General features: G+C 38.8%; 2 protein-coding genes across 5 annotated transcripts; both read right to left on the bottom strand.

The window, feature by feature from the left end:
* Positions 1-16999: 16999 nt before the first annotated feature.
* On the bottom strand, positions 17000-58282 carry cyld (cylindromatosis (turban tumor syndrome)). Of its 2 annotated transcripts, XM_079804790.1 has the most exons (17): positions 57939-58282; positions 43723-44359; positions 43125-43430; positions 41278-41383; positions 34399-34491; positions 28220-28336; positions 25504-25895; positions 24932-25097; positions 23232-23373; positions 22452-22574; positions 22204-22295; positions 20795-20861; positions 20559-20691; positions 19534-19642; positions 19251-19369; positions 18784-19000; positions 17000-18628 (listed from the first exon to the last, which is right to left on the bottom strand). In XM_079804790.1, exons 2-17 carry the CDS (start codon positions 44212-44214, stop codon positions 18444-18446), a joined length of 2859 nt encoding a protein of 952 aa, XP_079660916.1. In that variant the 5' UTR covers positions 44215-44359; positions 57939-58282; the 3' UTR covers positions 17000-18443. The 2 variants fall into 2 exon arrangements, with proteins under 2 accessions (XP_079660916.1, XP_079660917.1); XM_079804791.1 differs by lacking the exon at positions 28220-28336.
* A 149-nt stretch (positions 58283-58431) lies between these two features.
* Positions 58432-65431, bottom strand: nod2 (nucleotide-binding oligomerization domain containing 2). Of its 3 annotated transcripts, XM_079804767.1 has the most exons (11): positions 65078-65431; positions 64131-64659; positions 63656-63782; positions 61603-63364; positions 61165-61248; positions 60996-61079; positions 60817-60900; positions 60644-60727; positions 60353-60436; positions 60182-60265; positions 58432-59275 (listed from the first exon to the last, which is right to left on the bottom strand). In XM_079804767.1, the coding sequence occupies exons 2-11, from the start codon at positions 64608-64610 to the stop codon at positions 59203-59205; spliced, it is 2946 nt and encodes a 981-aa protein (XP_079660893.1). In that variant the 5' UTR covers positions 64611-64659; positions 65078-65431; the 3' UTR covers positions 58432-59202. The 3 variants fall into 3 exon arrangements, 2 of the variants coding, with proteins under 2 accessions (XP_079660893.1, XP_079660894.1); XM_079804768.1 differs by lacking the exon at positions 65078-65431 and having other exon boundaries at positions 64131-64694; XR_013815584.1 differs by lacking the exon at positions 61165-61248 and having other exon boundaries at positions 58436-59275; positions 65078-65391.
* Positions 65432-72089: the final 6658 nt, after the last annotated feature.

Raw genomic sequence — 72089 nt, 5'->3', positions numbered from 1 at the left:
GAAGAACAGATTAAGTAAAAATATAATGCTTATGTAAAAAAAAAAAAAAGGTTCTATATGGCACCAAAAATGGTTCTTCGTCGTAATCATAGAGGAACCAATTTTGGTGCTATATAGCACCATCTTAACATGTTCTGTATATGGTAGCGGTGCTATATAGCACCTTAGTCAAAGAACCGGTAAAGAACCTCTGAAGAACCGCTGAAGAACCACTGAAGCACCAAAATTGATGCTATATAGCACTTAAAAAGTTTCCCCTATGATTACGAGCCAAGAACCATTTTTGGTGCCATATAGAACCTTTTTTTTTTAGAGTGTATCAAAACACTCCTCTCCAGAGATTTTTTTTAGGTAAATAACGGGTTAAGGTCATTTAATTGCTTTTCTGAGGTGTGACATAGGCCTATTGTTTACAAGCTGTTTTATTGACGTCTTGTTGCGGTTGAAACACTGATTATGCGATTACATGAAACAAGATACATATCTGTCATCTTTCAACATACCTTCAACATACTGTTCATTCATGTTTATTTTGTGCTGTAACTAGTAAAGCTAAAGAGATGATCAGTTCACGTGCGCCCTGCGCTACCACATCACTTGAGCAGAGGCGCTACAGTGATCTGTTACGCCACATAATGCACCAAAACGCTATTTATAGTTTGAATGTCGTCATGTTTATTTTATATCAAAAAGTCATAAACAACAAAGCTTAATATGATTTATTAGATTGCAGACGTGCTACAAATTAACGTTTTGTTCATGCATCAACCGAGAACAGCATAGACTAAAGGGCTGGTGTGCTGCTGGCGACTAACAACGAACACTTGCTTTTATACTCTTGTGTACTGTATGTTTATTTTTTTTTCTTTGTCGTTAGTTTGTCATCTTGTCTTTATTTTTTGTGAAAAAAAATCTTATATTGTCTTATATTATTTTTCTTCGCTTCAGCTATGATAAAGAGAGTGAGCTCAATTGACAATGGAAGGTGTGGAGACGTACACACTGTAAGTTGATGTGTTGATTTATTGATTTATGATGAGTTGATATCGTGTTTTAATATGCTCCCGTTCATAGAGATTTTTAGATGGATGCAGAGGCTTTTTAGGTCGGGTAGAATCTGCGGTCTCTGACCCAGTTTGTTTCCTGGCTTCCATGGCTGCAATTAGCTGCACGTGTTTTCCGCCAACTGGCAACCCGGGGGTGTCGAAATACTATTTGGTAAATTATCAACGTGCAGTAGCGCACAAACCAAAACAAAAACAGACATTCCGACACTGAACGCATGTTTCCTAAATATCTGCAAACATATGGTATTTTTATGATTTAGTACAGTCAAAAACTAACATACAGCACCTTTATTTACCACGGAAGAGGGATGTAGGGGCTGGGAATGACGTCACATCTGAGGTGGCCACATTTCAGTGCACAGGTCAAGAAACGAACATGGAAGCATCCAGGCAGGCAAACCTGCTTGTGCTTGCTTTTTCAGAATACAAACTATAAAGCGGTATTTTGCACAGATAATGCCGAAGTATCATGTCCACAAATAGAGGTTGGATAGTACTGTGTACACTACTGAGTTTATTGAGAATCAAACAAACAGAATTGCCCAAAAAATATATTTTACTACTGTTTCACTACAATTTATGTGCTGAGTAGCCATATTATATTCTGAAGTCAGGGTTGTTGTGCTTCCCCCAAGTTTCCCAGTCGCAAATCGTACTTGAGGGGCCATTCCAGTAAAATGTCCTACTATAAATGAATCGCACCATAAAAGATTGATTCTTGTGATTAAAATAAACCTGGTGTCCATCATGATTCCTTTTCTTTCCAACAACAAAGCACTTGAAAGCGACGAGCTCGTAATCACGACTTCAGGGACGTAGGACATTTCCAGCTTTATGAATCGATATCAGTTTTTGATGATAAAATGATAATTGATTAAAAATGGGATACAATATTTTCAACTCAGCCCTAGTTTACATGCTATTTTAAAAAGCAGAATTACTGCTTACGTCCCAGTAAAATCAAGGTTTTAAAGTGTATCTAAATGCCTGTGTGTATTTGTGATCTATCTATTTCCCACAGATCTGTGAAAAGTTTACACATTCAAAATTTGTAAACAATTATGAAAAAAAAACCCAGATGTTTAAAATCTTATTTAATAAATCCCACCTCTCTCTCTTGTTTTTTCTTTTCCTTTTCACCCTGTGATATAGCACATAATCATCTCTACTTTGCCAATGTTGTGACAGCACACTGTGCTATGGTGAATATTTCAGTATGTGTAAAAGTTGAAGCAATCAGCACCGGTCTATACTGCTTGCTTAGCAGGAGGTGTTAAAAAGTATTGGCAGCTGACATAGCCTGACTTAATATCCAGCTAAGTGATTTAATAGCTTCTGTTGGATGCTTAACTGCTGTTTTTTCTTGTATTGATTTATGAGCTCATAAAGTGTACAGTGAATTTTCCCCCACCAAGGGAGCTATTGAACTCAACATTTGATATTTCATATCAGCTCAATACAGTAATTACGCACAATTTGGCATCCTTTCCACCTGAGAATATAAGCTAAAGGTGTATTTGTCTGGTTGATTTTATATCTATTTTAACTAAAAGTTATTTTGCTGTATGAAAGTCCATCATAGTTACTCATGCATGCTTCTCACTGGCTGCTTTTAGCCAAATAGCACCTACATGTTGAGCATTAGGTGAATAACATCAGTGTGTCCAGGAATCCCAAGAACTACCATATCTGTCCCTGTCAATAACCAACATACTGCTACCCATCAATCCATCTCTCCATCTTTTTATCTGTTGGAGTTTTGTCCTCCTTAATTCAGTTATCGTGGGAAACCATAATGAAATTTCTGCATTGTTTGTTACTCTCTCAGTCTGTAATTCATTCATCATACAACTAAGTTGAAGTGTCCTTCTGCCTGTTAAATGCAGAGAAAGAGTCCCTTTATATGACCCAGTTATATTTCAGACCTCTCTGGGCAGCCTGTCTCTCTGAGGGGAATTAAGTTAAGCATGTGGTTGAAATGGTTGGTTATGAGTGGAAGCATTACAGCAACAGGCTTTTAAAATCCATTTTGCTCTCTCTGATTAGATTTGGTGTTATCATCACTGCAGTGCTGAAACGATTGTAGCTTGTTCATATTTCTGAAGAAAAGCATAAATCCAACTAATTGTGGCCTGTCTGCTCCAGTTAAGGCTGATGAAGAAATATTGCCCGCAAAAACCACAAGTCACTTACGTTTCCTTTTAAGGCTGCGCCTGGGGTCTCTCGGTTTCTCGCTTACACTCATCCATCCATCCATCCATCCATAGTACTATATCTCCACTGCTGTTTGAGGTTGGTAAGGTTATTTCTTCGTTTGTTTTTCATTTCAAGAAAATAATACTTTTATTCGGCAACAACAACAAATTCAATTTAAAATAAAAGCTGTTCTTTTGCATTTGCACCTATTCATCAAAGAATCCCGAAAAAACATGCATTGCAGTTTCCACAAATTTAATAAGCAGCACATCTGTTTTCACCAATGATAACAAGAAATTATTCTTGAGCACCAAATCAGCATATTAGAAGGGTCATATTTCTGAAGGATCATGTGACACTGAAGACTCGAGTAATGGCTGCTGAAGCTTTGCCATCACATGATTAAATTACGTTTTAAAATTAACAGTTATTTTCAATTGTAATAATATTTCACAACTACTGCTTTACTGTACTTTCGATCAAATAAAAGCAGCCTTGGTGAGCATAAAAAAAATGATGGACCGGTAACGGTAGTGTACAGCATATCTAAAAGCATCATAACATTTTGGTAGTATTTTTTAGGGCTGCCAAATTTCATACACATTCAGAGCCGAAATCCTGCAAGTGAAGTCAAACTAACAAGCAAGACTCACACAACATATGCAGAGTTAAATCCTTTTCCTCAGGGTTGCATTACCCTCATGGCAAAGTGTAAAGCAACCAGCAGTGTAAAACTATCCTAATCTGGCAACGCTACTGCAGTGTACCAACACTACAAAACTGGCAATCACAAAGTATGGGATGCCATTCACTTTGAGTGTGAGCAAAGCTAAAACTCCCCTTTTTGCCAGGGTTCCTAGCACCTGCAGAGCGGTGGAGTGTGTTGTAATTGCAGTTGTATAATGGCCTGTTTAACACTATGAATAGGAACAGTGCACCTGATGAAAACAATGAGCAAACCCAAGAGATTGAGTGTCTGCCAGCACTAAACCCAACCATTCAAACAGCACACAGATAAAGTTACAGTTCACTACTCTGGACTGCATTAAACTAATGGTGTTCATTGATATGGCTCAAAATGGAGTTGTTTTTCAAAATATTCTTTAGAATAAGGAATGGCTTGAGTGCTTAACATATGGCTCAGCAGATTACTAATTGAATATTCCGTCTCTTATTTTGTGTATCACCTTTCGTCAAGGCAGCATACAACCTCTCACATATTGCATATGTTATTCCGTCCATAAATTACATGTGGCGTCACATGATATTATCAGCTGTAATCATGAATAGGGAGGCAGTTGGCCATTAGTGTGGGAGGATGAAGATGAGTAGATTAACTCATTGCTTATCACATTTTGCTAGAGAGCATGTGAAATCTATACAATACACACCATATTTAGATTGAAGACTATACTCTGTAATATATATGGACATTTTGGTTAAAGCCTTTCTGATGATACTGGACATTATATGCACAATTCTGTTAAAATGTTTGGGGTCAGTAAGATGTTTTTAAATTAGAAATTAATATTTATACTCAGCAAAAATGCATTAAATTGATCTGAAGAGACAATAAAGACATTTATCATTTTTATTTCAAATAAATGCTGTTATTATGAACTTTCTATTTATCAATGAATCTTGAAAAAATAATTAGTTTCTACAGAAAATATTAAGCAGCACAACATTTATAGTAATAAGAAATGTTTCTTGACCACCAAATAAGCATATTAGAATGATTTCTAAAGGATCATGTGACACTGAAGACAGGCGTAATGGCTCGTGTGTGTGTTTAAAATCGATCATTAAAAAAAAATGTTTTGTTTGTTAATTCTTTATAAGAGAAGCTGTACCTTTAAGAAGTTGTTTAAAGGTACAGCAGAGAGATCTCTATTCACCCCTCTTTTTCTGAGATTCAGTTTGAATGGTTTGTTCAGATTAATATGTGTTAAAAAGGGAGCAATAAATGATTTTAGTTTGCTTTTAATGCAGGGAGTGTAGCCTTAACCATAACTCTGACACAAGCCCACTGTCTAGGGCTGTTTTATGATTACATCACAATGGTAAAGTTATGGTATGGCTGTATTGTTTTGTATCAGTGGTATATTGCTTTTGATATCTGTGCTTTTATAATAAGTACAGGCTCCATTTGGGTCATTATGTTCTCTCTAATGCCTGTTCCTTTTGTCAAAATGTCCTACAATACATCTAGCAAGGCATGCTTTGTGTGAATAATTGAAGATATCAGAATTTTAGAAGTTAATAAGCTCAGCGTTCGGCCATGTTAGAGGCATACTTTGACAAATGCATTATATTTCCTCCTCCCTGATGCACTTACTATCTGTTACAGCTAATATAAATATGCAAATCTGCCTGTTGAACTTTACTGGGGCTGCTGTGATTCGTCTCTTTAAGATATTCATTTGCATGACTGAAGCACCCATGCATCATGCCAGTGTCATTCTGAAAGCAAATATTAATCAATTTTGCATGATGTACCCCATCCCCCAGCAATCCCTGTTTCTTTGTTTGACTGCTTTTTAGCGTTTACTTGCTTTACAATTTAAGAATGGTCTTTGTGCACGACCCAGCTATTGTTGTATCTGCCCCCTAGTACAATAGTGAACAAAGAGGGTGGCATAATGAAATTGATTCATTTGTGTGAATTACATATGAATTTAATTAGATTGAGTTATGTCCAATATCATCACAAAGGCTCTCTTTGAACTTTAAACCAATATTTCCAGTCTAGGGTGATTTTCTTCGGTTCTGATTGACAGTGGTGTGGATTACGTGTGGTAGGGTGTGCATTTCTACAACACTAAAAAGGAGGATTCAATGAGGCCAGGATAAAACCTGAAGAAAAAAATCCTATAAGCTAGAAATGAACTTTTTTATTAAGGTTTTATTTTATTATTTACTTTATGAGACATTATAGAGGTATTACTAATAAAAAAAACATCAGCATCAACAAGATACACTTTATGGGGTTATACTTTAAATTTGAAACTAAAACTGAGTGAGTCATTGATTCATTCTTCCAACCAATGGGTCATTGAATCATTGACTCAACCTATTCATTGAAAAATGCTGAATTATTCAGAAACAAAACACCACTCGGAGGAGCAATGGTTCTGATGTGATTCTGTTTGGAACTATCCTGATGTATTCTGCTGTGATTGGCAGAATAGAGCAAAAACAGAGGATACAGACAATAATGTCTAAAATGTACACCACTTAGGCCTGTCACAACAACTACTTTTTGTTTTGCGATATATCGTCCCAGAAATAATTGCGATAAACAATATTATTGTCATTTTAAGACTATTTTATGCCACTGAATATATAATCCTAATGTAACAGCATAATAATGCAAGTAGACCTACACACTTTCAAATGACAACCGTTTAATTCTTTAGATCATGGAAATTAAAGGAAAAAAATATATTATCCTAAATAAAATGTAAATTTTTTTAATAAATAGTAAATAAACATTTGCCCTTGTGAAACGGCTTTAACACTCGTCATTCTGCAATGAAATGTATATGTGCACCGGAACAGGGGATTGCGGCTTTGAAATCGAGTCCATTTGGGCTTATTCTTCCAAACTGTCAGTAGTTGTCAGGAAAACACTATAACGCCTCAAATGGTGCATTTTTTTCACCTGTCGATAACCGCTCTGTTTCTGAAGGAACTGCCCGAGAACCACTTTTGCCTCCGTCACGGAAAACATACAAGATGACAGCACAATCGAGTAAAATATTGGTGACATTACTTATGTAAACATAATGGGCGATATATTGCTTCACAAAATATTATTGAGGTCATGTACATATATTGTGCGATATATCGATTATTGCGACAGGCCTAACACCACTTAATCTTAACAGAAACATTGCCATTTATAAAGTATAAAGTAGAGATGATCTCAAGGCGGTGCAGGTAAGCAGAGATGGTATTTCAAAACTGGACTGTCTGAGCTAAAACCGGAAAGATAAGGGGTTACAGTATATGATTTGCATGAACTCATCTGGATAAGTGCATAAAAACTCTACATTTACACTTACAGTAAATATTATATTCTAAACTCTCTGTCAATCTTAGAAAGACATGGGTCTGACTAACTCCCTGAATTACGTTTCCATCATGATTCATTCATTTCAAAACATCAGAACTCCAACACCCTGGTACAGTCAAACAGAGAATGGGATAGGAGCACAAGGTGCTTTCTTTCTTTCTATTCTTCTCTCTGTGTATTTGCTCTCTCACCCTCTTATGAGCATTGAACTGCACGCATTCATAACACAAATAAACTAGATGTCAGATGAATATCCAGTTGTTATTTGTAGCATAGCTCGATATCAAAAGCCCAAGACTTCGAATAAAATACAAACCCATCTGGAGGGCCTGCTCTCTCTCTCTCTCTCTCTCTCTCTCTCTCTCTCTCGCTCGCTCACTCACACACACACACACACACACACACACACACACACACACACACACACACACACACACACACACACACACACACACACACACACACACACACACACTCAGCCCCGGAGGGATCCCCAGTCAGACAAACAATGATAAAGTAGTGCTCTTATGCCTTTGACACTCTGAGGAGATGCAGACCTCAAAACGTCTAACTAATAAACCCTGTCTGACTGCCACGAACCTTGTGTACACAGATATCAAATGTAACGTTAGTGATGCCTCTGTGTGTTCCTTGAAGAATATTATTTATTAAGGTATTGCACATGTTCCCCAATCCCATTGGAAAGGTCAACGTAAGGTGAAATAGAGTACGTCAGGCCACTTTTTGTCACTGAAGTGATTCCCCCCCCCCCACCCTAATAATCGCCCTCAAACATGGGCCATTTTAGTCTGAGCTGACACCGTGGTCCAGATGAGCGGTCCTTCCTAAGTGAACAAAACAAAACGACTGGGTGTCATCTGGGTCCTGCTGAAATAAAAGGGCAGCAAAAAGTTGGACCTGCGAAGTAATGAAGGGAGGAAGGATGAGCGGACGGGTGGGGGTGCGTTGCAGAAAGGTCAAGCATGTAATATGAGAGCAGGATCTCGGCCGTCTCCGTCAGACAAAAGACACTCCTCTGTTCTCTCTCTTCTCTTAATTACAGTCATATCACCCTGCCACCGCCGCCTGTCCTTAACATATTCCTCTTTATTTGGAGTCCTTTTTTCTCAGCTAATGGAATGTCAGCTCTCTGCTATTCCCTCTCCTCATCTCACACCGATCAAAGTGACCTCTGCCTCCCCGCCAGCGCGCAAATCAATACGCGCACTGACAGAAAACCACACAACATATAATAAATGACAATCCGCGCACACACGCACACGGGCCGTCCCGTGGCATATCTGACAAAAGCCTTTCATAGCAGTCATTCTGGCACGATGGCAGTGAGTTATGTTTAAGAGAGGATTGGCGGAGCGCACGGCTCTGCGCAGGTGTGGATATTACAGGGCAGGCTCGGTTAAAGCATCTCTCCTCGGCGCGTGAGAACGCCCGTCCCGGCCCGAGGCTGACAGCACCAATGCCATTACAGTTGTAGCTGTTTATTGTGGTTGTCTTGCTGGGAGAGGTTCTATCCAAAGCAATTTTCCTCTTAAGGGGGCAAATTGCTGGCGGAAAATTGTATGTGCTGTCGCTCAGCCATGATTGGCAGGGAGGCCGAGTTTGGCAACAGCGAATAAAGGAGAATGAAAGGATTTCATACTCGGAGCCGAGAGCAAGTGAGCAAGGGCGGGATGGATGGAGGGAGGAACGAGAAAAAGCACAGTGCATATTAAAATGTGTTGTGAAAAAAACGAGTGTGAAATTTCACACAATTCTGAAAACGACTGCTGTTCTTCCAGGTGGAGAGAGAGAAGCCAGGTGTTTGTGAAGACCTCATAGAACTAGTAAATCTCTCTCTCTCTATCTTTTTTTTTTTTTCATCGGTGTGCGCTAGCTTTGTAAAGGATCAGGAGGATTTGTAACAGCTGGCATTCTTCCAGTCACTTGAAACAAAGCGAGAGAGGAGGAAATCACTAAAGTGATGGAGAAAACGGCAGACGCCTGCATTCTGCAAACTTTGATAGTAGTTATTATCTGCAGACACTCTTAGTGAAATAAAGGGGTGAAGTGCTGTGAACTAGTTGAGTTGTCTAAACTCTTTCGTTCTTTGTTTCTGTTGCATTAACAGTGTCGGCAGCCTTTCTCTTTGTGTTCTGTCTGGCTTGGTTTTCGTCTGTTCATAAACAAATATAAAACACTTTTCTCTTCCTTGCCTCCTGCCATTCTTCCATCTTCGATCAATACATCTCGCTTCTTTCCTTCCTTACTGTCCATCTGTTTCTTTCTCTCCCTCTCTTTCTTTTCTTCCTCCCTCATTTTTCTTTCTTTATTTCTCCCTTTTTCTTTCCTGTCCAAACTTCCTAATTTTCTGTCCATGCTTCTTTCTTTTCCTTCCTCCTCCATCCCTGGGTTCTTTCATTCTTTCCTGTCTATCCATCCTTTTTCCCCCTGTCTATTCATCCTTTTTTCTTTCCTGTCCATCCTTCCTTCTTTCTTTCCTGTCCACCCTTTCTTCTTTCTTTCTCCTTCCCTCCTTCTTTCTTTCCTGTCCACCCTTCCTTCTTTCTTTCGCCTTCCCTTCCTCTTTCTTTTCTGTAATCCTTTCCTTTCTTTCTTTCTCCTTCTTTCTTTCTTCCCTGTCCAAACTTCCTTATTTTCTGTCCATGCTTCTTTCTTTCTCCCATCCCTCCCTCCATCCCTCAGTTCTTTCATTCTTTCCTGTCCATCCTTCTTTCTTTCCTGTCCAATCTTCTTTCTTTTCCTTCCTCCCATCCATCCATCCCTCCATCCTAGGTCAAAGTTTACTGAAGACACAAGTGAAAGTGATCTGGCTTCAGGGCTTTCGCATTGTCAGAGACAAGACGGTTTGGCTCTCGGTGTCACAGAAAACAGCTCACGAGCACTGAAGTGCAATGTTTTCCATATTGATGTCATTGAATGGTGTAAAATCACTTGAATGTTCAAACTGGCAAGCCTTTAAACACATACAATTGACAAACTTTCGTGAGGACACTGTCTGTGTGTTGATCACTGTCAGCGTCCCCGCTAACTGGGTGGGGCAGAGTCATGGGACTACACACGCTGTAGTAATTTTTTAAAGGGAAAGTATTACCAGGATTAAAAACTAAAATTACGTCGGTTAGAGGTTTTGCATTTCGGTTTCGATTACTTTTCGATTAATCGTCCAGCCCTACTTCATCCCTTGGTTCTTTCATTCTTTCCTGTCTATCCATCCTTCTTTCTTTCCTGTCCACCCTTCCTTCTTTCTTTCTCCTTCCCTCCTTCTTTCTTTCTCCTTCATTCTTCTTTCTTTCTCCTTCCCTTCTTCTTTCTTTCTTTCTTTCTCCTTCTTTCTTTCCTGTCCAAACTTCCTTATTTCCTGTCCATCCTTCTTTCTTTCTTTCCAGTACATCCTTCCTACTTTCTTTCTTTCTTTCCAGTACATCCTTCCTACTTTCTTTCCTGTCCATCCTTCTTTCTTTCTTTCCTGTCCAAACTTCCTTGTTTTCTGTCCATGCTTCTTTCTTTTCCTTCCTCACCTCCATCCCTTGGTTCTTTCATTCTTTCCTTCTTTATTTCCTGCCCATCCTTGCTGCTTTCTTTTCTGTCCATCCTTCCCTCCTTCTTTCTCTTTTCTCTCTTTCTCTCTTGCTCATCTTGCTCTATCTCTCCCTCCCTCTGCAGATGGCGTTTCAGCCTCATCCATTAACTGTTATTGTTTTTCCTGAACATGACATTGATTCAATTTAACACCAATCAATTTCAAACGCTTCTGACATTCAGATCTGACCTTAAGGCAAACGCCTCATGAACTATGATCAGAATTAAACTTTTGCTAACGAGGTGATCTCTCAACCTTGCCCAACAGCAATGTTCGCTAAAAATTAGATCAATTATTATAAGGCAAACAGACCCTAAGTTGATTACCCTGCCCCTCACTAATTTGTGTAATTAATAACCAGGCCTGGACTAGAATAAGAAGTTTATTAATCCATATCTACAAGCCGGTAATGAAATTGCGTGGGCAGGTCATCCATTTAGATGGTAATGTCATAATCAATGCTGCAACACCATACATGTTAATGAGCATTGTTATGAATTGTTACAGTTAGAGCTGTGTATGGAGACGCCGGCCTTTTTGTGTCGTTATGTATTGCAATCAGACGCGTGAAAATGGCAAATCTAATTAGGAATTCCGACTGGAGCGGCTGGGAACACTGAGAGCAGTAGACGGTATCGGAGCTGACAGCTGCCAGCCGGAACGCCGAGTGTCGGAACAAAACCAGCATTCTGCGCCACAACGGGAATGACAGGAAAAAAGGATGTATCACAAACGAATAATTGCACTCTCCATGGCCTCTTGCCATATAGCACAATAGAACTGCCAGCACATGAAGAAGATGCTATTGTGTGTGTACAAGCACTCTTTATGAGTTTTACCTCAGAGTCGAGGGACAGACTCGTGTCATCTGCATGGCGATGAGGCTCCTGTTCTCGCATTCAGTCTTCATCTGCAAGCCCTGTGTGGTCCTCCTCTTCTGCATGCTGCATTCATCTGCTAAATTCACACATATAGAGGACTCACTCAAATATTGAGGGTTTACACCAATTCACAATATGAGGAGGAATGTTTCCTTATATTACAAATTAGTGTATTAAAGTTGTATTGTGATGCAAGGGCCTTAAATATGTGCCATACGTGATGTCTGCCACTTTGGGGCCCTTGGATCCCTTTGAAATTAAATATTCTATACGCACACTATCGTTTAAAAGTTTGGGGTCGGTAAGATTATTTTTTTTAATTTGGTTTGAAACTAAGTCTCTTCTGCTCACAAAGCAAAAACACAGTAAAACAAATAAAACTGTGAAGTAGTATTACAATTTTAAATACTTTTCTTTAAAAAGTACATTTAATTTTTAAAATGAAATTGAAAAATGTATTTTCTGCAGCCATTTCAGCAGCCACAGTCTTCAATGTCAAATGATCCCTCAGAAATCATTCTATTATGATGATTTGGAGAACAAGAAACATTTCACACCTAGTATTTTTGATTAAAAAAATAAATAAATTCATGATTCTTTGATGATTAGATCTTTTGAAAGAACTGCATTTATTTGAAATGTAAATATTTTGTAACAGTATAAATGTCTTTACTTACCACAACCTTTAAAAGGGAAGTCTATATATGTGGGGTAAACAGAGATATGCCATTCACTCACATTGATTCACTATTTACTACTAATAAATAAAAACATATTACAAATATAGAACTAGCAGTTGGAAGTTACTGTAAGTGTACTGTAAGTCACACAGGCCTTGTGTCCTAGTAAGCACCTGTAAATAATGCAGCGTTAGAGACAGATGAAAGGAGAGAAGAGAGAATGAAAAGTGCACAGGTGTGCAGTCAGACACACCAGTCCTGCCACAAGTTGCACACCGATGCTAACTGCTTTTAGCACCTTACACATGCCACTGTGTGTGTAAGTGTGTGTGCTGCCTGTTATAAGCTTAAATATTTTACACATGCACGCTGCATATGTAGCTCTGCAACACCTGTTCTTCAGAGACAACTGCAGCATCTGCTACACAGCTCATTAATGACTACACAGGTACACAGCAACATGTATTAAATGAAATGCACACAATGTCTATTTTTCTACTATCTCTCACACCTTTCACAGTTCGTAAACCTCTATAAATTTCCCTTTGATTAGTGAAGAGTGTGTTTTACAACTGAAATGACAGACAGATAAAGTCTTATCTAAGTTTGATCACAGGCATCAAGATGATCATTAAGAGCTCGAGAAGAAACTTAATCAAAGAGATTGTTTAAAGAAGGGCGAATAAGAAGAGGTAATGCTATCATCAGTCATCATCCCAGCATTACCTGCTCTAGTTTTTGAGCTTTGAAGACGGCCAATAAAAGCTGCTGTTAGGATGAAGTTAAAGTGATTCTCTGGGTTTATATTGGGTTAGTACTGATTGGCTTTAAATTGCTCTGTCTCGAGATTCCCTTTCATCTTTACTGCTGGAAATCACTGTTTTCCTGTTGTCTGAGTAGGTTTAAACATTTACTCTCTCTTTCTCTCTCACCGGTTTGCATAGATGTTTTCCCTTGGGAACATGAGGAGGAACAACTCAAGGAGTGAATTTCAACTAACTAGCAGTAAAGGTGAAGAACAAGATGCGCTGAATGAGAAAACAGTTGTCAAATCACAGCCAATGTCTGTATATTTCCATACTGAGTGCACAGATTATAGGCATGTGCACTCACTATGGAAAACAGGATATAGGCAAAGCTGAAGGCCAACCTGTGAAAGATGCATATTCACAAAAGTGATGTTTGCTTCTTACATCTCTTTTCATTCATTTTCAACATACTTTATCTTTGTGTCAAGAAGGCAGCGGCTCAGAAGCTTCAAAGCACTATTGCTATGGACTCAAAAATATTTTCGGCTGAACTTAATTTAAATGTGGTCAGCACATGTTGGAAATGAGATTTCTTAACGTGAAATTGCCATGTCAACTTAACTTTCAATATTTTGTATCTGAAGCTGAATTGAGTATGAAGTAGCAAAGCAACTCAAATGAAGTAGCTAGCAATAGCAAACACAAGCATGGTAAACTTGTTTTTCTTCTACAGAATGTATAGCATGGTTGCACATAGAGCGCACTCCTACAGTCTACGTATTTCCGCTAATATGCCAGTGCTACGCGAATGTGTATTCTAGCTAACTGTGGTAGCAACAAACTCCTTCGGTCATATTTCTAACTGTCATTCACAACAAATTATATTATTATTATTATACCACAGGGCTGTTGAATGCTTGATTCGGATTAGTTGACAAACGATCTAAGGTGTGCAATTATTTTCCAGTAAACTCACAGCTATGAAGTAGTTCCAGGTCTGCTGAACAAATTACAGTTCCATTATTGGTCCTTGCAGAAAACACTGACCAATTACTAGCTCTAAAACAATGTTTTGGAATTAGCCACAATGGGATAAGATGTGTAAGACATTATTTCTACAGACAAGAGCACTTTAAGGACAAAAAAAACGAACAAATGGCTTGAAATAAAATATGTTATGTCTTAAAGTAAACAGTGGTATAAGCAGAATAATTGATTCATACAGTATTACTTTAATTTAACATGAATAGTTAGTATGTTACTACCTTAAAAGCGATAACGATGTTTCTTTTGATATTTGAGGATAATGGCGCCCTGCTCTCCTCCAGGTTACTTTCTTCATGAAGTAACGTAAAGTAGCCTTAAGAAAGTAGCCGCGCGCGCGCGCGACCAAGTCGAGTCAGCGTAGCTCGCAACGCCATCTGTTGGTGAAAATAATCACTAAATGATTGCTCCTGGTGGGGCCTTGGGCGTTTTTGCAATGTATTTGCGGGATATGTTAAATTGGGATATGTTAAATAGGGATATTTCCGTGGACAGCTCCAGTCGGGGACAGAACATCAGAAACCTGGATTATCCCCATAAAACGGGGGCGTCTGCTGGTCACCTTAGTGTTGATGGACTCGATCTAACGTTACCCCATCTATGTTTTAATCATCGTTCTGAATCCAATCTGGAAAGGATGTAACGTTAGTATTTTACAAAAATGCGATTTTCTCAGCCTTTAGCTCAAAATGTTGTTGTTGTTTTTTAAACTTACCCACATTCAAGTGTTGATAAAAAAAAGAAGAATTTTGAAGCTATAGAATTAGCTAGAATAGGTATATGCCTGATGAAGGTCAGTAGACCGAAACGTTGCTAATAAAAAGTTTTCATATTTTTTGCAAGTACTGATAGTGTGCGGGATTTCCCTTTATTCGTTGAAGCTATAAAACATTTTTTAAGCAGATCGAGGCCGTTCTTTTGGCATGTTCAGATATTCATACAACAAAATATTCTGGGGGCCATTTTTGAGAAAATGATCAAAAACGCTGGCGGTGAATGGCAACTTTTTTTTCTTTTTTTTTAAGTGGGGAAAGAGTTAAGAAACGCTCATCGTATAAGCACAAGAGCCATTTTCAGCATTATAGTAACTGCCGAAACTTAAGTTTAAAACATTCACCTTTTTTAACTTAATCAAAAACACATAAAATAAGACTTCAACATTTACTCTCCTATTCAGCCCCATGCAAAACATGCTGGGTACTAAATCTTCTGGCCATCATGTAGTCCCAACATAAACAGATTAAGTCAAATTATGTTTTACAAATTTAAGTGGATTGCACACAATGAAGTTAAGTTAAATAAAATTGTGTTCCATTAGCTTATTAAGTCAATTGAACAAGCAGCAAAATAATGTTTTGAGTCCACATAGCAAAAGCACACATAAAACCAATCGTTATGTTCCTGAACTCTCATCGGGAGGCTGAGGTAAACCTCTAACAACAGCAGATCTTCTGTTTGTCTGAATCAAAGTTGACAGAGAAGGAATCCATATGCTTTGATTTTATTTGACATTCACCTCCCAGGCGATAGTCTAATGGTGAGAATGGCAATACTGTTCTCCATCTGGTCAGGTAGCGCCAACGTAGGCTAAATTAGCATGTGGCACACGGCAGGCATATGCCACAGCATAAAGCTACAAGAGAGCATTGTGAGCCAGCTGTTGTGGCCACAAATACTAGCATTGCAATTGTGCATTTTGCAGGCTTGAAATGGACGTGAGACGACAAGACTAAAAGGCAGCAATGATGGGTTTGAGTTAAGTAGAGTATATATATATTTTTATTGGCGGGAAACCTGATTTATAAAACACCAACAGACTAATAATTGAGAATCCAAATGTACAGTCGACGATCAACACTTTAATCTAATGTGTCCTTGTTATACGTTACATGTATTTACTATTGTAACAAGAGTAAATGATCAATAATTACTAGCAACTTGCACTAAACCAACCCCTAAACCTAAAGTACATGCTATTAATTAATAATACTCAGTACTTATTTATGCAATTATACCATAACAAGGACACATTAAAATAACCCAGAAATGTATATTGCTACATCTACTGGTACAACTGAACATGTAATGGCCAAGACCATACGAGGTCATCAGGGGCAGGGACGCAATGTGGCATGTCTGTCTGTGTGTGTGTCTGTGTGTGTGTGTGTGTGTGTGTGTGTGTGTCCAGTTACTGAGCCTTCACTACACATCAGCCCCATCTGTCCAGCGTTGGTGTGTTTGCATCCGAGACCACATCATGCCCCGGTCGTGACACCATGTTAATGAGATCCACACAGGTGACAGGTGAAAGCAGCAGCACCGCTGGCAGTAGAAATCCCCACACAAACACTCACAGACTTATGACAACACTGAAGGCAATGGACATCCAAACACATCACGCTCGTCTGCCTGCTGAAGACAGTCTACAAACACTCTCACACACGTGGCAGATGAAAACACTGCTGGCATCAAAGCACAAATGCTGCACACATCTCGGTGACTTGCGAAGACAGAGATTCTCACAGCTTGGTGGCACATCTGTCAACTTTTCAAGGTAAATATTCACTTCACATACACACACAAACTGCACTCCATCCTCTTGCTTGTCTTCACTTCTATTTTTGTTTTTTCACACATTTTACCAAACATAATCCCAAATGAGCAAATCAAAAGCAGTGCAGCCATTACCACAAAAGCTGTTTTCAAAATGGCATTTTAATTTAGTTAACATTTAAGAGAACAGCACAGAGATAATAAAGTCCACCTGGCTTCATTTTACACAAGTACACTAGTCGTCATCCTTTCTCCCGTTACAGCCGGAGAAAATCTCTCCCATAGTGTACGGTTACATTAGCAGAGATTAAAAAACAATCCCAATGCATGTTTCTTTTCATAGCTCTTCAGTTATAACCAGGCTGTGTAAACAATCCAGTAACCTATAGGTAAAGTGTGCATGGTACATCAAACCAGTATCTCGATGAACAGTGTTACTGCAAATTAGCCAACAGTGCTGCAGTATAGCGTGAGACAGCTCTTGCCCATTCAACCTCAGCAGTGAACACTCAACCAGAGCATGTCATATACAAACAGGAACTTGAATCAGCTCTTTATAACATGAGCATGTCCTTAACTGCAAAACTATAACTTTTTGAATATCATAATGTTATCATAATACTTTCAAAAATTGACTTGCATCTGTAAGAAGTAATTTACTGATATTTGTTTCACTTCGAGAGCATGGCCTGGGGAGCTGCTATTAATTCTTGTGATATTTAAAATAACATAATATCTATATTTATAAAAAAAAACTAATTATAATAAAATGAAATAAGTCCTAATTCAACAAGGAAAAGCTCAATTACATTATTCTTCATGTCCAAAAAAAATTGTGTGCTTAATCATCTCATTCGTCGGACCAGTGCATGGCAGTCGAGGGCTATGCTGTATGTGAACACACCTGACAAAGACTTCACAGCAAAATATAAAGGCAAAAACATGGGGCTACACACGGTCCGTCTCAACTATAATTAATGCTGGATGCTGCAGTGCATTAAGATGGGTCGTGATGAGTGGAGGCATTCAGACAGAAGGGAAACGCCTCGTTTTGGTCATTCATCCAAGGCTTCATTTACAGGGGTAGAGTATGTTGCCGTTTGGAGGGGTCAGTTCTGGCGAAAGGTGGCGAATGTTAAGCCGTCAGGTGAGTGAGTGTCTGCGATATGGAAAGATAGTGGGTTCTCTCCGTGTTCAAATAGCAAAAACGCCACTTCGCACACTCAAGAGTTGGAGCTCAGTCAAAGACGGCACAAATCAGAGAAAACAACAACAACACTTCAACAAACACACACAAACACATACGCTCTCACACAGTGCAAATAGGCTTTTCCGTTCGTTCTCTTGATCTCGCCTTCGCTCTTATGGCCATATTTACTCTGCGGTATGTACAGAGAGATGCAGAAGAGAGGATGAGGCAACTGGACATGGGATATTCAATCTTGAGTGCGTCTTGCTGTGCACTTTTCTTCTTTTTTTTCTTCCTCGTTCTCTCTTCACCACAGCCCCCTTTCTCTGTTCCCTCGTTCCATCATCTCTCTCCTTCTCGGCCATTCTCTTTCCTACCTTTCCGTCCTTCTTTATTTCCCCCTCTCTATTTATAGAGGCTCATGGAAGGACTCTGGTACATGCACATATAGGCGTCACAGAGAAGTCTGCGTGCATAGCCCTGGATGTTCTTGGGGTCCAGCGCGTGGAGTTCCTCTGGGGTCATCTTCAGGTAGGCCCCCACTTCTGGGCACGGGGACACCTGTGGGATGTTAAACCCGTTCTGACCACCTGCCACCAAAAACAGAGAAAATAAGTTAGAAAAACGATAGTAAATTCAATAAAAGAATGGTGCGTCAATTTATTATTGTGACTCACAAGTGAGCGAAAGTTCAATTTAAATCATATACGATTAAAAAACAATAACACAAAAAAGTAATCTGTACCGTCGCGGTCAGCCATACTATCGAAGAACAGCCAGGCAGAGTCTGCGGATCCGTATTTGACAAAGGCGACATAGTGGCTCGTCTCAATGCAGAGCACAGCAAACAACTCCATCTGCTGGTGAGGGTAAGATCCCTGTCTCCACACTGACTCCTGAAGCTCTTTAGGGACAGATAACTTTACATACCGATGAGACTTGCGCCGTGGGTGCAGATGTACCTAAAGGTCCAGGAAGTGAACACATACTCAGTGTCAAATATTCGGAAAAATATGCAGATTAATGTATATTTAACCACTGTAAGGAACTGTTATAGTTGTCTACACTAGGGTAAATGCATTTGAACAGTGATTTATTTGGAAAAGCCTCCATCTAGTGGATATGTAAGGTACTGCAGACAAGATAATTGAATTTTCATAAAGCTAGAAGAGCACATTTGTGCTTAAATTTGCATATGTCCGTGTGTCCTACCTGTGTATTGCACTTTTCACAGAACTGCTTGATCTTTCCTGGTGTGATGTCACAATCTTCGTAGCACTCTCTGCACTCGTAAAAAGCTAAACCACCACAGATTCGACATTCTCTAGGGGCTGACAAAAAAATTTGTTATACCATTTCCCTTTAAACACTGAAAACAGAGCACAGCTTGAATGATGCATATTGCAATAAAATGTGTTCTTTATCTCAAACACAGATTCATTACTTTGGTATGTGGAATTTTATTCAAACAACTGCACGAATCCAACTGACTCACTGTCATCTAATAGATCTGTGATGTCAAGCTCCAAAGAAGGGAAGATCTTATTAAACATCTTAAAGTCCTTCCCAAAGCGAGGCATCTGAATTATAAGGCAAGAAGGGGCCTGGACAGAAACAAACACACAAGAACATGACAGTCCCCTTCATTTATCCTTACACAACACTATCCAACAATATTTGAATGTGTAAATTCTCTACTTTTCATTTTGTGTTTGTTCTATGTGCTTATTTGGATAATTTCAACATCTAATTTATAAAATAATAGTAATAGTAGTAGTAGTAGTAGTAGTAATATCATGTGCAGTATAAATGTAAAAGTTCAGAAATAGTACCTCAAATTGATTTAACAAGTAAGTAGAATTAAACAAATAACTGAAATGATTGTAAATACATTAAAATTACTACATTACCATTCAAAAGTTTGGGGTAAGATTTTTAAAGAAAATAATTTTTATTTAGCAAGGATGTATTAAATTGATCAAAAGTAACAATAAAGACATGTATAAATGTTACAAACAATTTCCATTTCAAATAAATGCCATTCTTTTGAGCTTTATATTTATCAAAGATGAATAGAAAGTTCATGGTTCAAAATTTCTAAGACATTTTTTGCACCAAATCAGCACGTTAGGTTGCTTTGTAAAGGATCATGTGACACTGAAGACTGGAAGACGCTACTTTACCATCACAGGAATAAATTCCACTTTAAAATATATTCAAATAGAAAACAGTTTTAAATTACAAATAGAAAACAGTTTTAAATTACAAAATATTTCACAATATTATTTTTTACTGTATTTTTGATCTAATAAATGCATCATTTGTGAGCCTAAGAAATTTCTTTAAAAACATTTTACAGATTTTACAGACCTCAAACTTTTAAAAAATGTATATTAGAGTTGTATTTATGTTTTTAGAAAAAAATATTTTACAGTAAAAAATATTGTACAGAACAATAAAACAAGGAAGTATAATTGGCCTCTGGTTAACAAAGATATAGAGCATGCCTTGTGTACATACCTCTGCAAATTTAAGATCACTGTTGATGAAGGACCACTCCAGAAGTTGCTGGCTGGTTGGCACCAGAACTTTATCTTTCTTGTCCATAAAGATTTGATAAAAGTAACAGTCCTGAACCTTCTGCCCTGCAGACCTGAATAAGATCAAAGAGGAAAACACCACTTTGTAATACTAGTGCAGTTCCCAAATATGCTGATTCTAGCATGGATTTGATTTGAAGGGTGTGTGAGGCGCACCGAAGTTTGAGAAGAGGGTCGACTCTGAGGATGTGATGAAACAGGATGTTCAGGAACTCCTCAGGATCTAAACAGAGAGAGAATAACATGTTACAATTCACACCATACAAATGGTTTAATATTAGGATTCTTTAACTACTGTACTTGCATAAATAAATAAAAATGCTGTTACAAAACACTTGCTGCTATTGAGGTGGGATACAGGTAAAGTCAGGGACAGGTTTCAAGGTATGGGTAGGTTGTAGGGTGGGTTAAGGGGTAGGAGTCGGGTGAACAGTGTAATTATAGATGTAGTAACAGAAATTACTTACAGATTGAATTACATGCAGGTATTTTTTAAACATAAGTACAATGTAAAAACATGTATTTACACTATAAGTGCATTATATCGAATGATGAAATGTTATTACATAGTAGTTGAAGACTACTGAAGTATATAAAGTGGGCCCCATATTTTTATCATTTTGAGTGCCATAATTTAAACATTGAATACATTTTTGGTGCTCTAGTCTTGATCAATATAGTGTCTGTGTTTTGATGAACAATTAGGTTTTGAAAACAAAAAATTTGCATTCTTACAATTAATGACATTATCTGTAACATTTTACTCTGCTTATACAAAGAATTGAATGTTCTGCGTGTCATAACAAGGCTGTGTGCTTTATAAAATCACAAAGTGGACAAGTTTTTAACACCATGCCAGCTTCTGTGGCTATGTTCATGGTGAGAAAATGTTATGGTAATACTATATCAGGTTTTTACTATTTATATTTGCAAAAAACTCTAAAACTATATTTGGTTTAACTGTTAAAATGTCTTCAAAAGAGTTAACTGAATAAAAGGTTCTCACAGAGTTAAAACCAGCACAATATAATAAAACATGCTTCAATGATAAAGAGTTTTCACAAAGTGGACATAACAGGTGCCACCTGTGTTTCAGTATGGGAGCACAATGTCCCCTAAAACAACAGGATGTACTCATCATAAAAGTAAATGGGAAAAAATCCATTCCCAAACCACTTGGTATAATAATAACAGCTTCTGAAGGGATTTCTTTTACATTTTAACATCTAAGAACAAGAGCTCATATAACAATATTATGACAAGTCTGATATAGTTTTGCAGTCATATTGTGTAGCTGACAACATTATTTCTTCATATTTCATAGTATAAAGTACTGTTTTCCAACCAATACAATGTAGTATCAACATTTCCTGGAAAAATCATGTTGATGCACCTCTAAAAAGGAATTCTCTATTTGTGTTGTTCCTCAATATTGCAGATGCTCAAAATGAAAATAACTCAGCTGAATAAAAATGTAATCAGTTTCTGTTTGCACCTACAGAGGGCAGTGTCAATACATTTCTTCTTCTACAGTGTGACATGAACTACAGTGAGACTTTTCTCACCCTTCTCTTCTGATGTGAATCCTGACGCCGCCTCCACTTTCTCCAATATCCTCCTAAGTTTCATGATTTTAGTGGCGCACACGTAGCCATGTCTAACAAATACACACAGACAGATTAATAAAAGTTTATAACCAGATCTGTCACAGAGAATAAGTGAAGAATACCTGGATGATTATGTAGAATGTTATATTGGCTAATAGAGATGAAGCAGCCAAATAATGTGTGGTAATAAACTGTATTTCACTCACATTCGTAGAGGGTTGACTATTTCTGTGCGCAGTAACTCTTGAGTCTCTTTGTAATATTCTACATCAGTCTTGGATCTTGGCCTTAGGAGTACTGTATCCAACACAGAACTAAAAGAGAATAGACTGACATACAGAGAGAGACAGAAGAATACATATTTATGAATGTAACATTAAATATAAACAGTTTATAATCTGTTAAGCATCTTCTATCCATTGCACTAATGTCAAACAAATGTAATACGTAATGAGTAAAGAAATAAACTTTTAACTCTCTGTGTACATATCATGGAGAAATTAAACGTGTGTGAGTCAGTGTGTATTTGTGTGTGTGTGTGTGTGTGTGTGTGTGTGTGTGTGTGTGTGTGTGTGTGTGTGTGTGTGTGTGTGTGTGTGTGTGTGTGTGTGTGTGTGTGTGTGTGTGTGTGTGTGCACGAGTGTGTGTGTACTGGTTTGACCTACATTATGAGGACCATCCTTATATTGTAGTGTGTATTCAGGTTTCAGACCACGGCCCCTACATGAGGACATGCCGATGTCCTTGTAATTCAAAACGGTATTCGCAGAGCCAAAAAACCCAGAGGAAGCCCAGACAAGGCCCGATCAAGCCCCAGAACTGACAGTGGAAACGCGACTGGCACGCACAAGCATGTCTGCTTTTTGCCCGACAGTGGAAACGTGGCTATTATCTCAGTATAAAAAAACATTACGCCTATGGAATGTCCTCATAATGATTGGAGTACCAACATGTGTGTGTGTGTGTGTGTGTGTGTGTGTGCTCACCAGAACAGAGTAGAGTCCAGATAGCAGGAGTTATAATGTCCTTGAATTCCTTTCTTCTTCCCCACCATCACCTCCAAACCATCATTCTCCGTCCGAGGAGGAGTGTTCTCATTAACTACTTCACTCAGATAACCCCCAAAAGCTGCAGCAAAACATACTGATGAGTCATATCAATCAAGTACAATATAAGCTTCAATGCTCTGAGATTTTAAAAAACGGGTTCTGACATCAATACATTTAAGCTTTACTGACAGCATTTGTGGCATAATGTTAATTACTACAGATACCACAAAAAGTCAAATTCAACCTTCAGTTTACAAAAATATACAATATAAAAACACATGCTATTTTCAAAGTATAGTCACAAAACTTATTTATTGTGCATGGTAACAATCTTAGTGTGACAGAATCACTTCCTACTCTTGTCTGTGCAAAGTTTTATTCTAACGGTTTTGTTATAGTGACGTAAGCTTACGCATGATTCACAAAAACGAGAAAAGGATGTGATACAACTATCAGTACAGCACTGTAAACTACAATGCAAACTTCATCCACACGTCTGTAACACATAACCTGAAAACTAATTCACTTTGAAAAGTATTCCAACTTTCAGATAAAAAAATAAAAATTTCTTTAACAAAAATACACGTTTCACATTTTTAAACCCTCTGGAATGCTGGTTCATTTATTGTTAAGCCAAAAGTACATTTCCCTTGCCTGTATTTGGCTCAAAATCTTTATAACGCAATTTTAATTTAATCATCAGCAAGTTATTTTAGCTCCACTAGGTCCACTAGGTAGTGTGCACATGCCGAATGCATCTATCCGTGTTCAGGGTCAACAGAGTATACTTTTAAGAACTTGCACTCTCAATTGTGTACTAGAAATACTGGAAAACTATACCTGGCCCTTTAATGAGTTAATGTAACTGCAATGTCTGCTCTAGATCAGGCCCTTCCCATCAGAGTATGCTACACAACTCCTTGTTCAAGCTCTTGCTTTATCCAGACTGGACTATTGTAATTCTCTCTTGGCAGGCCCTCCAGCATGTACTGTCAAGCCTCTGCAACTGATCCAGAATGCGGCAGCAAGAGTGGTTTTTAACGAGCCAAAGAGAGCGCACGTCACACCTCTCCTCATAAACTTGCACTGGATGCCAATTGCTGCTCGCATCAAATTCAAGGAACTGATGTTTGCCTACAAAACGACCACTGGCTCTGCACTCCCATACCTAAACTCAGGACTTGTGTGCCCTCCAGAAGATTGCGTTCTGCAAGTGAATGCCGTCATTTTCCCAAAAAGGCAAAAAATCACTTTCACTGACCTTTACCTGGACTTTTTTCTGCTGGTGGAATGACCTGCCTAACTCAACCTGAGCTGCTGTAGCCAATTTCAAAAAACGGCTAAAGACGCATCTATTTCAGCAAAACTTGACCCATAAATACTAACACTTACTATACTATTTTGAATATCTATTCATTCTTTATTTAAAATATACTACATGTACTGTGCTAGACTAACTGGGACTTGTCACAGCACTGACATATTGTTGCCCTATTGTTGGTTTGATTGCTTTTATTGTTCTCATTTGTAAGTCGCTTTGGATAAAAGCATCTGCTAAATGACTAAAACACACGTCATGTAAACATTACTGTAGGCTTATCATACCCATAGGTACTGACACATCAAGTGTTTATTACCTATGGAGTTGCATCGTTCTATGGGGTTGGGTGAATGATGTAAGGAAGGGAAACGTGAGTCTGGCCTGCAACACTTCAGTTTGACAAACAGAGCTTTCTTTGGTGGACACGTGAAATAACGAATCCCTTTAAATGTGCCATCAGTGCAGCCCACACACTCCTCCTCCTAAACACAAATAAGAAACAAATAGTTTAGAAAATAGCAAATATAGCACTAATATAGACCTTTCAACAGTTTGGGGTTGGTAAGATTTTTTTGTGTTTTGGAAATAAGTCTCTTATGCTCACCAAGACTGTTCTCATTTGATTAAAAAAATATATATATTAATACAATAATTTAAAATATTTAAATATATATATAATTTATTGTAATTAATTCCTGTGATGGCAAAGCTGAATTTTCAGCATCATTACTCCAGTCTTCAGTGTCACATGATCCTTCAGAAATCATTCTAATATGCTGATTTGGTGCTTAAGAAACATTTCTTATTTTTATCATGTTATGTTGAAAACATATATGTTGAAAACTAATACTATAGTTACAGTACAGAAACACACATGAATCTACTGACCAGCTCTAGACCAGCTAGTGGCTCTTGTAGTCCTGGAGGTAGGCCAACCCAACGGATGACCCCACACAGCGGTGGGTTCTCTTTGACCTCCACCATTGACCCGACCTCTAACCCTGGCTGGCCCTGTGGTGGTGATGGAGGCCTCTGGACAGGCGTGGTAGCAGGTGGCAAGACCTCCTGCTGCTCCCCCATCACAGAGCCAGCAGACAGGGAGAGTGGGCCGTGGCTCATGCTCCCATTGGAGCCAACTTTGCGACTCAAGCTGAAGGGCAGGGAGTGGAACTTGTTATCATTGGACAGCGAAGTGGTTGTGGGTGGAGCTCGAGAGGGGGACGAGCTTGGGTTGAAGTCTGGGGGCATGTCCGTGAGGGATTTGGCCGGGTCCTCACCGACTGTCATGAAACAAAGCCAAAGAAATGAGAGGTTGTACCAAGAGGTCATAATAACCAGAAGATGCATCAGTGTGAAGGACCAGAAACTGATCAATCAATATAAACCATCAAATGACATCACAGCTAATGTTATGATAGGTAATTGATGATGACAGGTAATTATAATAAACGGTTTAAATGGCTTAAATGAAACAGTCATCTTTAATTGAGAAGATTTACATTTATACACTGGTCTTTGGTTCATTCAAAAGTTTAAGGTCGGTAATATTTTTGTAAAAAGTCTCTTATGCTCACTAAAACTGCATTTATTTGATCAAAACTACAGTAAATAGTAACAGTTATATGAAAAAAAATTTGTATGATGTTTTCAACATTAAAGGGTTAGTTCACCCAAAAATGAAAATTCTGTCATTAATTACTTACCCTCATGTCGTTCGACACCCGTAAGACCTCCGTTCATCTTCGGAACACAAATGAAGATATTTTAGTTGAAATCTGATGGCTCTGAAAGGCCTCCATTGGCACAATGCACGGTTCACTCTCAAGACCCTTAAAAGGTACTAAAGACGTCGTTACAAAGTCCATCTCACAACAGTGGTTCTACAATAACTTTATGAATCGGCGAGAATAGTTTTTGTGCGCAAAAAAACCCTAAATAACGACTTATATAGTGATGACGATTTCAAAACACGGCCTCATGAAGCTTCGAAGCGTTATGAATCAGTGAGTCGAATCATGATTCGGATCGCGTGTCAAACCGCCAAACTGCTGAAATTTGGCGATCCAAACTGCTCATTCGACTCACTGATTCATAACGCTTCGAAGCTTCATGAGGCCGTGGTTTGAAATCGTCATTACTATATAAGTCGTTATTTAGAGTTTTTTTGCGCACAAAAACTATTCTCGCCGATTCATAAAGTTATTTTAGAACCACTGTAGTGAGATGGACTTTGTAACGACGTCTTTAGTACCTTTTAAGGGTCTTGAGAGTGTACCGTGCCATTGTGCCAATGGAGGCCTTTCAGAGCCATCAGATTTCAACTAAAATATCTTAATTTGTGTTCCGAAGACGAACGGAGGTCTTACAGGTGTCGAACGACATGAGGGTAAGTAATTAATGACAGAATTTTCATTTTTGGGTGAACTAACCCTTTAATGATAATAAGAAATGTTTCATTTAAATGGAGAGCTTGTGTCTCATTGACAGTCAGATATCTTTACTGTCACTTTTGATCAATTTAATGCATGATTTTAAAAGTATGAATAAAAGGATGAAGAATAAAAAGTATGAATTTTGTTTTGAAAAAATCTTCCTGACCCAAACTTTTGAACAGCAGTGTAGTGTATACTAAAACATAGCCAAAATATGATGTCCTCTCAGAGCTGATCAGTGCTGGTTATTTCCTCCTCACTGAAGCACATACCAACACATAAAATATGAAGATATTGGTAAACATTGTTATGGGCTACAGGAAAGTGTCACCATAGGAATCAAGCATAAGAAATGTGATGAACAGACAGCCTGGTGAATGAGAACAAAAGAAGTACAGGCCCCAAACACAATATAAACCCCATAACCAATCACAGACCACCCTTGCAACCTCCTCCAATAGTGCATGTTAGTATAGTGTGACATGAAATATGAAATAGTAACACAGATGAAAGCAATGTTATAAGGAATACAGTTTCCCAATATGTTTAGCACCAAATACACATTCACACACATACGATCAAACACAATTACACAACGGATGAGTGGAGATATGGCTTGAGTGTACCAGCAATACCAAATATAAAAGGCTTTCACAAATCATACAAACGTAAAACTAGTCACAAATATTAAACATTTTATGTATACTGCAACTTACAAATTAATTCAGTTTTCTAAAAAAAATAAAAAAAATAATAATTAATCTAATTTAATTTTTTTAATTAATTATTTTTGTATTGCCGTATAGCAAATTTTAGTTGAATTCTGAATTTGAAATGCAAACACAAATGCGTGTACAGAACATTCACGATAACACCGGAGATGTTCATATTCTGATCAATGATGTCATGCTATGAAGTCGCATGCCACTCATGTCACAGTGAACCAGACTCCCAATAAAAGATCTCAGCAGCAAGTTGCTTTTAAAATCACAGTTGATGTATTCAAAGGCATTGATTAACATGTGATGACTTATTCATGACAAGATTATTAAAGGAACCTAAAGTTAAGTGTGTTCTAATTTTAGGCTAGATATCTGCAGGATGGCACCTTGCTGTTAAGATGTTTATCATTAGAGTTCCGCAGTCTTCCATTTGTATTGATTATTGATTACCTTCATCTATGTACCATGTGCTTTTGGCTTTGGACTGGGCAGGGTGATCGACCGAGCTGCCATTTAGTGTATAATAAAACTCAGACTTGCTCCTGCTGCCAGGCTGCAGGCCTAACCCTGAATAAGAGTCACGATAGGAAGATAGACAGTAAACAGTGTGTGTGTGTGTGTGTGTGTGTGTGTGTGTGTTTGCATGTGTATAACAGAGAGAGAGAGAGAGAGAGAGAGAGAGAGAGAGAGAGAAAGAAAGAGAGAAAGAAAGAGAGAAAGAAAGAGAGAGAGAGAGAGAGAGAGAGAGAGAGAGAGAGAGAGAGAGAGAGAGAGAGAGAGAGAGAGAGAGAGAGAGAGAGAGAGAGAGAGAGAGAGAGAGAGAGAGAGAGAGAGAGAGAGAGAGAGAGAGAGAGAGAGAGAGAGAGAGAGAGAGTATATGTGTTTCTACATGTGGGATTAAGCAAAATCTCAGATTTGTACATGGATGCCATTTCACCATAACAACTCTGAGACATTTGTGTGTATTCTTGCAGAAATGACATGCTTGGTGAGGATTTTACATGATCCATCAGGACAGAATTTAGGACAAACTTGAAAATGAAGGCAAAACAGCAGCAAATGACATTAGAGCCAGTGAGAGTGAGTGAGAGAGAGAGAGAGAGAGAGAGACAGAGAGAGAGACTCCAAAGCGAGTCATGCAGTGTTCAGCAAAGCTTATTATGGCATATCCAGTTCATGTTAAGATAATAGAGCATGGATCTAGAAGAATGAAAAACATCAGGAACACTACTTCCTTAAAGAGATCCTGACATGGGTTTTTTTTTATTACTTTAATTTTTCTTGAGGTTTACTTATAATGTTAATAAAGTTTTTTGCACATAAAAAAAACGAAATATATATGCAGAAAAATTTAATTATTTTCAACATTTGAAAATTTTTGGTTTGTTTTTTGCGCACAAAAAGTATTCTGACAACTGGAGTCACATGGATTATTTGAATGATGTTTTTACTACCTGTCTGGGCCTTGAAAGTGTTAATTAAATAGCTGTCTATGGAGGAGTCAGAGAGCTCCCGGATTTCATCAAAAATATCTTCATTTGTGTTCCGAAGATGAACGAAGGTCTTGCGGGTTTGGAACAACATGAGGGTGAGCAATTAATGACAGTAGTTACATTTTTGGGTGAACTAACCCTTTAAGCGACTGAATGAAAATGGGCAGGGCCTATGGTGCAATTATGTTTAACTATTCATCGATGTCTTGCTCTGGAGGCAGTCATATGCAAATGTTTTTCCTGTGTGGTGTCAGAGATCCCGCAATATCAAGACGAGACGTTTTTGGAGGTTGATTAAATAAATGCTTTGTTTATAAGGAGGAGGATGTTTTAAGCTCTGAAACTTGCAGGATGTTTTAATGGTACAAAGACCTCTTTTATGTCAAAAGATAGAGGCAAATTTGATTTATCATGTCATGACCCCTTTAAAGGATGTCTAAAGAATGACTGTTTTCTTTTTTCCTTTTTTTTAGTTAACAAAAAACATTTCTTTCAAACAAGCAGTTTTTAAAAAACTGCTCGGGTTATGTATATAACCCTTGTTCCCTGAGAAGGGGAACGAGCACTGCATCGGGACGACGCTTTGGGGATGCTCCCTTAGCATCAGCGAATCTGAAACCAGAATGCCAACTAGGCCAATCCGATTGCCGTGCGTGATGACGTCATTGTGACGGCATACCCGGAAGTATAAAAGGGGAGCTGGAACGTAATGGCGGTAGTAATTGCTCTGAAGCATGCGCTCCAGGCGCGCCGAGGTGTGGAGCTGGATGCGTGAGGGAAAACCACAGTGGACAGTGGGACGTCTCTCGAGACGCAAACAGATCCACTTCCACTGGGCCGAACCTCTTGCATATGGCCTCCACCACCTCTGGGTGGAGTCGCCACTCCCCGGGCCTCAGCCCCTGCCTCGACAGGATGTCTGCTCCCTGATTTTGGACCCCCGGGACATACATTGCCCTGATGGACAACAGTTTCCCTTGGGACCACAGGAGGATGTGATGCGCCAGTCTGCAAAGAGGGCGCAACCTCAAACCCCCCTGCCGTGCCCCAACCAGTGAGGGAGGCGTCTGTTGAAACGGATTTCCGGCAACAGGACGCTCCCAACACTGGCCCTTGGGACAGAAACCAAGGTTTCTTCCATATGACTAGGGAACGAAGGCCACTGCGCGTTACCCTGATCATACAGAATGGATTTCCCCTCAAGGAAAGCCACCTGGTTTACCTCCGTATCAGTACATGGTGGCCGCGGAGGTCCGGGAAAAAGCTCCTCAGAGCTTTGTAGACCTCCAGCATTTCCAGGCAGTAGATGTGCCAGGAGAAATGCCTGGTCTCCCACAGACCTCTCGCAAAGCGGCCGCCATGACCACGTCACAGCCAGTGAGGGAGGCGTCTGTTGAAACGGATTCCCGGCAACAGAACGCTCCCAACACTGGCCCTTGGGACAGAAACCAAGGTTTCTTCCATATGACTAGGGAACGAAGGCATCTGCGCGTTACCCTGATCATACAGAATGGATTTCCCCTCAAGGAAAGCCACCTGGTTTACTTCCCATAACCACGTCCCAGCCAGTGAGGGAGGTGCCTGTTGAAACGGATTACCGGCAACAGAACGCTCCCAACACTGGCCCCTGGGACAGAAACCAAGGTTTCTTCCATATGACTAGGGAACGAAGGCATCTGCGCGTTACCCTGATCATACAGAATGGTTTTCCCCCCCGAGGAAAACCCCTTGATTTCCAGCTACCACTGTAAGGGTCTCATGCAGCAGGCCAAGAGATATTCTGTTGGACGCAGCCGCAATGAGCCCCAGCAGCCTTAAACTGCTTCACAGTGATGCTGTGGCCTAGCTTCTTTTTAGAGACCACCGCCCGTATGGACTCGATACGTTCGGGAGACAATTGTGCCCACAACGTAGAGAATCCCATACGACTCCCAGGAACACAGTTCTCTGAGAAGGCGACAACACGCTACTGTGTGTAGAGTCTCAAAGGGCTAGGCCGCCTGGAAGAACCCGATATTGGTACGCTTTGCCCCAAAAAGCGAACCTCAGGAACTTCCTGTGACACAGAAGGATGGATACAGGGAAGTATGCGTCCTCTTCAGACCCATCGTGACAGACCAGTCCTCAGACTGGATCTGAATCACAATGGAGGAATTGCTAAGCATCTTGAATCTGAATCTCCTCAGAGAACGATTCAAGTACCTCAGGTCCAAAGTTGGATGCAACTGGCCATCCCTCTTAGGAACTGTGAAGTACCGGCTGTAGAACCCGGACTCCCTGTCTGGCGGAGGAGCACATTCTGTGGCCTCCCTACCAGCAGGGAGTGAACTTCCTGTTCCATTACCCGAACCTGCCCAGGGACCACTGCCGTCCAGACCACCCCACTGAACTTCAGGGGAAGGTAATCGGACTGCAGTCTGTATGCCCCTTTCTACAGTCGCAGGCCCCAAGCTGATATATTCGGAGGCATAACCATGCGCCGAGATAATCTGCTAAGGGAACCAGCCTCTCGAGGCCGGTCTCGGGTGTCAACCGAGCCTCCTCCCCGACCCCCTGAAGCGGCTAACCGGCAGGGCGAAATCGAGGAAGATTTTCGGTGTGCGTACGCGTTTGCTGAACCACCGCAAGTCTTGCTAGAGGCGGCTGGTGCAGCACGCGTGCGCGGGGAAACGATGTGGCCCGAAGCGTACTAGACGGCGGGAACACAACGTCGATTCCCGAAAACTCCACAGGGGAGGCGACCTCGATCGCTCCTACCCGGGAGAGGGGGCTGGCCAGCAGGGGCCTCATCTAAGGGAGCAGCTCAACAGGGCCACAACCCTAGAGCGGACACTGCGATTAGCAATTGCCTGAAACTGATGTGTCCCGCAGGCCACAAGGCGGCGAGAACGACATCAACTTCAGGAGGGCTCCATCTTAGATGAATATCCAGTTCACAAGTTAAACACGCCTGGGTGACAGAATTAAAGTATCCAACTTATCAAAGTCGGATAACATGACACTCAATTCCTCGGAATTAAATGCCATCATAATCACCAAACCCGTGCAACCTGATCTGAATAATAGGCTGAATAAAAAATATATCTAACTCCTCAAAGTCAGATAATATTTTAATTTAATTCCTTAGAATTAAATGCAGCCACAATAAGGTGAACATAGTCTGAATGATAGGCTGAATATCTAACTCCTCAAAGTTAGATTATATTTAATTTAATTCCTTAGAATTAAATGTAGCCGTAATTAATCAGACGACACTGTTTTATTTGTATTTATACGGACTCATAGACCCCGCGTTGCCTCAGCAACGTGGTTCCCGTCATAATACAATTGGCTTTCATCCCTCGAGAAAAAAGCCAAACAGTGTCACACAATACAGTGAAACATGGTCTGAATGACTGAATGTCTAACTCCACAGAGTCAGATCATATCTCATTTAAATCCTCAGACTTAAATGCAGCCATATCAGACAAATACTGATTTTTTATTGTACTATACGGACTCGTCCGTTAAGCCAACCAGTATCTCATGCACACCGATCGCGTGTGTTCACATTAATTGCAGACCCATAACCTGCGCGCTGCCTTTTTTTCCAGCAATCGCGAGGATGGAATCTTGCATATTTAAGAAGTGCTTATGACTTTGACTGCCTCGATGCTGAGTACGTCTAATTCCTCAGAATCAGACCGCTCACACATCGGGTCCTCCGCCCCGGGGGAAGAAGCCGCAGCGCGGGCTTCCACACGGGGAAGGAGAACATCTGAACTGTCAGACAAAGACTGGGAAGATGCCTCAGCAGTCCCAGTCCCGCTGACAGTCCATCCGTGAGCCCCATGACCAGCCTCGCCGCACCGCCTCGGCGGATGCGGGACCGATCCACGGGGCTCACGAGGCTGGCCGGCCTCATCGAACACGGCCAGCCGAGAGCGGAGCACTCTGAGCGTCAGCTTTCATAATGCTCACAAGCGGCTCCCTCGAGAGCCGCTCGAGCATGCTGAACGCCCAGGCAGTGCACACACAGCAGGTGTGTATCCGAGCCCGACATGTAGCGAGGGCAAGGATGCACACACTGCTTGAACTCTCTCACTTTTTCACACTTCATTTCAATCACACACTTTCACTGACATACAACAGTAAATAGACAGACAGTTTGACAGATAGCGCTTGCTGAAGAGCAATAACTACCGCCATTACGTTCCAGCTCCCCTTTTATACTTCCGGGTATGCCGTCACAATGACGTCATCACGCACGCCAATCGGATTGGCCTAGTTGGCATTCTGGTTTCAGATTCGCTGATGCTAAGGGAGCATCCCCAAAGCGTCGTCCCGATGCAGTGCGAGTTCCCTCGAAAGGGAACCACAGACTTTCATCATATCAAGATATTTCATCAAATAAAAATCCAACAACTTTAACAACTGCATATGGTCTTTATGTCAGGCATCCCTGATATAATAGCACTAGTGATACCTATGAAGATTAATCCAACAGAATTTTTTTTTGCTTGAGATATTGCACTACACTTATATACAATTTTAAATACAGGATATAAAAAAAGTGTCAAATTTCACCAAAATGGATTAGGCATAATAAATGCGTAATAAAACATCACATTAAATAGTGTCTGGCAGGCGGGATGCGGACAGGCAAAGTGTTCTTTGGCTTAAAGGCCATTTCACATGACACAGCAGTTGTTAGTGTATAGTTTATTTTTTAAAGGAGTGTGATGTGGGCAGTTTTTCTGATGGCGCACAACCAGTGAAATCTTGCCTGGTGAAATCTTGCATAGTCAATCCTTGCTAGTCATTTGGATTAAACAGTTTGGAGAAAAATCGCATTGTGTATCAATAATATATTGAATTCATGCATTAGGTCTTAAAGTGACATTAGCCTAATATACCTGCTGCTGTCTATGCCTTTTATTTTAATCAAACAACAAAAGAAAAAGAGAAAATCACTCATGGCTCTTGATTGAATAACTTCAATGACTGTTTACTTATATTCAATAATAAGGTATTTTTATTTACTTTGGTTATGCTAGTATTAGTCTTTAATCTTGAAATTGAGAAATTTCATTGGCATCTAAAGTTTTGATGTTGTAAAAACATACATACTATATATAGATATAACAGGATAATTACCTTTGCTCTTTGGTTTGCTCTGGCTGCCAGGTTTGTCGCTGCCGCCCCTGCAGAGAAAGACTTTGGGCAGCCTCTGATCCTGCATGGAGTATTCTGTAAGCAAATAAAGACACGCAAACTGCTCACCTATTCCATCAACATTTACTCGTCATTCAAAATCCATAAGATTCTCTTTCTTACATGGGTCATAGGAGATATTTTTCTCTTTTCAACTTAAATTTAGATTTTGTAAAATTATTGTGTCATATGGATTTATCCAATAACATTAATTATGTAAAAATAAAAAGTATGATCTTTTGCTGTAAGTCTAAGTTCCAAATATATATATATATATATGAGCAATATCACATGGGTGGCAGTGTGATATATCAGGCAGGCTGTATATCAGGCCTCGTACCGTAGGTAAATCACATCGTGCTTATTTACAGTTGTGGTCAGAATTATTGGCACCCCTGGTAAATATGATCAAAGATGGCTGTAAAAATAAATCTGCATTGTTTATCCTTCTGATCTATCATTCAAAAAAATTGCAAAAACCTAACCTTTCATTGAAGTAAAAGAATGAAGAGTCGGGGGAAAATCACATTATGAAATAAATGTTTTTCTCCAAAACACGTTGGCCACAATTATTGGCAGCCCTAGAATTTTTTATCAGTAAAATATCTCTGAAGTATATTCCCATTAATATTTTTTTTTTTTAGCACACCAGGGTGACTAGGAACATGAAATTGTCTAGCTATGAAGTCTTGTTTCACAGGAGTATAAATATGAGGAAACACAAAGGCCAAATTCCCTTAATCATTCATCACAATGAGTAAATCCAAAGAATATAGTTCTAATCTGATGTGCAGCAAAAGATTTTTGAGCTTCACAAAATAGAAAGTGGCTGTAGGAAAATTGCTAAAGCACTGAAAATTCATATTTTCCACCATCAGGGCAATAATTAAGAAGTTCCTACTAAAGATGTTACGTATCTTCCTGGTAGAGGATGTGTATCTATATTGTCTTAATGCACGGCGAGGAGGAAAGTTTGAGTGGCCAAAGACTCTCCAAAGATAACAGATGGAGAATTGCAAAGATTAGTTCTTGGGGTCAGAAAGCCTAATGAGAAAATAAAAAAATAAAACAACCCCTACATCACCACATGTTGTTTGGGAGGGTTTCATGAAAAATCCTTCTTGCTCATTCAGAAACAAACTCCAGCATATTCAGTTGTCAGACACGACTGGAAATTCAAAAGGGACCTGGGTTCTATGGTCAGATGCAACTATAAAAAGAGCTTTTTGGCAGCAAACCCACCAGATTGGTTTGGTGCAAACATGGATAATAAGTAACCCATGCCCACAGTTAAATGAACAGCTGGATCTTTAATTTTGTGGGCCTATTTTTTTGGTGGAGGTCCTGGACATCTTCTTAAGATACATGGTCTCATGGCGGCCTCTGCTAGTAATCTTATAATGATCCGTGGTTGGATCTTCCATCAGGACAATGATCCAAAACATCAAAATCAACACACAAATGTGTCACTGAGCACAAAATGAAGCATCTGCCATGACCATCCCAGTTTCCTGACCTGAACCCTTTGAGTGGGGTGAACTGAAGAAGCACCAACATGGAGCTGGGAATCTGAAGGATCTGGAGAGATTCTGTTTGGAGGGATGGTCTCTGATATCTTTTCAGGTGTTCTCCAAACTCATCAGGCCTTATATAACAAGACTGTTATCTTGGCAAAAGGAGGTTGCAAAAAGTATTTAATAAAAGGGAGACAATAATTATGGCCAATGTGTTTTGGAGAAAAGCATTTATATTCATAAGGTGCTTTACCCCACACCTTCAATTATTTTACTTCAATGAAAGGTTATATTTTTGTGATTTTTTTTTAAATAAAAGATCAAAAGGATAAACAAAGTAGATTTATTTTTACAGCCATATTTGATCATATTTACAAGGGGAGCCAATAACTCTGACCACAAATGTACAGCCATATTGCACAGCTATGAGTGTGATATTGTGTTTATACAACAGTTGAGTCTCTTCATTGAAGTTTAATCAGTTTGAATGTCAGCTGAGGAAAGTGATAGTTTTCCTTAACTTTTAAAAGTTAAGGGGATCACATGATAACGCTAAAACAACACAATCACTAACGGACAGTTTCTCAATACCAAATATGGCATATTATATTATATAAAATAATATTTATTGAACAACATTTAAATTAACAACAATAGCCATTATAAAAGTCAATAAGAAATAAACACAAGCAAACAATTCAGTCAAACACAGCATTCAAGTTAAATATATCATAGATATAAAGTTATGAAACTTAACTTTTTCTTTAGACAAATTTTTCTCTGGAGCAAATAATAGATCAATAAGACCAAAGATCGCCCGTTTGATATACCCCAAATTAATTGTATCTCATGTTTAACCAATATCTACATACGAGCCAGCAGCAAATTCCCGAAGGACTGGGCGAAATGAAGCTGTTCTCTGCAGGTACACGAGCGCTGAAGTGCCGCTCATGGTCTGGAGCTCTCATCTGCGAAAGCGGCTAAACAAATTGAAAAATAGGTGCTTATCATGATTCCAGCCTGTGTTTCCTTGTCTTGTAAGGAATTTTATTATTTCCTGTCTTGTGCCATGTTTTGTAGTTCTTTGTAGTCTTTATGAATGATTAGTTTTCCCCAGGTGTTGCCTATTAGCCACTCCCCCTTGTTAACCTTGTTTCCCTTTGTTTATATATTCCACAGTGCTTAAGTTGTTGTTTGTCAATGTGTGTTCTCTGTAACGAATTCCACTGATGGCAAGTTTGAAGGTGAACCCAAGTGCAGTTTATTCCAAAACAAAACAAGAACAGATGCAAAATAAACAAAGACTTGACTTGACATAAGAAAAAAAAAATAACTCACCAACAGCGGTTTACAGAGAACACACATGCAAGAACAACGACCGACAAACAACAACTGAAGCACTGTGGAATATATACACAAAGGGAAACAATTAAGGTTAACAAGGGGGAGTGGCTAATAGGCAACACCTGGGGAAAACTAATCATCCATAAATACTACAAAAAGACACAAAAAGTCCTCACAAGGAAACACAGGCTGGAATCATGACAGCGCTATATTTATACATGAGTCACATATTTGTGGTCTAAATAACTACATTCACGCCTAACTCGTAAAACTACATTCCGTGACACAACAACAGTATTGTTTGTAAAAAAAAAATGGTGGATTTGCTCGACCGCCATGGCAGTCACCGCAAGTGGAGTGATACAAACGGTGAAACGGCTGGGGGAATATCGCAAGGTCTCTGCAGGATAGTAAACAAAAAGAGGGGTGTTTTCCACTGCTTTACTTGATTTGCCCACGTCACAGTGTGGGTAGGGCAGAGTCCTGCACGGGTGCGGGTACCCGACGGGTGACCGGCGAATATTGCTGAAACGGGTGAAAAACATCCTACTGTGTCGGATACGGGTGCGGGTCGGGTCGGACAAGGGAGAAACACGGGTCTAAACACGGTTTTTAAACAGTCACGTGCAAACGAATATAGGCCTATATATAAACAATATATGCATGTATATTGTAGATGTGTTGCTTAAAATATGCATATACAAAAATATGCCTTGCCTGTATTCCAAGTTGATAAAATAATTTCAAATCCATATCAGTTTATCTGTGGCCGCGCGGCGCGCGCGTGCCCTCACAGAAGAATCACAACCGCGCCCGCGCTATCTGCATGCACTGCAGCCGTCAAGATGGATCATGAGGAGTTGAAGCCCTTCATCGCTGAGGAAGCACGCAGATAACTGTGGTAACAAAACCAAGCACACGCAGTTCTATCGAACAGTATTTGTGTTATGTTTCCTGAGTTTGGTCTCTTAATAACACTGTCTTAGTAGGCCTACATTAAGCCACGTTAAGTAGGAAAACGTTTAACGTGTAATTATACGCGTTGCGTTCATATTCTGGGCTTTGTACATAGTAACTTATACGTTATTAGTATTATGTTTACTGAGTTTGGTCTCTTAATAACAGTACATTAAGCCACGTTAAGCTCCCGGCAGAAGTTGTCCTTGTGTTAATGGTCGTGTAATAACTTCTGTATGCTGCAATAAACATTTTTGTAAGTGTGTCTATAATGTGATATGCTAAACTGATTTTATTGCGGATGCAGGTCGGGTGTCGGTTCTATTTTAAGCGGGTTGGGTCGGGTGCGGATTTTATTAAGTGCTGTTGTCGGAAAACGGGTCGGATGCGGGTTTAAGCACTGCGGGTACGGGCGGGTGCGGGTTTTCAAAATCGGACCCGTGCAGGACTCTGGGGTAGGGTTTAGGGTGGGTGAAGGGAATCATTTTCATTGCTTGATTTATAAACACCCATCAGTTTGAAAACACCCACAAGCATGCGAATATCGCACGGCTGGAAAAGGCTCTCAGCCAATCAGAAAGAACTGTTGTGTATATACAGTGAGGAAAATAAGTATTTGAACACCCTGCTATTTTGCAAGTTCTCCCACTTAGAAATCATGGAGTGGACTGAAATTGTCATCGTAGGTGCATGTCCACTGTGAGAGACATAATCTAAAAAAAAAATCCAGAAATCACAATGTATGATTTTTTAACTATTTATGTGTATGATACAGCTGCAAATAAGTATTTGAACACCTGAGAAAATCAATGTTAATATTTGGTACAGTAGCCTTTGTTTGCAATTCAGAGGTCAAACGTTTCCTGTAGTTTTTCACCAGGTTTGCACACACTGCAGGAGGGATTTTGGCCCACTCCTCCACACAGATCTTCTCTAGATCAGTCAGGTTTCTGGCCTGTCGCTGAGAAACACAGAGTTTGAGCTCCCTCCAAAGATTCTCTATTGGGTTTAGGTCTGGAGACAGGCTAGGCCACGCCAGAACCTTGATATGCTTCTTACAGAGCCACTCCTTGGTTATCCTGGCTGTGTGCTTCGGGTCATTGTCATGTTGGAAGACCCAGCCTCGACCCATCTTCAATGCTCTAACTGAGGAAAGGAGATTGTTCCCCAAAATCTCGCAATACATGGCCCCGGTCATCTTTTCCTTAATACAGTGCAGTCGCCCTGTCCCATGTGCAGAAAAACACCCCCAAAGCATGATGCTACAACCCACATGCTTCACAGTAGGGATGGTGTTCTTGGGATGGTACTCATCATTCTTCTTCCTCCAAACACGTTTAGTGGAATTATGAGCAAAAAGTTCTATTTTGGTCTCATCTGACCACATGACTTTCTCCCATGACTCCACTGGATCATCCAAATGGTCATTGGCAAACTTAAGACGGGCCTGGACATGTGCTGGTTTAAGCAGGGGAACCTTCCGTGCCATGCATGATTTCAAACCATGACGTCTTAGTGTATTACCAACAGTAACCTTGGAAACGGTGGTCCCAGCTCTTTTCAGGTCATTGAGCAGCTCCTCCCGTGTAGTTCTGGGCTGATTTCTCACCTTTCTTAGGATCATTGAGACCCCACGAGGTGAGATCTTGCATGGAGCCCCAGTCCGAGGGAGATTGACAGTCATGTTTAGCTTCTTCCATTTTCTAATGATTGCTTTTTTTTCCCCTTAGCCCTTTCCAGCCTTGTGGAGGTGTACAATTTTGTCTCTAGTGTCTTTGGACAGCTCTTTGGTCTTGGCCATGTTAGTAGTTGGATTCTTACTGATTGTATGGGGTGGACAGGTGTCTTTATGCAGCTAACGACCTCAAACAGGTGCATCTAATTTAGGATAATAAATGGAGTGGAGGTGGACATTTTAAAGGCAGACTAACAGGTCTTTGAGGGTCAGAATTCTAGCTGATAGACAGGTGTTCAAATACTTATTTGCAGCTGTATCATACAAATAAATAGTTAAAAAAATCATACATTGGGATTTCTGGATTTTTTTTTTTTAGATTATGTCTCTCACAGTGGACATGCACCTACGATGACAATTTCAGACCCCTCCATGATTTCTAAGTGGGAGAACTTGCAAAATAGCAGGGTGTTCAAATACTTATTTTCCTCTTATTATATATATATATATATATATATATATATCACACTTAAGGTGATTATACGCAGGGCAACTTTTTGAGCAATGTTGCTGTCAACGGGCAACCAGGTGAGACACAATGCCCACGACCGTTCTATCCGGATATAAATTTGTTGCCCATTCTCAATGGGAAAGTGCCCAAGCAACATCGCTCTGCAACATTGCCTGGGTACATTGCTCAAAAAGTTGCCCTGTGTATCATCACCTATAGAGCAGTAGGTCATACCCTGATAACTGTGTTTACATATTCCTTTAGTTTCACAGATTGAATAAGGAAGAGTGGTAGCTTTAAGACATAAACATCCAAGGCAAGACATCTTGCCCACACACATGCACACAAACAAACAAATCAATAAATAAAGGGAACAAAGAGAGCTCCACACACTCCACTCACAAAAACAAGACCTTTAGACAAAAGAGCCTCTGTTTCCTGCATGTTAACATGACTCACACAAACACACACGCTTTCTGACAACAAATATTTATCCTACACCCTGACTTGAGGTCTAAAACACACAATGAAATATCTATATCTATAAACAATAACTTAATAGAAAAGCAATTTAATAAACTATACATTTTTAAATAAATGTAATAAATGTTTTTAAATTATTTTACATTTTATTCAAACTTAATTTTCCTATGATTGTTTTATTCTTTTGTAACATCCAATGTACTTGTTGTAAAACTTTACATCTGAGGCGCTCAAACTCAATCTAGAAACATATAGTACAACTAACTAGGTTTCTAGCAGTAACCACACTCAAAGCCAGAATAAAATCTAATACAGAGCTATGAAGTGAGAACCCTTACCTGGCATCACATCACAGATGGGGACGAGACGGGTGTGTTCAAGACTAGCAAAATTACACAGCTGTTTACCGTCGATGATCCCATCCCAGTCTCCAATGGGATTGTCCTGAGGGCGAGAGGTACAGCACCCTATTACTGCACCTGACCTAGATCATCTCATAAGCATTCACATCTACAACACTGTAATTTCCACCTTAAAATAAACACTTTACAAACTAAAGTTTCCCTGTCTCTATCTCCAAATGGAAATCTTCATCCGCGTTCCTGTTCTGACCCAGACAGGACCCATTTCACTAACTGAGCGCTGTAATTCTCTAATGGCTACAATACACAACCTACACTATCATCAGAACGACTGATGTCTCTGGATTCTAAACCCACACCCTTCACATGCCAGATCTCCACTGTTATTTGTTTTAATCTATTTTCCAATGTATAGCCCTTTCCTTGATACCATTTCATGCATTTACTCAACCAAATAAAGCCAAACTTGTCATCAAACCTAATTCAAATACAGCACTAATAAAAACTTACGAAATATACTCAAACATATCAAATCAAATCTATACAATCTATTATTAAAGACCAACAGCAAACTAAAAGTAATAAAACTCCTCAAAACCTAAATGCTATTCACATCTACACTATTTAGATCTCATGGACGGCAAGTCCAGCTGAGCTCTGCTGAAGAGTAGTAAGAGCTTAACAGAAGAGAGAAACAAAGGGTGAAAAGAGGAGAACAGTGGAATGGTGCGTGTTGGTTGTGTCTTGTGTGAGCATTTGGCAGTACGCCATTATGGTGGTCACACAGAACAAACTGAGCTGTCTCTACATCTCTCCTTCAATCCATGCCTCCACGCTGACGTTTTTGATGTCATAAACTCTCTTATACTCAAAAAGGCTGCATTTATTTGATCAAAATTACAATAAAAACAGTTATTTTGTGAAATATTATTCAAATTTCAATTGTAATATATTTTACAATAATAATTTATTCTTGTGATGGCAGAGCTGAGTTTCAGCAGCCATTACTCCAGTCTTCAGAGTCACATGATCCTTCAGAAATCAAAATCATTCTAATATGCTGATTTGGTGCTCAGGAAACATCTGTTTTCCAGGATTCTTTAAAAAACAGCATTTATTTAAAATAGAAATCTTTTGTAATATTAAAAATGTTTACAGTCACTTTTCATCAATTGAATGCGTCCTTGCTGAATTAAAATATTATATCTTTCAGAAAAAAATGCATTACCAATACTAAACTTTTTGTTATGGTATGGCAATACGGTAGCGTATTTTATAATGTATTTTATATTTTTATAGGCTTACATTACAGTTTTTTTAATCAGTCGATAGTGTATATTTAATTGTTCATGCTAATTTCTCCTATTCTTTAGGTTACATTTGCCACACTAATAAATTAATAAAACTGTTAAATGTAATCTTTATAAAATATCAGAATGATCATCCATTTTCCATTCTGTACATTATATTGTTATGATGCCTGTAGCATGTAACATTTAAAATATCTATCTTTTTAGCTAAACATTTTTTTTATTTAGACAAAATTGAATATAATTTATCGGTTATCAGCCAAATCATGAAAATAATTATTGTCTCATTGCATCAGCCAGAATTGAGATTTCTTGTATTTTAATAATAATAATTGTAATAATAATAATAATAATAATAATAATAACAATAATAATAAACTTCACGTAAAAAGCACCTTCTAAAATATATGACCTGCCTGAACAAACACATTGCTTAGTGAAAATGCTAATATTAAACTTTAACTTTGCAGCTAAGAACAGTTATTCACCATCTGAACGGTCTAACTAATTTACCATATCAACACCAACGTAGTATCCAAGACTCTCATTTCCAGGAAGTAAGTCACAGAAGATAACAGTCCCCCGTTCTGGGCCGTCCCGTGTCTGTACCAACACTCGAGAGTTGATCTCCAGTGGCGGTACTTCGCCTTCCACTTCCGGGTCATTATCCTCTAGCGTCACACGATCCACCTCCAGCTCCTCATCTTCCCAGAGCTCAAGTTTATCCAGTGCAACAAAGACACCGCATTCATCTTCACATCGAAACAGCTGCTGACCCTGATAAGAGCCCTCTGTGAAACCTTGACCCCGGCCTTCCTCCTGAAAGACAGAAAGGTTTTCAGAGGGTAAAAAGACATTGCATACACCAATCCAGATTCCAGACATAAGAACTCAAACATTTGCCATATGAACAATGATATTGTTGTTGTGTGATGTTTGGGTCTGGCCTTCACCCACACAACAGCCTACAGGCTTTAGTTATGTTCGTTCAAATCTCCCAGCTAAGCCCTGGAGACAAATGCAGCTTTGTCCTGTAATGATCACACGCTCATGGGCTGGGTGAACTTAAAACCAGACAAACAACGCAAACAAGACAAATAGCGTTGCTCACCAGTAATTCAACACCAAACCAGATACCACTCAGTGCTCGGTCAGGCAGCAGAGCTCCTTTAAAGCGGACCACGCCTGGAAGGGGCTCGTCACCGGACCTCAGCTGCACTCGGACTTTTGATCCACAGGTGATGTCATGGGCCCTGTCCAGGCGCGCTCTGTTGCACAGCAGACTGTAACGCTCTTCACAGTTGGTGATGGGGAACAGCAGCTCCGCCAACTTCTCCTCAAGCTCCATCACATCCCACTCATCCACGCTCACCACCACATTGGTCTGGTCCAGGATGCGTAGGCTGCGCTTACCCTTGCTAGGAGGGATTGTGCGACCGAGGCTGTTGCGTTCCTGGCAGACCTGGCCAAGACTGCCGCGTGGGATGCGCAGAGTCTTCTGACCCGGCTTTTCCACGGTGCACTCCTTCACCACAATGTAGAAATGCCAGTCGTCCCGGAAACTGCCAGCAGGCTTCTCCTGGCTCCATAGCGCAGAGCTCATGGCTGCATAGCAGGAGTGGATTGAAGATGACAGGAACACACGTCGAAGGTCAAAGGGTCGTCAGGGGTCAGTGGGACCAGGAAGAGGGAGCTTCCATGACTTTTTCAATGGGAAAGGGATAGATGGACTGAACGGACATAAAGAGCTGTAAAAAGAGAGAAAGTGAAGATTTAATAGACAGAGAAAGTATAAAAGGTTTAAGAATGATGTTAGTCTTGTTTGTAGGGGTGTAACGGTACACGTATTCGTACCGAACCGTTTCGGTACAGGGCTTTCGGTTCGGTGCACGCGAACCACACGTGGTTTCTGAATGCAATCTTTAACAGTTAACAGTCGGATTGTTTTACGCGCGGTACACATTTCAATCCTAGTTGGCACACGTACACATCCAGTCCATTTTATCACGAAATTCAAGAGATAAATGCCACTTTGACACTCTTTATTAATGTGGCGTAGGGCTGTGCAATTAATCGAATTTCGATTTCGATTTCGATTTTGCCTCCCAACGATCACCAAAATAGTACAATCGAGAAAAAACGATTATTTTGCCATGCGTTCTGAATGAAACGCGCATGCGCTCATCCGCCCCTCCCGAAGCCACAAACTTTCTCAGATCGGGAGTCTCGTGTGCATATCATCCGCTGGAATTTAAAAACTCTGCGTGAGTAAAGATGGCAGGAGGAGGGCAGTTACAGCAGCGTTTGGTGAGCAAAAAAGGCAAAACCAACTCCGTTGTCTGGGAACAGTTTGGCTTCGAGGAATCAGACGACGAGCAGAAACATGTTACGTGCAAGATTTGCTACATGCTAGTGACTGCAACGCAAGGGAACACCACGAATTTGTTTAACCACTTGAAAATTAAACAGAGTGACCTATGACAATCTAATAAAGAAACAAAAACTGACGAGAGCAGGGGTGCCGTGTAAACGTCCTTTTTCCCCTCATATTTTTCATATAATTCTCTCTTTGTAAACTTTGTTCAATGCATGCGAGTGCTGTCGTATGTTTGAATATGACCAGTCGTTTTCACCGTCGTCACCCGGGTTTAGTGCCAGAAGACGCGAATGAGAAGCCGCGCGCGCTGTGAGGAAATGTATCTCTGTGCGCTCATCCGAGAGCGCGCACACGTCTCTCAGCGCGCAAATATTGAGTTCTCTTTCAAGTCTTGCTCTTGAACGGACAAACTCACACAAAACGTATGTCAACATGTCCATCTTGATGAGTATCCTAGCAGACATAGTCTGTATATGCCTTAAGTGAACTTTATACAGTCGATAAAGACGACGCATATCCGATCCGGATTGAATAGCTTTTGTAAGTTTAATAGGATTCATCTTTAATTTATGCACTCAAATATGCAATGTTATTTTACATTTGAGACATTTCTGTACCTGAAAACTAAGGTTAGACGTACCTGAAAAGCATATCTAGCCGAACCATATTGTTGATCTTATTTATTTGTGATTATCATTTTTACATGAATACTTTTATACTTTGATTTGAATATATGTTATATTATTTATTTTAATAGTTCAAAAAGTACAACAAATGTTACAATTTCAATTGAATTGTTGAAAGGTGTATTTTTAATAAATACAACACATTCCCAAAGTCATGTGAAATAATCGTGTTACATAATCGTGATTTCAATATTGACCAAAATAATCGTGATTATGATTTTTTCCATAATCGAGCAGCCCTAATGTGGCGTGACTGATCACTGTATGGGCGCATCAGTTCAAGCGGCCGCGTGAACGCGATCAATCATCTCTTCCTAAAGAATAAACATGAATGAACATCTGAAGGTATGTTGAGGATACATTACAACTTACTGAATCATATTATATGTAGTGTAATCACTCAATCAGTGTTTCAACGGCGGAAAGACCTCAATATAACTGCTTGTAAGCTATGTCATGTAGCACTGTAGACACGGTGTATAAATGATTATATTTCAACAACGAATTGGAGAAAAAAAAATGTTATAATTAGATTTAGAAGTTATTGCAAAAACTGCCTTATGTGAGGTTTACATGTTTGTGTACTATGTTATTTAAGTGTTGATTATTATACCTAAATATAAATAGCAACTGAATTTAGGCTAGTAGTTTGGGCTCTGTTGTTAACCTTTAATATTAAAGGGTTAGTTCACCCAAAAATGAAGATTCTGTCATTAATTACTTACCCTCATGTCGTTCGACACCCGTAAGACCTCTGTTCATCTTCGGAACACAAATGAAGATATTTTAGTTGAAATCCGATGGCTCAGAAAGGCCTCCATTGGCACAATGTACTTTTACACTCTCAAGACCCATAAAAGGTACTAAAGACATCATTACAAAGTCCACAGTGGTTCTACAATAATTTTATAAAGCGCCGAGAATAGTTTTTGTGCGCAAAAAAAACTAAATAACGACTTATATAGTGATGACCGATTTCAAAACAATGCATCATGAAGTTTCAAAGCGTTATGAAGCAGCGAGTCGAATTATGACTCGCTCATAATTTTCAGCCAAACTGCTGAAATCACGTGACTTTGGCGATTCAAACCGCTGAATCGACTCACTGATTCATAACGGTTAGAAGCTTCATGATGCAGTGTTTTGAAATCGGTCATCACTATATAAGTCATTATTTAGTTTTTTTTGTGCACAAAAACTATTCTCGTTGCTTTATAAAGTTATTGTAGAACCACTGTAGTGAGATGGACTTTGTAACAACGTCTTTAGTACTTTTTATGGGTCTTGAGAGTGTAAAAGTACATTATGCCAATGGAGGCCTTTCTGAGCCATCGGATTTCAACTAAAATATCTTCATTTGTGTTCTGAAGATGAACGGAGGTCTTAAGGGTGTCGAATGACATGACGATAAGTAATTAATGACAGAATTTAAATTTTTGGGTGAACTAACCCTTTAATGTGCAAGTAAGGGCTCCCTATATAGTTTACAGCAATATCTTCAATCAACTTTTAGTTATAATTTAATTAATTTAAGGACAGACACTTTTTTCAGTAAACCACTGTTTAATAAAAAATAAATAAAAAGCAATTTTGTAAAACTGCTGTACCGAACCCGTACCGAACCTTGACTTCAAAACCGAGGTATGTACCGAACCGTCAGTTTTGTGTACTTGTTTGGTTTGCCTGTTTGAGATCTTGAGTAAGTTTTAGGACGTCTCCGACTAAATATTTTCTAGTTGACGAGTAGAGCAGCAGCATGATTAGTTGTTAAAAGACCATGATCTCAATTCAAACACCCACGCAATCTTATTCCTAAATTACAAAATTACAATCTTATTCCTATGTCTAATAAACCTAATAAAAGTACAATCACACTGAAACAGTATGACTCTGAGAGAGCTGTTGTCATGTACAGGTATGAAACAGCTTCAGAAACAGTCTTTTCAACTACAAAGTATAATTATTTCTGTTCCATCAAACCATTCAAATTATCATAGAAGTATACTGGAATAAAAGTTTATGGTTCAGATATAAATAATAAATTGGCGATATCAAAAGTAACTTCAAATAATCAAGTAACTTCAAGTAATACTTCAAATAAAGATTGTATCAATTACATCCTTACACCAGTAGGTGGCCGTTAATAAAATGTATTTGTCACTGAATTATTCATTCAGGATTCCTTCAAAACACTGATTCATCCAGCAATTAAACAAGTGAAGTCTTTATGAGCTACAATTTAAAAAAAGAAGAAGACTGCAGCACTTAACATTTTGTTGCCATCAGAGGTGGCATCAGAAAATAGTTTCAGAGCTGATAAAAAATATTATATATAACATTGCTAACCTGTTCTACATTGAGAAATACTAAACCATAATAATAAGCCTTTAAAATATAAATTAGGGGTTAAGCAAACGCATAAACATTGCAGCAAAAGTAATAATTATGTGTCAGGAATTTAAAAAAAATAATAATTTATTAATAAACTAGTGTTTCCTGAGTAAGTGTCGGCAGCAAAGATGAAGTTGACTATGCTGACTGTGATTATCTGTTGTCATCTCTGCAGTATAGTTGATACGCATCAAGTATCACACACCCTGTTTCTTCTTTGAAAAGCTTGTTTATGTGGGTTTTAGACATGATTGGAATATGCTTCCCATAAACATACGAAACATACATGTTTAGAAGACAATGTAAAGATATGCTTACAAATATGTAGATGTATGCTGTATGGTTGATGTGCTGCTACTGCTAAGATACATAGCTTGGTGACTGATTTGATTTGATTTGATTTGATTTGATTTGACTTGACACCCCAGTCAAGAAGTGCTGATCAACAGTAAGTTATTTTTAAAATATGCAATTGTCCAGTTCTGATGACAGCTAGCTATCAGATCATAAACATGAAGTGGCCAAGTGTAAATAGGGCCTCTTTGTAACATGCATGTTCATTAGCTTGATCAGCCAGAAATCTTTTTAGTTTTTTCTCGTTTTTGTACGATTTGAGCTAAAGAAGTCAATTTATTATACCATTGTTGTAAGATTGCATTCCTGATTTCAAATATGTTATTGAGATACTATGTTGACAAATAGTTATGTCAATTTTGTCTTTCTCAAGGGGATAAATAGGAACAGTAATAACAGTAGTAAGGGACTTTGGTACCCTTCGTGTTGGCGCCTAAAATTTCCAGCTCTGACCAATTCTTCCTGCCCTCCTCTAAGGAACTTGCAGTGGCCCACTAGCATTTGCCATATTATTGTTATTATAAGCCCAATTATGGATTATTTCTCATGTTAACAAGCGCATGCGTTGTTCAAGACTCAATTTAGGGATCATGATTTTCCTTCTAACAGAAATGCTTGCTAAAATTCATAAAGAAATTTTAATGTTCATCATATTGGAGTTCAAATCGCAGGTTTCCCCCACAGTCATGTTTTATGTTTTGTGTCTAAATGATCGCATGGTTTTTGGCCAGTTTATGCAGTTCAAAGTACTGTCGTGAGTCAAAATGATCGCATTTTATTTTATATTTTAACATTTAAAAATTATTTCAATATCATTATTATTATTTTGTCAGCTTGTCATTATGATGAATATTCATGTTTTAACCATGAGGGAAAAACGCGATATCCCAAGTGTCCCTTGAGACACAATGCTCTTCTGCAAGTTCGTCCACGTCTGCATCCCGATGCATCTAAGAATCTAATTTTTCCCCCACCCCTATTAATTATATGTCTTTACTATCTTTCTAAAAAAAAATATTGCAAATTTACAAATCAAAACAAAGACTATAAGACACCGCCATTACAAACATCCCTAAAAAAGCAAGATTTCAAATGGAATGGACTCATGACTTTAACAAAGAAAAATGCGATATCCCGAGTGTCCCTTGAGACACAATGCTCTTCTGCAAGTTGTACTGTATCATATAACCTAAACAGATGACAGCAATAGTCATATGCAAATTTAATATGAAGCGTCCGTAACGGTTCAGAGCAAAGTAGTAAGATGAATTGTCGATCCTAATAAGCATAGACATAATTTAGCTTTGTATTTAAAGTTTCAAGTTATTTGTATTTATAATTGTTATATTGTATAAACTTAACCTTTAAAACGTTATGGACATGACAGAGCACTGAAGCGCCATGACCTCTTAATTATAGCCCTTATAAATTCAACAGGCAGTGCTGTTATGACAAAATCAGTTTATTTATTTCTCAGGCATGCCTCCATCTTTCTGCAAAATGCTTACTGTTAAAATAAAGTTTAAAAAGGGGGGTCTTTGATCCCTCTTTTGAAAGCTTGAAATACGGTTGGTTGAAAATGTAATTTTAGCATTGTTGCTTACCTCATATGTGGTGGATAAACAAGGCAATTTTCTTAAAATTTCTGTTACAGCACATTCATACAGTATATTACAGACTTAAATGGACAATTTAAAAAGGGTTTTGTTCTTTTTTATTTTTTCATGGTAAGGATGACATTTGCATGGCATTGCCCAGCAACGTCATTGCAACTTTCATCACAGGCATGCGTCGTGGTGCTCACGTGAACAGCGTCGGACAAGTTTTTGAAAGTAGTCTCACCACGACTAATGAAAAATACAATAAAAATAGTAATATTGCATAAAATTGTAATCACTTCAATTTTCACTGGCTATGGCTTCCTGCTTGTGTGCAAGTGTTTTTTTTTGGGGGGGGGGGGGGGGGGGGGGTTATAAAATGATGAGCATTGGACTTGGGAGTTTGGTTGCAGGCATTACAGAGCTTTCTTGCCCTCAGAAGGTCAATCTGCTTTTTTATAATTTATATTTTTATAATTTATCTGTTACTCCAGTCTTCAGTGCCACAAGATCCTTCAGAGCTCATGCTAATATGCTAGTGCTCAAGAAACATTTCCGATTATTATTATTCACTGAAAATAATCATGCTATTTCTAAAAATGTGGATGTGTGGAGGTTTTTTTATCAGGATTTTTTGATGAACAGAAAGATTGAAATAGAAATATGAATTATTTTAAATAATTTAAAATAGAAATATGTATTTATGATTGGGGGTGGGAATCTCAAGGCACCTCAAAATTCGATTCGATTACGATTCAGAGGGCTGCGATGCGATTATAAAACGATTATCGATGCATCTGTTTTCTCACTTGGTACTTTTAAAGCAAAGTATTTGTAATGACCCATAATGAATTTACTTCCAATATATTTTATCAATAAAACAAATGGAAGTGATTTTACAAGTCAACAGGAAGGTTACATTGCCAGAATATGTCCCAACATTGCAAAAAAAAAAGGGTTAGGGCATACTTGTAGTAAATTAATACAGACTTTAGCATATTCTGAATCACTAACATAAAGTAATAACCTCTTGTTATGTGCAATGAGCAATATAATCCTTCAGACAATGAAAAAACATTTTGCAAAATCACAGCTTTTATAAAAAAAAATTTAATTCTGTACCAGCAGCTCTCATTCAAACGTAGTGCTTGTGGACTTCAGCATATTCTGAATAACTAGTAACATACAGCTGCTCTTATACCCAAATAAATAATAGAGTCTAAGACTTATGACTTAAAACTAAATCCTGAGCACAGACACATTTTTGCTGTATACCACAATCGAAAACAGCTTTTATGAAATGAACATCTGAACACTAAATTAACATCTGCAGAGAATACGGACGCAAATCCTTGACCATCAAATTTGCGATAGAGTTTGTGGTCCTCTGGTTGGCAGGAACGTTACCGGTACAACCGAGCGTTTGAAACGTGTAATATGGTTTCTCATGTTTGGAAAATATTTTAGTTTAGTTTTACACAACTTGCATATAGTGTGGCTCTAGTCCAGGTCATTTTCATTGCTTTCCGTCAACATTACGTTATCAACATTTAGAAAATCAATTTTTTGACATTTGTGAATTAATTCAGAATCGTCCACGTCTGCATCCCGATGCATCTAAGAATCAAATTTTTCCCCCACCCCTATTAATTATATGTCTTTACTATCTTTCTAAAAAAAAATATTGCAAATTTACAAATCAAAACAAAGACCATAAGACACCGCCATTACAAACATCCCTAAAAAAGCAAGATTTCAAATGGAATGGACTCATGACTTTAACAAAGATGTAAATCAGTACAGCAGAAAACTTACTAAAAACTATTTTTCAAAATCAGGATATCTTCTCGAACTAAGGGATAAATATGATTGTTTTTCACTGATATTAAAAACTTGGTCTAGGGGTTCTAGTTGGTCTAGGGGTATGATTCTCGCTTCGGGTGGGAAAGGTCCCGGGTTCAGATCCCAGACGAGCCCCTAATTTTCACTGTTACGTCCCAGGTGCAATGTTTCTCTATAGAGTGTAAGGTTTAATTGGAGTAAACAGCGAAAAGGGGAAAAAGGGATTTGGGGTGAGTGTGCCCGTCCCAAAATTTTGAGGTAAAAATCACAGTAAGAAAAAAAAGCTTTTCAAGAGTTTTCAACAGTCAACAGGAAAGGAAGAACAAAATTAAAATTCTTCTGTATATCCTAAAACAGGGTACATAATATAGCCCTATGCGGTCGGTAATTGTTTCTCATGTGGACGTCCATAAAAATGTATTTGCATGCCACCTCAGTGATAAAACTTGTGCATTCGGATGGCGATTTATCCACAGTAGATGAGCAAGTTTTGTGATCCCACAAACCTGGGAACGTGCTGCTCACGTGGTCAGTCGCATGACTGTCTGCTGTAAATAAAATGTCATAATTGCTTGGAATAATAAGAATAAATTCATATTTAATTTAATCATAGGAAAATAATACATTATCCTAATTATTATTTAATTATTTAAAACTCCCGTTTAAAAAATAGGAAGATAGACCCATTTTAGTTAAAATGGTCTTGTATTTTATCTCAAAATGATGAATGTCATTTTAAAAATGTGGAAAGAGCAGAAATAAGTTAATACAGCATCTTATTTACATGAGGTAAACATAATGCTGCTTGGTTATTTTAACGTATATAATTGTTGCCGTAATAACGGCCCATTTCAAATGTTTATAAATGCTTTTCTTCTCTTTCTCTTTTGAGCGATTGTTCAAGTATTGTAAATACTTTCCAGCACTTCAGTAATAAAAGTGTAGGCTAGATCTTTAAAATGTATCCAAATTACAGCGAAGTGCAACGGTATGGTGCTCAACAGAGGCCAAAAAGGATATTATTGAATTTTGAAGTGATCTCTTCTTGAAAACTCAGAGATGTGGATTCTGACGGCAAATAAATTACCACACGACCTTGGTGTTTGTCAAAAAACAGTAGGTAATTCGGCTGGGGATTTTTATGCGGGTGGTGGGAGAAAAACGCTGACATTCTGGAGTCGGACGGCAATAATATCACCGGCTAGCCCCTGTAAATGATGAAAATACCTTACGACCCCATGAGAAACAATTACCGTCTGATTCTGAATAGAGCTAATGTCAGAATTTGAAAGTCACCTTAACATCACCAAAGGCTACAGCACTGAAAATCACCAACAATAGCCTACTATGCTTAAAACTTCTATCTTCTATCTAAAAATCTATTATTACACTTATTGTTCTCCTTGCTGAATCAATTTAGTGGATCCTTACTATCACTATGAAAGTATCAGTTTATTTTAAAATAGAATCATGCTGACCCCGAACATTTGAATGGTAGTTTAATAATAGGCCTAGTTCTAAAAAAATCTACATTAATATTTAGGGAAGACAATTAGACTACATTTTATTAGATGGGGGTCGATAATGTGTAGGGGGTGCTGGCCCAAAAAACGTTGAGAACCACTGATCTAGGCCTCCACGTGTTTAGTCTAGTTAACTTTTTAGGAAGAAATTGAGAAGAAAAATGGCACAACATCTTTTAAATCATAATTTAAATTAGTGGATCTCAACTAGTGGGTCACAGCCCAAAAATAGGTCACACGTCTGTTCAGACAGGGTTTGCGGAGAGCAGGGAAATACAGCATTAAATGCAAAAAATAAAATGCATCTATGCAACTTAGTAGCCGTAGTAGAAAGTAATAATACGTTTATGACCTACTGGAAGGAAAGCAAAAAAAGAAATGCTTCCAATATTTTTGTTTCTGACACACACAAAAAATGCTGTGTCAAAACAAACGCTTTGGTATTTTGATGAAAATGCATCTGTCATTTGTTAGAAGCTTGCCAATATGGACCGGTTGACATGCCCTTAACATCAAAAACCATGACCAAAACAACTCAGGGTAAAACAAAATATGACCCAGTCCCAGACTACATTAAATATGGGTTAACCCTAATTCTAACCCTTACTAGAACGAGAATAAACAGGGTTTGTGGTAGGGATGTTAACCGATGACCGTTTGACCGATGGTTGACCGTATCAACGTTAACCGATCAAAGTTGTCGGTTAAAAAAAAAAAAGTGATCTCTAAATTAGGCTTAGACAGTGGACTAAACGCTACTACAGTTAGCCATCTCATTCCAAAATCTTTTTGTGTGAAGTGAACAAATCCCTCACACTCAATTTTTCATAACTCGCCTGTTTGTACTTAATAAACCAATAAAAACATTTGAGGCGAGGTCACAGCGTTTGGGTTTGCGCGCTCACAAGGTTTGCAAAAAGTAAACAGGCTAAAACACTCGAGGTTAGAGCCAGGGCAGACGACAGTATGAAGCGTGCAAAGAAAAGTAGTGTGTGGGACCATTTCACCAAAAAGAACGACACAGATGTAAGTTGCAACTTGTGTGATACAGTGCTTAATTAGAAGGCACACAGTGAGTTAGACCTGCCTTGGCCGGTGCGTCTTTTACGCATTCTGAAGGTGCCTGTTTTATCCATTGGTTTTATCGTGTTGCAGTCTATTAGACAACATTCCGCATAAGATGGGCTTACATTTATTATTGTTAGCACTACCTCGAACTAAAGCGGCGTCTCTTCGGAGCTGTCATTTTCTTAAATGAGCGCGGCAATGTTTCAAATGAGCTTCTAAAGCTAGACAAATGCCTTTATTTTCAACGCGATCACCTTGTACCCAAACCATTTCGAAACTAAGGAGCCATTTGTCCTCCGATTACAAACAAGCTCCTCGGCGCCGCGTTTGCGGGACTCATGTTTCGCGCTGTAGGGGATTTAAAAAAAGTGACGTGAGTGGAAGGGAGGCGGCGGCGCCGGGACAGTGTGTGTGTGTGTGTGTGTGTGTGTGTGTGTGTGTGTGTGAGAGCGGGAGGCAGAGCGGCAGAGAGATGCGACAGAGTTGCGAAATTGCAGGCGCGGCTCGCGGCTGTTATTTCAAATAGCGCAGCATATTTTAAACTAATCGGTTAACCGGTTTCAACCGGCTAATGAGGCTCAGTGGTCGGTCAAGAAAATGTTTAGTTTTCGCCATCCCTAGTTTGTGGTGACCAGAACGTCTGACAGTTGACAGTTTCATGTGACTATTTATCAGCTGTCAAGAGCACAAAACCATCAAAAATGTATAAAATTTGTATATAAAATAAAAACTAATAAAATATAAATAAATCAATACAAATTTAGAATCTGTTGTCAGTGCATTAATACAATTATTGATTATCAACCAAATTGTATGGTAATACCTTTTTTGGTCTTGTGTGTGTGTGGTAGGGGTGTAACGGTACACGTATTCGTACCGAACCGTTTCGGTACAGGGCTTTCGGTTCAGTGCACGTGCGTACTGAACAGTTTCCGAATGCAATCTTTAACAGTTGACAGTCGGCTTTTTTTAAGCCAGGAACACGCTTCAATCCGAATTCCCACACAAATTTTATCACGAAATTCAAACAATAAATGACGTTTTGACGCTCTTTAATGTGACGTGACTGATCACTGACCACAGTTCCAGAGGCCGCGTGACGCGCGTGAACGCGATCATCTGTGAAAGCGATCAATCATCTCTTCCTAAAGAATAAACATGAATGAACATCTGAAGGTATGTTGAGGATACATTACAACTTACTGTCACGTATCATATGTGGTGTAATCGCTCAATCAGTGTTTCAAAGACGGAAAGACCTCAATAAAACTGCTTGTAAACTAAACAATGTCATGTAGCATCACATTTACCTCAGGTAGTTATTCAGTGTCCACAGCTGTTAGTTCACTAGAGAAATCAACTCTTTCACTAAATATATGCACTATATATATTAATTATATTCTACTTAACCTGTTAATGATGTCTTGATTATTTCATGTATGTTTAAATAAACCTGTCATGAAAATGACAGACACAGTGTAGGCTATAAATTATTATATTTCAACAACGAATTAGAGAAAAAACAATTTTATTATTAGATTTAGAAGTTATTGCAAAAACTGCCTTATGTGAAGTTTACATGTTTGCTTACTGTGTTATTTGAGTGTTGATTATTACACCTAAAAATAAATAGCAACTGAATTATTTAGGATAATAGTTTGGGCTCTGTTGTTAACCTTTAATATTAATTTGCAAGTAAGGGCTCCCTATATAGTTTACAGCAATATCTTCAATCAACTTTTAGTTATAATTTAATTAATTTAAGGACAGACACTTTTTTTTCAGTAAACCACTGTTTAATAAAAATAACTAAAAAGCAATTTTGTAAAACTGCTGTACCGAACCCGTACCGAACCGTGACTTCAAAACCGAGGTGCGTACCGAACCGTCAGTTTTGTGTACCGTTACACCCCTAGTGGTACAATTGATTTTGTTTATATTTAACAACCATTTTGCTTACTTATGTATGAACCATTCTGCTACTCTGTTGGGTTACCACTTGGTGTTCAATTTGAAATATGGGTCCTTTAAAGGATACTTCATCCAAAAATGAAATTTCTGTCATCATTTACTTGTGGAACACAAAAGATGATATTTTGAAAAAGTCTGTCTTTTGTTCATACAATGAAAGGTATGAACAAAATAACAATTGTGTGTTCTATAGAGGAAAGAGAGGTATACAATTTGTTTTAATGATATGAGGGTGAGTAAATGAGGACAGAATCTTTATTTATGGGTGACATTTTTCTTTAAGGAAAATCACATGACAACCACAGATTTGGCTAACTGGCATAGCTTATCAATGACCACGATATTAGAATAGCCAGCCGAGCACACTTGTACTAACAGAGACTGTGTGACTAGTTGGTTTTTCCCCGAGCAGCAGGGGAATTCACACAGCGAATTAAATCTCACTCTGAGCTTCCTGTATGCACAATAATGGTGCACACATACCACTACTGCATAATGACTAATATCAAGAATAAAAGACCAGACATGGAATGCTCTACTGCGCGACCTTTTACTGATATTGCACGTGTCATCTACTTCTGTCTGAATTGTAAGATGTGGCAGTGAAAAAAGATCCAGCAGTTTAGGTGATTCGGCAGTGATTTGGCCCATCCAAAAAATGACAACACGGTTTTGAATAACATCTACAACCTATCCATACAGATCCCCGTTCTGGTAAATGTTAGTGCTCTGGGCAAACATGTCAAAGGGTTTTAATTCTTAGGGGTCACCAAGTCAACTTAATTCCAGGTAAATGGATCAAGGAGGGCTATAATACCCGGCCAGAAAAAAAATCTGTTAGCATTCCCATTCATCCCAATGGGACCTGTTTGGCTGTTGTTGTTTTTTGGAGCTGTAAAGCATTTGACATGTAAAACAGTGCCCCTCCTAAGAAAAAAGTTGAGAACCACAGCTCTAAACAAAACTGTGAGGGATTCTCAAGCTTTGAACGACAATATTCATGCTGACTGTCTGTCTGTCCCCTCACAGCCATTGATAATCAACAGACAGTGATCTGTGAAGTTGATGCTTTGTCAACATATGAAACATGCAGAGCCGGGAACACCCACCTGTATAGCCAATATATTAGCAATATGAATAGGCTTTTGTAAGTGCAATACCTGTATTCATGATGTAATACACCCAATGTAAAAATCACATCAGCGTTATGCACTTTCTCTAGACTGTGACTGATTTTGACTGTTGGGTGAAAACGATGCATCAGAGATGGACAGGCCTTACACTAAATGACACTGATCAGGTACAGAAAACAAAACATTCAGCTTCTCTGTTAACGGTTATTCCTACTCATAGAGCTCGGTTTGGAGATAATGTCATCGCTGGATAGCCCTTGTGTTGTCATGTATCAGCGGATCTGGTTACAGTTACGGATCTAACGTTAAAGCTGCTCATGTGTCAGAGTCATTCTGTAGAGGTAAACAGGTGACATCAGCATGAGCGGATCAGACTCCTCTTACCTGACGTTTAAATATCCCGGTATTCACCCGTCCGTCTTCGATGGCATTTGAGGTTATTCCAGTGAAACTCTCGTGGCGCTGTTAGTAACGATGATGGTGTTTATTTGACATTGTCGGGTGGGCTCAGCTGAAGCCAGCGCTGACTCCACTCCGCATTACTACCGGTTAAAGAAGGGACAGTCGCCTCCTCCGTACACTTTAAACCCCCTGGCAATAACCTCGGGAGAGACGATGAGGCAAACTCGAAAAAAATCCAGTAATATTGGTATAGCCGAGGCCGTTGTTTCATTTGAAATCAGTGTGAGTATTATTTACAGTGTGATTGTGTATGTGACGGTTAAACCAAACATGCTACGTTATTGAAGAAACTTGCTCTCCTATTGGCCAGTGAGTGACAGCTACAATCTGATTGGTAATTTCAGTTGTCCTTCATTTAGCCCCGCCTTTTGGGGTTTTCCAGTAGTTTGGCTGAGGAGTTTTTAAGGAACTGGCTGGGTGACAGGTTGTGCACTGCAGTTTATTCCTTTTCTGTTCTTCCAAGCATATATCTAATACTTAATGCAAATCTTATAATAAAAAAAGTTCCTTAAATGTGTATTTTTACAACATGTTTTACATAGATCCTAGATGAAGCTCTTGTAAACTTTTATCCGTAAACGACTGATGAGTTTCATGAATTTTGTGTGTGAGAAAAAAACAAATAAATCTATAATTTTCATGCAGCTTAATATAGTAATAGAAGTAATAGAAGATGTAATTAAAGGGATTTAGAAACATCATTACAAACCCTGACAATCTGTTTCAAGTAACAGACATTAACCATGAAATACAATACAAAAATGTAACTCTCATATAAAAAAAAAACTATGTAGCCTACATTAAATGAAAGTTCACCCATTAAAATGTCAAACACATGTTGCGTGTTACTAGGCCCTCTTTAGAAGTTCAGTTTGTGTATTCGACAGTTCGAGGTTTTCTTTTACAATAGGCCTACATTTATGACAGTCTCAATGAAGCTAGATAGTGCACATTCAAATCACAATGGTAACAGAGGATCCCAGTCATTCTTCAGCCCCATTTGATGTTCTGATTGGACCTTGGATATTTAGCTTCTAAGCTTCAGATCAGCCATTTACAAGACATGCACTTTCACTGTCTATGGTTTCCTGCTTGTGTGCAAGTTTTTTTCTTTCTTTTTTTTAAAGAAAATGATGAGCATTGGACTTGGGAGTTTGGTGGCGGGCATTACAGAGCTTTCTTGCCCTCAGAAGGTCAATCTGCTTTCTTGCTTGCTCAGCTCCTCTTCTTCCTCTGGGCTCAGATTATTTCCTCTCAGCCTTCAAGTGTACAAAGAGCATTTATATTAAGGACATTAATATTATTCACAGCACAAACCATTCACCAGGCATGGGTATTAATGTAAAGTGTAGTACAATTGAAATGATGTTTGCACTAAGATCAAGTCACAAAGTTGTTGCATGATAACTGCTAATAATTACATAATGGGGTATGCTGTCACATTAAATGAGGTATGTCGTCACCATGGAACCAGCCAATAAACACTATGTTACACACGTGATAACATGCCCCACATTTGTCCTGAGAACACGGTTTAACCCTTCTGTTAACACTTCTGTTGATTCTTGACTGCATGTATATGCTATTGTGGTTTCGATTGTTGGCACAGCTATGAGAAAAAAATGGTAACACTTTACAATAAGGTTGTATTAGTTAACATTAGTTAATGCATTAGTTAACATGAACTAACCATGAACAACACCTCTGTTCAGCATTAGTTAATCTTTGTTAATGTTAGTTAATAAAAATACAGCTGTTCATGGTTTGTTCATGTTCGTTCACAGTGCATTAACTAATGTTAACAAGTTTTTAATAATGTATTATTAAATGTTGAAATTAACATTAACAAAGATGAATAAATGCTTTATAAGTGCAGTTCATTATTAGTTCATGTTAACTAATGTAGTTAACTAATGTTAACTAATGAACCTTATTGTAAAGTGTTACCGAAAAAAATTATATTGGGATTTTAATTTGGCAGACAAAATTCATTACAAAAATTCTAAAGGGTATTTAGGTAATTACAACCAACATACAAAACCACTAGTAAAGAAAACACCTTTAACCGAACTCTTAATTTAATGAATGCTTATGTGAAATACATTAACATTTATCAAGTAAAACTAGCACACACAGTCTGCTAAAATACTGGAAAATTACCTTACCAGACTTCCTTAACACTAGAATTCATTTTCAGTCCCTCTATCAGAGACTCAACTCCGGCCCTGCTGATGCAGTTTTTGTTCAGCCTGAGTTTAAGAGACAGAGAGAAAGCATGTATTTCTGTAATTCTGTAATCTGTAAAATAATTTTAAACAAAGTAGAGTCACACTTACCACAGTACCTCCAGAGTTTTGCTCTGACTGATGAGTTCAGCCAGAGCATATGCACCTGCACTGCCCACACCATTATCCACCAGACTGAAACAACCAACGCAAACAAAAGTGGGTTTTGTGATTACCCACAAAAAGTAACACATTCAGCATAGAGTAGCATAGTGCTCTGTTTTTTATTGTTTTATCTGAATGGGCAACCTTTACTTTTCCACTGTTAAGCATTAGCTTGCTACAAGTTTTTTTTTTTTCAGTCATAGAATGAAGAATTAATATAGGATTTTACAGGATTACCTTAACCATATTAGCGCTGTGCTATTCTTCAGCGCAGTTGCCAATGCCTCAGCTCCCCTGTCCCCAATTTTATTACCCCATAATCTGAAAATAGGAAGTCAGAATGGAAATATCATTTAATATAGGCACAGTATTGGAACATTGGAGCACAGTATTCTCATTATTGACCTCACCCCAGATACTGCAAAGACTGGTTGTAGCTTAGGCCTTCTGCAAGCTGCTCTGCTCCTAGTGATGTGATGTTATTATTTCCAAGCCTAGAAAGCAATTATATATTTGGTATGATTAGAATGATCAGCATCCCATAGGCCAGAACTAGAACATAATAACCTTAGATAAAGTAAGGGCTGACCTCAAAGACAGGAAGTTCTGCTTTGTCTTTAGCAGCGAGGCAAAGTGTTGGGTGCAAGCATCTGTGAGCTTGTTGTTGAAAAGCCTGGGGAAATTATGAGGTAGTAATACAACTTATATAATATATCATTATTCATAAAATGCAGCGTTTAGGTGTCTAATATTCTCACGCTATTTTTTGGAAGCTTTCACACTTCATTCCCTTCTCCAGAAGTTTCTGGATTCCTTCATCTGATATGTTATTGTTCCTTAAACTGTGAAATTCAGAAGTTTCAGAAAAGCATGCATTTATTTTACGTAATTCCAAAATTGTATTACCTTGTTTCTTCTGCAGAACAGAAAAGAAGATATTTTGCAGGATGGTGGGGTCCAAACAACATTGGGCCTCTTTTTTTTTATTTTTATGCATAGGCCCAAAAAAAACCAGACATGTTTCAAAATATCTTCTTTTGTGTTCCACAATGCATACAGGTTTGGAATAAAAAATAAAAAAAAGGTTGAATAAATGATAGCACAAGGAGATGGTATAATTTTCATTTTTGGGTGAACAAAATGAAGTCTAAACAACAATTCAAACACAACCACAATCAGTTAATCTCTCATCTTACTAAAGGGAGTGACAAATATGTAGACACGGTAGAAGCTGCTCCACGCCCACATCTCCAACTGAATTGTTGTCCAATTGAAGCCCAACCGGATTCCGCAGGTACTTCAGCACGTACGCCAACGCAGTGCATTCCACCGGTCCAATGTTACAGTAGGTGAGCTTCAGGTGTTCAACATCCAACTTAGCCATGGCATCTTGAGCAATACTGTTGTCTTGCATTTCATATATGCACTTGATTAGCCAAACGAAACTTGGCATGGCATGCATGCTCTTCTTTTCACCCTCTACAGGACGAGGAATAGACTTAAAATGTCTCTGCATCCCTTTAGACAATGACTTCACTACCTGCTTGGCCTTCCGTTCACGGACAGCAGTTGGACAGCAGTCCAGGAGGAGATTATGGTGCCGCTGAGATAAAAGTCCTGACACAAACTGAGCTGTAATCTGGAGGTTTGGTGTCTCTGCCACATGGGACTTCACCTCAACCAAAGGATCAATACAGTGTCCAAGACACCTTTGAGACCGGCCCGACATCTGCCTATACTGAGGCTGAAAGAGTCTGGAGATAACAGAACGATTGTTGTTACGATTCAAAACAACAAACATAGCAGCGAAGAAGCATTGTAAGGTGATGTGCAGAAACTCATAGTGTTTACAATCTGTCACAGAGAGGTCATTGCAGTAAATGAGGAAACCCATGCTGACATCCTGATCTGTGAGCCCATTTCTTTGCAGCTCATACCCTGAGAACACATAACAAGAGGCTTCCAGGCCTTCCAATGCCAACTGTCCAAGTTTTAACACTGTGTCCAAATGTTCCTCCAACCAGGCCTTTCCCAGGACTCCTTGAGGCTGAGATGACTTTCGCTGGAAGAAATGCTGTAAGACTAGGAGGTAGACATCGGTGATGGTCTGAGGAATACTATCTTGACCACCCAGAAGCTCCTGGTGGCACTTGGTCACAATCCAGCAGAAGACTGGCATGTGGCAAAGACCTAGCAACACCGTGTTACCCTGGAGGGAATCTATGACTCGTCTAGCCATAGCAGGGTCGATGTGATGTTTCTTTACAAAGCAGCTGATACCTCTAGGAGAAAAACCCTTCAGGTGCACTTCTTTGCGGAGATAGCGCTTCAGCGATGGGCCCACAGCCTGTGGTCTACTGGTGACCACCTTCAAAATGCCCTTCATCAACGTACCCTGCAACAAATTGAAAAGCAATACAGGTATAGGCACTTGCTTTGTGGGGCAGCAGTGACGTTCTTCATCTGTGAAACCCTGTTTAAACTCATCAAGCCCATCAAAAGTAAAGAGGATCATATGAGGGTGGTCTAGGATGAACTGGAAAACCTCATCCTGACTTCGATCAGACCAGCAGCAGTGCAGGAAGAGGAGCTCTTTCAGAGACAGCTCTCTGTGCTCTGCATTCAGTTTGCGGCAACTGAAGGGGAACAGCAGGAAAGTGTTTGTGAGCAAAGCTTCTCTTGCCCAGAGCAAATGCAGTCGCTGAAGCAGTGTGCTTTTGCCACTTCCTGCCTCCCCAGTCAAAAGAATGGTGTCAGCATCTTCATTAAGAGTCCCTATGGGACCCACCACATCCTCCAGCCCTAATGTAGTAGTTTCACCAGAACCATCCATCAATTCAAGAAGTCCATCGGTGTAAATATCATCCAAGGAAAAACTTCCTGTCCCGCCGTAGGTGCTAAGGAAGAGGGACTGGGCAGCAACAGAGCTTCGCAGCTTCTTCTGGTACAGCAGACAATCTGGAGAAACAAGTGTATTGACAATTACATTTATGTTTTTTACAAGCTCACTTATTGGTAATAAAGGAAAAAAATGGTATTGTATTCCTTAATATGCATTTCATTATTATTTTATTTACATTTATAAATGTATTTATATTTATTTTGCATTTATATATTTAATAGTCAACATCTATTTCAATAAATAAAAGTGACATAATAATTATGCCCATCTCTTGCATCTTATGCAATAACAAAGACAAAGACATGAAAAAAGACATACTGTCCATACAACTGAGAAATGTCTTATACCGGCAGAAATTTGATTTTTTTTATCTTCAGGGTTTGGTCTTGTTGGCTCTGTTTGTTCTAGATACTGTAGTAAGGTCTTTGCAGCAGTTTCCCCTTTAAACTTCACTTGGTCTAACAGCCTCCGAACCTGCAACAATCCAACAAGATCACTCAATAATATATACATTCATTAAGCAAATAAAGGAGATTTACTGTGAACGGGCTTGGTAGAAAGACATAATGTCAAACTAATTTGCACTTATCAATTACTAGGAAAATAGTTCAATTTCTAAAGTATACATGAGATATATCACACTGACAAATTTCATTTGGCAATTGACTGAAAATTGTTTGGCAATTTAACAGTCCGTGACAAGGATTTTAGTCATGGGACAAATTATATGATATTAGTCATGGGGCACATTCATTTTCAAGGATTTCATAATACAAATAAGTAAAACTAATTTGTGGATTAAAGTAGTATCAACGAAGTTACCTGTTGTGATGGTGTGTATACAGGAAGTTGCACCCCATCACAATCTTTGATGGTGAAGCAGCCAGTTGTCAGTAAAACATTCAATGCCCCGTCAATATTATCTCTGAGCTTTGTCACTAGCACTGGCCTGTCAGCCAATAACGTTAAAGTTGCAGTGTCTGGTCTGTTCTTGCCCACTTCAGCGCATCCTTTACCAAAACACAGCCCAGCCTTTTGCTCCTCTGGTAATACTTGGCTAATCGCAGCCAAAAAAAGACTGCATGCATCTTCCCCTTTATCATACACCACATCTAAAAGTTGCCTGACGTTAGAACATAGAGGTTTCTCCGCCAGTCGTATGCTTAGGTAATCCTCCCAGACAAGAACCTCCCAAGCCAGAAGCAGGTCCAGAACACAGTCCAGAGGTTCAGCAGTGCCTCCACCACATATGACTGCCAGAAGCTCTGCTCGCTGTGTTATGATCAACTGGTGAGCACTCATAGTGGAACTCAGCCTTGTGTCAAAGTCAACAGTCACAATCAGAACCCAACTAAAAAGATGAGACAAAGATCATAACTTCTTACAAAAGAAACCTTCTTACTGTGCCATTTTTAGATGTCAACGAGAAAAATTGGCAGAAGTGCCTATTATTAACAGCTAAAGTAAATTTGGGCACTCATTTCCTCATTTTTTCCAAAAGCAGACGTATCATTAAAATAATAATAATAATAATAATAATAATAATAATTAAAAAAAAATATATATATATAGGCTATATATATATATATATATATATATATATATATATATATATATATATATATATATATATATATATATATATATATATATATATATATATATATGTTTAGGTTAGTACATAATAGTTGTGCATTTGGGTTAAATAGAAACATTACATCGAAATGGCTTTGAATAAATATACGTCGCAACACCATAAAAAACCTTACCAGACAAGGTCCAAAATAACTCCTTAACGTCATTGCTCCCCCACTACAAAGGTGAAGTAAATGTTTCGTTCATAATCATACGTTAGCCTATAGCATATAACAAATGCGTCTCGGTCTCATTCGAAACTTCCGAAATTAATATCCCAAACGAAACATGCCTGCAAACTTCTGAGTCTGCTAAATATTCCGAAGGCTGTGATTCTTCATTGGCAGTCTATATAGGCTATCCTACTCTGGAATACCGCGAACACAGATTTATCTGTCTTTATCGTCAGTTTAGTCACTTTATGGAAATGATCGTCCGAACTGAAAGTGAAAGAGGAGGCGCTGCTGTCCACTGAATCTTCAGGAAGTGGGTTGTTGTAGTTAGTTGTGACACTTTGTTTATACCTCAGTAGCCCAAGTCATTGTTGTTTTGTGCCAGAAACTTTGATATAATATTCACATAGCCCAAGTAGCCTATCTGTTTCAGTTTTAAGTGTTTTCAGTTAAATGTAAATGTAATCTAGTTTAAAAGTTTAGTTTTAAATAGGCTATAATCTTTATATCGTGTAAAGGTTTTACAGAAGCAACAGAAACACTTTTATGGGAAGAAAATGTATGAAGAAGAAGAAAATCAGTACAAACAAGATAGAATAGAATTCCAGCCCTAAAAAGAACAACAAAAAATAATTATAGTAGCCTATCCTACTTCCTACTGTCTAATACCCTACTGTGTAGCCTAAATGTTCTTCCTCTTCTTAATTTTTCTTCCCACAAAAGTGTAGGCCTATAGGCATCAGATACTTTTTTTCTCCTGTAAAACCTCCTATAATATAAAGATTATAAATGATGAACAATTCACTAGGGTGATGCTCATGTGGTCCACGCTCCTCGGCTCTGCCCTGGTCAGGTCAGGCACACTGCAGAGTTTCGGGGGTGACAACAACAGCGGGGTGCGGGAGGCCTAAAGTATCGTTGCGTGTAGGCCTACGCGAGATGACTGACAAAATAATAAACATAAGCTTAAGTGATGTTTTGGCGTATCGTGGCTGTGAACAAGAAAATATTTTGCCACTTTTTAGAGTCGTAAAAAAAGCATGCAGAACCACATTTCAAACTCAAGAGGGAACCCTATCATCATGTAAAATGTAGCCTACTATTTATCTCAGCAAGCGTCTTATTTATTTTCTTTTTTACTGTAAAGTTTGGCCTAAATGATAGCCTAAATGTTTAAAGTTCACAGATCATATAGTTTTATGTTCGTAATCTTTTGTTCAGCCTAAGTTGTTTTCTTGTTTGTTTTTGTAAATAGGCTATAGCCTACGATCTGTGCACATTTTCTATAATTTATCAATAAACCCTTTTTAGTCAGTCACAACAAACGTTTTAAATAGGCTATTGTTTGATTGTTAGTGGGCTTAACGGCTTCTGGCCTTAATATAGCCTATAGTTCACTTTAAAATTAAAATTACCCCATACATTTACTCACCCTCAAGTCAGGTGTATGACTTTCTTCTTTCTGATGAATACAATCAGAGTTTTAAAAAAAACCAGACGTATTACAGAAAAAGGTAGCCTAACTGTTTGACGTCGGAGACCTACCATTTCTTCATTAATTAAATATGGAAGGCTGTCTGGCAGAAGCAAGAATTCTATTATAAAGAATGGAAGTGTCAGAATATTTAGGATAGGGTGAGTAAATCATGGGGTAATTTTCATTTAAAGTGAACTAATCCTTTAAGGCAGTAGTAGAGGGAATTCTGTATAGACTCAGTACCATATCATACTGATCAGTTATTGCCTTTATTTACTATTTATTAGTCTGCAATGCAATCCTAAAGTGTCATTTAGAGATTTAATCGTTCAAGTAAAGCAATAGCCTATGTTATCTTCTGATGATGAGACACAGGAGTCAACTGAGCAGTGGAAGCTGCTATGAGTGTTTGGTGTTGATCCTTTGTGTGGGCTGTCTTGCTTTGATGCGACCAGAGCTGATCATCCACTGTGTAAAGGACAGAGCCTATTTAAAATGTTTTTATTGTTAAAAATACAGTTTCACAAATTTCTTTGAATTTCAATTCATTGACTTACTCTCCTTAGTATCTCTCAATGAACTTGTCTATCATGCTGGTGCATTTCTGGCATTGCACTGGACACAGAAGAACAGCCATGCAGTGGCCAGCTGACATGTGCTGACAGTGACAACACAATTAGCCAGTGACTCAGCAGAGGAACAGAGCAGCAGTATGCAGACAGAAGCTGTAAACAGATTACCTTTAATACTTATACTCTGCTTTTTCTCAGATGTTTTAGAAGTTGCTGTGTTACATGCTCAAAACTCTCGTCAGGGGGACACAAAAGAAATTTGAAAATCTTCAGAGCTAGGAAAAATATTCAGGCATGAAAACAGAGTTAGACACCCTGGTCAAATCAGGCTTATTGGCATAATATCCAAACAATTGAAAGCAGTGCAAAAACGTTCTTTATAGACTGCCTAAAGTGTGTGTGAGAGAGATATGTGGCTTCTCCAATCTGCCTTTGTCTTTGATCTACATAAAACATGAGAAAGAGAGTTGTTTTGTTCCTTCATTGCCTGTTGTTTTGTCATGATTGCTTTATCTCATATTTTCTCACGTGTGATGATTAGTTTGTCGTCTTTCTTATCAGTGTAGAATATAAAGCTCAGATGAGTCTAACAATGACAGATGTAATGATGACAAACAGTGAGGTGTGGGTTGTCGTGTTGCTTTTCCACAAAGACTGTTGGGGAACAGAGAGGTGAGTTCTGGCAGAAATGCTAATATCCTAATCAGAGAAGTAGCAACCGTGATTTGAACTCTCTTTGCATAAATGTTCATGTCATTTCAGATTTTGTAGGACTGTGGCACGCTCACTTGTAAATAGTGGAGGTAAAACTGTCCTTTCAGCATGATAGGGGTGAGCTTATGATAAACGTTTGTGGGTGATACATGGGCGTATACAAGTGTAGAAGCACACATCACAGGGGCCAGTTGCATAAACTAAGCCATTACGTTAAGACAGTGTCTTAACATCTAGTATGAGCCACTAGCAGTTAGGGAAGTGGCATTCAGTCTTACTTTTCGTATCAAATTAGGCCAGTCTATGTTTTTATGTAACTGATTTTAAAAAGTTATGAACAGTCTTAAAGAAAAAAATGTATGTCTAACTTGTAAGACTAGTCTTAACGGTTTATGCAACCGGCCCCAGTGTTTGGTACAGAATATAATGATAGCTTTCAGTTCAGAGAGTGAGTCAGATGTTGACTTAGTAACTGATCTGATGGATTGTGATGGAATTATTGAGAAGGATGAATTAAAAAAATTATTATTATTATTATTAGCTTTTTTGAAAAAAGCTAAAAAAACGGTTCTTTTTGAACTGGCTTGTAAGAGACATTTGTTTGGGGTTCAGAATACACTGGTCACGTTCAATGTTTTTGATTCACTAAAAAGCAGTTCATAAGAGCCATTCGTTCAGGAATCAAACTATGGCCGTGCTATATGTTTTTGATTCACTAAAAACAAATGGTTCATATGAAACATTCATTCAGGAATCAGACAACACTGGTCATGCTCTATGTTTTTGGTTCATTAAAAGAAGATCATAAGAGTTATTTGTTCGTAAACTGGACTACACTTCCACTTTGTATGTTTGTTTATGTATGCAATTCAATAATAAGAAGTTGCCTTTATTTCACAGTACACAATAGTTTTTTATCACATCTCATTCAATACAACTCCAGCAAAATATAATTTATTTTGCCGAGGCACAGCGGGGGAGCATCAGTGAAAAACGCTATAGCTATGACACACTTGATACAAAAGTAATGTCTCTGGCAGGTTTGGTACTCCAATAATGAAGGATTTAGTTAATAACTTCTTGAAGGCTCTGAATTCTAGCTTGATTTTCATTAAGGATCGTGTTTGACCTCAGCCAGGCACCTGCACTTGTCACAGATTGGTTATGGCTAATTGGACGGGCAGCACAGCAGGGAATTTTGGGTAAGGGGGGTTAGAACATAAAATGAATAACCACTTTCACAACTCTAAAACAGCCCATATACTTTCTATATCGATGAAAGCTGATCCTCGTCTGCATTCAAAGTGTTGGGCCATGTTCTCTTGCTTGAAATATTTAAAGAAGAGGTCTGTTCACATTTCTTTCATCACATGAAAATGATAACAACAGCCATAAATTAATATTTCTGTCTGGCTCACCTTCATATAATATCTGGTTTATAAGAATAATCTATTCCAATACTCCCTCTATTTGCATGCAGCCTAACAGCACTTCATCACACATGCTTTGCAGGACATTTTCAGTTTGCTCTCTTTTTCGAAATGGCACATCAAAGAAACAGGTGAGTTGACACTGTTTTGAGAGTCTGATGTAAAACTGATGTAAAGGCCGGGGAGGCAAGCTGGTAAGCGATTGAGTCCTAATTGAGTCGAAATTGAAAGCCAATTAGGGCTGAGCTTGGAGAGACATGCTCTGTCAAAAAGAAAGAGATCAAATGTCTTTCAGAGAGAGAGAAAAACAGGAACAGAAGAAGTGCCAGCGCGTGTTGCTGCGCATCTGCGACCGCAGTCGCAGGCACAGGCACAGGCACGTGCCTTTCTCTGTGTTTGTGCGGTTGCTTTTGTATGGAGTTTTAATTGACAAGAAGATTAAAGCTCACTTCTCTGGAGTTTTCAGCAGAGGGCTAAAAAGAGAGAGCGAGGGAGTGAGCGATAGTAGTTAGAGGAGGAGTGTGGGGCATTGTGCGCGTCGTTGAAGGTTAGCTCTGGCTCCCGCTGCGTGAGCACTGCCTGAGATGGGCTACTTGTTGGACATTCATTATCAAACCCTGTTTGGTCCTTTCATCTGCTGCTCTGCAGAGCCCTCCTCGCAAACTACAGAGGCACCTTGCAGCTTGACATCTTTCCATTCACTCTGTACCTTAAACAGCATGCTGCCACATCAAAGCAGACACAAGCCCTTTGATGTTGCAAAAATAAAGAGCCCCAATGATCTACTCAAAACCAATGGAACTTTTGGTGCCTCTCTCTCATATACTCTCCCTCTCTTTTTCTCATTTTGTTGGCCTCTAATAGACTTCATCAGAGTTTGAGGAAGATAACCAGGGCTAACTATGACAACAACGGCCCATTTGCACCTTTGAAAATATGTGAACAGCATGTATGAATTAACATATCAAGGGCTATATGTAACGTCAGATGCAGATAAGCAAAATAATTGGAATGTCATTCAATTAGACTCACACTGTGTAAATGCCATGCGCCCATCCTGACTGTTCTTAGTAGAAAACACCAGTTTGCAACATCATAGCAGACTTTTGTACAACTTGAGGTAGCTGATGTAGATGTAGCTGCTCTAACATTATAAATAAGGTGGATAAATTCCTCTCGTTTGGTCTCTGAAAAGCATTTGACAACCCAAAAATAAAATACACACAAACATTTCTGGAGAATGATAAATAAAAGCCTCCTCTACCCAGTGCTGCATGAGCATGCTGTTAGCATGTTAACACCCCGAAGAGGAAATCTACTGAACTGCAATAGATTTAATTAAATGAATTATTCGTTTCCTGTGCAGAATCAAGGTTATTCAGAATACTTAATAGCAAGTATTCAAAATGCCCAGCAGGAAATGACTGAATCCCAGTGGAAATATTTTGTATTTCGTACATTTACTTTTCTTGATTTCTTTACACACTTGCAATTTTAAATATTATATACTCCGCATTCTTATTTCTTTTTTTTAATTATTATTATTTGCATCTCTATTTTATAATTATTTTTACATTTCTGAAAATGTTCTGATTATTGAACATAAACTTGGAAGTAAAAAAAAAAAAACGTAATTTCTGTTCATTTTTATTGCTTAGGTCAAAGAACAGGCAAAACCACTTTTTTATTGGGTAACACTCTAATTTAATGATCCCCTTTAGACATTAACTATAAGTAACTTTGCAACTACATGTCAACTATCTCTCATTAGAGTATTTTTAGACTGTCTGCTTAAAGGTGCACTATGTACAACCCCAAATCAGAAAAAGTTGGGACAGTATGGAAAACGCTAATAAAAAATAAAAAGAAGTGATTTCTAAATTTACTTTGACTTGTATTTCATTGCAGACAATATGAACACAAAATATTTCATGTTTTGTCTGGTCAACTTCATGTCATTTGTAAATATGCATCCTTTCCTGCCATTCAGACCCATTTCAAAAAAAGTTGTGACAGTAAAGCATTTACCAATTTGTAATGTTGCCATTCCTTTTCACAACACTTAAAAGACGTTTAGGGACTGAAGACACCAAGTGAAGAAGTGTTTCAGGTGTAATTTTGTCCCATTCTTCCTGCAAACAAGTCTTAAGGTGGGCAACAGTACGGGGTCTTCGTTGTCGCATTTTGCGCTTCAAAATGCGCCACACATTCTCTATTGGAGACAGGTTGGGACTGCAGGCAGGCCAGTCAAGTCCCCGTACCCTCTTCCTCCGCAGCCAGGACTTTGTAATGTGTGCAGAATGTGGTTTTGCATTGTCTTGTTGAAATATGCATGGACGTCCCTGGAAAAGATGTCTTCTTGAAGGCAGCATATTATGCTCCAAAATCTCTATGTACTTTTCAGCATTAATGGTGCCTTCACAGAAGTGCAAGTTACCTTTGCCAAGGGCACTGACACAACCCCATACCATGACAGACCCTGGCTTTTGGACTTGTCGCTGGTAACAGTCTGGATGATCATTTTCTTCTTTGGTCCGGAGCACACAGCGTCCATTCACGTTTCCACTGTGTGATGGTCCATCCCAGATGCCTCCGAGCCCAGAGAAGTCGACCGCGCTTCTGGACACTGTTAACATAGGGCTTCCTTTTGGCACAGTACAGTTTTAACTGGCATTTGTGGATGTAACTACGTATTGTGGTACTTGACAAAGGTTTGCCAAAGTAGTCCTGAGCCCATGTGGTGATATCGCTTATAGATGAATGAAGATTCTTGATGCAGT

The sequence above is a fragment of the Gobio gobio genome (assembly GCF_949357685.1).
Source record: "Gobio gobio genome assembly, chromosome: 2".
Lineage (NCBI taxonomy): Eukaryota > Metazoa > Chordata > Actinopteri > Cypriniformes > Gobionidae > Gobio > Gobio gobio.
Note: the sequence above shows the minus strand (reverse complement) of the source record. Positions and strands in the feature narration are given on the sequence as shown.

Coding starts and splice junctions, on each gene's coding strand:
- cyld (XM_079804790.1), bottom strand. CDS start 44,214: ATGAGCTCTGCGCTATGGAGCCAGGAGAAGCCTGCTGGCAGTTTCCGG. Junction 43,431..43,722: donor GGTTTGGTGTTGAATTACTG/GTGAGCAACGCT, acceptor TCTGTCTTTCAG/GAGGAAGGCCGGGGTCAAGG. Junction 22,296..22,451: donor ATAGTCAACCCTCTACGAAT/GTGAGTGAAATA, acceptor TGTATTTGTTAG/ACATGGCTACGTGTGCGCCA.
- nod2 (XM_079804767.1), bottom strand. CDS start 64,610: ATGAGTGCTCACCAGTTGATCATAACACAGCGAGCAGAGCTTCTGGCA. Junction 60,901..60,995: donor CAGAACTTCCTGTCTTTGAG/GTCAGCCCTTAC, acceptor ATTGCTTTCTAG/GCTTGGAAATAATAACATCA. Junction 60,728..60,816: donor CAGTCTTTGCAGTATCTGGG/GTGAGGTCAATA, acceptor TCCTATTTTCAG/ATTATGGGGTAATAAAATTG.